At 41.8% G+C, this 72,089-nt stretch overlaps 3 protein-coding genes across 5 annotated transcripts in view; 1 reads left to right on the top strand and 2 right to left on the bottom strand.

Moving 5' to 3' along the window:
* The window catches only part of LOC116526537 (ATP-binding cassette sub-family A member 3-like), an 8,663-nt gene extending 6,248 nt beyond the window's left edge, over positions 1-2,415 (bottom strand). Inside the window, exon 1 of the mRNA XM_032242899.1 lies at positions 1,962-2,415. Coding sequence (XP_032098790.1) covers positions 1,962-2,129 — 168 coding nt within the window. The 5' untranslated portion in view covers positions 2,130-2,415. The remainder of the gene's footprint in view (positions 1-1,961) is intronic.
* Positions 2,416-9,004: 6,589 nt separating this feature from the next.
* Positions 9,005-11,145, bottom strand: LOC116526539 (putative uncharacterized protein CRYM-AS1). The gene is made up of 2 exons (XM_032242901.1): positions 10,998-11,145; positions 9,005-10,091 (listed from the first exon to the last, which is right to left on the bottom strand). Exons 1-2 carry the CDS (start codon positions 11,055-11,057, stop codon positions 9,825-9,827), a joined length of 327 nt encoding a protein of 108 aa, XP_032098792.1. The 5' UTR covers positions 11,058-11,145; the 3' UTR covers positions 9,005-9,824.
* Positions 11,146-44,959: 33,814 nt separating this feature from the next.
* Positions 44,960-70,604, top strand: CRYM (crystallin mu). 3 transcript variants are annotated; one of them, XM_032242896.1, is made up of 9 exons: positions 44,960-45,052; positions 49,895-50,147; positions 50,648-50,801; positions 52,642-52,704; positions 58,601-58,702; positions 61,044-61,227; positions 66,917-67,038; positions 67,793-67,877; positions 70,295-70,604. In XM_032242896.1, exons 2-9 carry the CDS (start codon positions 49,978-49,980, stop codon positions 70,357-70,359), a joined length of 945 nt encoding a protein of 314 aa, XP_032098787.1. In that variant the 5' UTR covers positions 44,960-45,052; positions 49,895-49,977; the 3' UTR covers positions 70,360-70,604. The 3 variants fall into 3 exon arrangements, with proteins under 3 accessions (XP_032098787.1, XP_032098788.1, XP_032098786.1); XM_032242897.1 differs by having other exon boundaries at positions 44,965-45,052; positions 50,060-50,147; XM_032242895.1 differs by lacking the exon at positions 44,960-45,052 and having other exon boundaries at positions 49,708-50,147.
* Positions 70,605-72,089: the final 1,485 nt, after the last annotated feature.

Here is a 72,089-nt window from a genome sequence, read left to right as displayed (position 1 = left end):
TGAACTTTTTTTGCCTAAACAGACAGCTGGCTGCATACTGAAATGAAATGTACCAAAAGGCATGATTAATTTATCTTCCCTTTATGTCAGTCAATTATAGTGTTCTAAGAGGAAAATCTCTTCCTCTTTTAAAAACAGATGATAACATAAAGAAGACCCCTATATGAGAATGAAGGAGGAATGTGATAAGATCTAAGTGTGGAGTGCTGCACAATCTAATTATTAAACCAAAAGGTAAATATTAGTTTTGGAGAACCGAGTAAATGTCAAGGTACATCATGCTGAGGTTAACTACCTTTACAAGACAATAAATGGGCCAGGGGCAGTAGCGCATGCCTGTAATCCCAGCAGTTTTGGGGAGCTGAGAAAGATGGATCACTTAAGGTCATGAGTTCAAGACCAGCCTGGCCAACATGGTGAAACCCCACCACCGCAACTGGCTAATTTGGTATTTTTAGTATTGAAAATACAAAATTAGCCAGTTGTGGTGTTGGGTGCCTGTTATCTCATCTACTCCAGAGGTGAGGCAGGAGAATCTATTGAACCTGGGAGGTGGAGGCTGCAGTGAGTCGATCACACCACTGCACTCCAGCCTGGGCAACAAAGTGAGACTCTGTCTCAAAAAAAAATAATAAAAATAAATAACAAAAATACAAAGGACAGCAAATGGACCAAGAGTCGTCAAAAGTCAGAAGGATCAGACCAGAGAAATCAGGAAGAATAGGACGGACAGGCAGAGGTCATAGGTCTGGATGAATATTCATATACTCAGTTATCAAGACAAAAGTTTTAGGGACTTATTCCATGTTCAAGGAGGTAGACCTGTTCCTCCAGGAGCTCAAATTCTAGTTAAGGAAACATACAGATTTACATTGCAGCATAAACTCAGTGATAGAGGCATGGTTAAGGTATTCATGGGAGGATGTAGGAGGGAAGGGGCATATGTGGTCAGAAGAGGCAACACTGACAAAAATTGTACGTCAGTACGTGCAAACCAAGTATAGGGCAGGGCAAGGGAGACCATGCCATGTAGAAGAGGTGAAGTTTCCAATTGCACCAATGTAAATTTAAACTGCCAAACCCAATGTACACATATGAGCCTAGATCAGCATCATGATTTTTTAAAAACCGATTTATCATCGGTTTACCCTGAGTCACCAAATTGAGGGACATTGACCTATACGGAGGAAGTTATGGGGTGGGATGAAAGGATGCCTATTACCCTAGTTAAAACCTGGCAGTCTTCCTTACTTTTTTGTTCCATTGACAACCATCTGTATCCTAAATGCAGAATTTTAGCTCTGTGCTCATCTATATTTTGTACTTTGGTTATTTTACTCAGCACCAGAGACCCCAAGTTCAAAGCCCTGTCCTTGCTTCTTCCCCTTGGTGGGTTGTTATCAGAATCTTCCTTGGTTCTAATTCTTGCAGATGTTCTAATTTTGATTCAGCCTTGTTAAGTCTTAGAGTTATTTTCTTTATCTATAATTAGAAGAGAAATTATGAGATTCACTCAGAAGAAAAAGGAACATTTCATGTTGTGTTCCCTGCTAATGAAGATGCATATGTTTTATTTACTGCATCAGGCATTTTGTCCCAGGAAATGTGCAGTTTCTTTGCCATCATCTCTAGGGCTACAGACAGTTGCCATGTCAGACACAATGGCATAGGCCATGTCCACAATTGTGTTTCCTATGATTCCAGTTTATTAATAAGGCCTGGTAGATGATGAATACAATTCTTTCCTTATCTGCATGAAGCACTGGCTAAATTAATGCACACACACTGAAGCTAGTTAGATCTGGATCCCAATCCCTGCTCTAGTACGCACAAACACTATGATCTTGGGAAAGCTATGGTCTCTCCACTTACAACATGGAATAATGAATGATACCTCTACTTCATTAAATTTCTGGCAACTGGAATTCAAAATATGAGATTTCTGCATTAAACTTTCTCACCTTCAGTGGCAGGGGATCATTGCTATTTTTGAAATCATGGTCAAACACAATAGCAGCCAGAACATTTTCAGAGTTCTTTTTTTGCTTAATGTAATCTTCAAATTCTTCTTCTGAGGAAAAGCCTAGAACTGCAGAGAGACAAAAGTCTAATATGTCAGTTGTCCACATAAAAGCAAAATATATGACAGCTCTTCCTAAATGTAAGATGGGAGACTATTTTACTTGGATAAAAGGCTATCAAAATATTGTTATTAAATTTCAAAACACTATTGCTGAAACACTGGCATAACGAACTAATCGATACTTGAAGCGCATAAAAATGTTAGGGATTTTTAAAAATTTGATCACAAGTTTAAAATCATAATGAATTGTTATAATAAATACATTTAAGTAAATCAAGGGATAAAGGATGCTTCAAACAGTGTTTTGAAAGTTCCATCTTAAAGGGAAATAAAAAAATAGATCCGGCCGGGCATGGTGGCTCACACCTGTAATCCCAACACTTTGGGATAACCTGAGATCAGGGGTTCAAGACCAGCTTGGCCAACATGGTAAAACTCCATCTCTACTAAAAATGCCAAAAATTAGCCAGGCATAATGGTGGGCACCTGTAATCCCAGCTATTCAGGAAGCTGAGACAGGAGAATTGCTTGCACCTGGGAGGCAGATGTTGCAGTGTGCCAAGATCACGCCATTGCACTGCAGCCTGGGCAGTAAGAGTGAAATTCTGTCTCAATAAGAAAAAAAAATAGATCCATGAAATGTATTCAAAATCCTACAGTAAGGGAATCTCTACTATAGAAAATACTAAGATATTAAGGAATGATACCACATTATTGTTTCAATATTTGAGGCAATTACGTTTCAGTTTTTGAGGTGATCAGTCAGTGAATTTAGCCTGGATTAAACTTAACCTAATTGAAATTTTAAAAGGCTGGGGCATCATTTGTATTCTTCTAAGACAAAGTAGTTAGTCATTTAAAATATCTGTTTGTGGAGCTGTACACACTAAAGATTTTCTTAGGAGTAAACATGTAAATTGTCAGTGGCTTCAAAGGTCTGCAGGAGAAAATGAAATGGCTTGTCACAATTCTTCATACAGCAAACCCCAGCTATCTGATTCTCAAAAACTTCCATTGGGAGCCTCATCATTGCCATGGTCGATGGAATAGCTTGAGAACACTAACATCCTCACCAAAGGTACTATTCCAAGCTTCCCGAGTCCCTGTTTCTCAACAGGGCTCACTCCTTGCCACACTTGTCACCTGAACTCCAATGTATCACTAGTTTGGAATCTTAAAAAGACTAGCATACGGTCAGTTCCCTCAGCCACTCTGCTCCACTCATTTACTGCAAACGAATCTATCAAAAACAAAGCAAAACAAAAACTTAACACTCAGCTCCAAAGATTTAGCCCCCATCCTAGACAGTGTCTTTTCTGTACGTATGGATCCTGGATGGAGACCCTTGAGTTTTGAGCCTCCAAAACATCTGCATTTAGGTGAATGTTGTGGTTGGGCACTTGCTTTATATTTGCATAAAAATGAATCATTCCTATACTTCTCATAAACAAAGAAACAGCTTTGTCCAAAAAGAAGAGGGAAGGATGAGGTCAGATTCTGGAACTGATGCGGATTCTGGTGTTCCTGGGTCAATATTTATTTAGCCCGAGAGGTGACTGGGCATTCACAATGATTTATCTCTAAGACATGTACAGTAAGCCCTCACTTAGCATCATCAATAGGTTCTTTGAAACTGTAACTTTAAGGGAAATGATGTATCACGAAACTAACTTTGCCATAATCTAATTGATACAAACAAGAGTTAAGGGTCAGCATGGTGGCTCATGCCTATAATCCCAGCGCTTTGGGAGGCTGAGGCAGGAGGATCACCTGAGGCCAGGAATTTGAAACCAGCCTGGGAAACACAGTGAGACTCTACCTCTACAAAAACTTTTTAAAAATTCGTCCAGGAGTAGTGGCCCACATCTATAATCACTGTTACTTATGAGGTTTGAGGTGGAGGAATGCTTGAGCCCAGGAGTTCAAGGTTACAGTGAGCTATGATTGCACCACTGCACCCCAGCCTGGGCAGCAGGGCAAGACTCTACCTCTGAAAAAAAATGATAAGTTTTTATGGCATATTTCTGGTTTTTGGGCGGGGGATAGGGGTTTTGCTCTATACCTCTAGACTGGAGTGCCTATACGGTATATTTATGATCAGAAAAGCATCACCAAATATCTAAACAAACATCAAAACACAGGCCAGGTGTGCTGGCTCACACCTGTAATCCCAGCACTTTGGGAGGGTGGGGCAGGTGGATCACGAGGTCAGGAGTTCGAGACCAGCCTGGCCAACATGGTGAAACCCCATCTCTACTAAAAATACAAAAATTAGCTGGGCGTGGTGGCACATGCCTGTAATCACAGCTACTTGGGAGGCTGAGGCAGAAGAATCACTTGAACCTGGGAGGCGGAGGTTGCAGGGAGCCGAGATCATGACACTGCATTCCAGCCTGGGTAACAGAGGGAGACTCCATCTCAAAAAACAAAACAAAACAAAACAACAACAACAAACACTTCTGTTGGCCAGGCTCAAAAAAAAAAAGAAAAAAAAAAAAGGTTAAAAGGTAGGTGAAAATCAAATAAAAGGGAAGAATCACAAAGAACAAAACAAGAATCCTCTTGAGTTCCAATAAAGCTGAAATATTTGCAGCTTTCTTTTATGACTACGCAGGCTTAAAACCACAAGATCCAGGTGGGAAGAGTAGAGAGGAAAGACAAGATTGATTTCCTTGGACCAGGTAGTTGCAGGCAGAAAGTTTAGTTATTTCCATTGCCTTGAATGAATCCATGAGGCAGTAATCCAAATTTCAAATGGACAGGTTTACAGGGGAGATAGGCATGATTTCCTGTTCGAAATGTTTCCTCTACTGCTAAGTTTCATATTTTGTATTATTTGGAAAACAGAAGACACATTGGAATTACTGCTAGATGCTACAGGTCTTCCAAATAGTCACTGGTAGGTTGGGCTCATGGTGATACTTAGCATAGATGGTGGCAGAGAATAAATATAATATTAATATTTCCTATATTATTTCTTATTATTTGCTATAACAAAGTTAGGGGTTTTTTGAGACAGAATCTCTCTCTGTTGCCCAGGCTGGAGTGCAGTGAGTGGCATGATCTTGGCTCACTGAAACCTCTGCCTCCCAGGTTCAAGCTATTCTCCTGCCTCAGCCTCCTGGGTAGCTGGGACTATAGGCACCTACCACCATGCCCAGCTAATTTTTGTATTTTTAGTAGAGACAGAGTTTCACCATGTTGGCCAGGATGGTCTCGAACTCCTGGCCTCATGATCCATCTGCCTTGGCCTCCCAAAGTGCTGGGAATTGCAGGCATGAGCCACCGTGCCCAGCCAATAAATCTAGTCTTTACTGAGCACTTACTATATGCTGAAAACTGCTTTAAATACTTCACATATATTAATTCATTTAATCTTCACAACTGCCCTATAAATAAGACACTTATTATTTTCATTTTACAAGTGAGGAAGTATGCTGTTTATTTTGGTTTGTCCTAGAGCAGGGGTCCCCAACCCCAGGCCATGGACTGGTACCAGTTCGTGGATGCAAGCTCCTTTTGAGAATCTAATGCTTGATGATCTTTCACAGTCTCCCATCACCACCAGATGGGATGGCCTAGTTGCAGAAGAACATGTTCAGGGCTCCTGCTGATTCTCTACATTACTGTGAGTTGTATAATTATTTCGTTATACGTTACAATGTAATGACAATAGAAATAAAGTACAGGCCGGGCGCGGTGGCTCACATCTGTAATCCTAGCACTTTGGGAGGCTGAGGCGGGTGGATCATGAGGTCAAGAGATCAAGACATCCTGGCCAACATAGTGAAACCCCATCTCTACTAAAAATACAAAAAAAATTAGCTTGGTGTGGTGGCAGGTGCCTGCAGTCCCAGCTACTCAGAAGGCTGAGGCAGAAGAATCACTTGATCCCAGGAGATGGACATTGCAGTGAGTCAAGATCACACCACTGCACTCCAGCCTGGCAACAGAGAGAGACTCTGTCCCTAAATAAACAAATAAGTAAATAAAATAAAGGAATAAAGTACATAATAAATGTGATGTGCTTGAATCATCCTGAAACCATCCCCCTGGCCACTGGTCTGTGGAAAAATAAATTTGTCTTCTATGAAACCAGTCCCTGGTGCCAAAAAGGTTAGGGACCATTGTCCTAGAGAAACTGCTGTAGAGAGATATTAATGTGTGTAGCTGGGGGTGCACTGGTTATATGATGTGTAGCCTCAGAGGTCTTTGATCAAAAGCAATTTTACATTCCCATCACTTGACATCTGAAATCATTCTTCTCCTAACTTCGTTTCCTTTCCAGTGGAGATTCCAGGACCTATCACTTCAATAACTCTTCCAATTCTTCATTTGTTTCTCCCACCTTGCATCCTAGAAACCTGACCAAAACAAACAATCCACCCAACCCAACCCTAAAAGAATCTTACTTTCAACTTTTCTCATTTCAACATATACCCAACTTGCTTAGCCCCAATAAGGAGAGCATTAAACACACACAAACATGCAACCGTGTTCTGAAAGCCTAGACTGGGGATAGTTGTTCTTTCCATCAGGGTCATGCATGAGAAAGCAAATGCCTCAGCCTGGGATGATGGGGCAAAGCTGAAACCCAGCTGAAACTCAGGACACGTGAGCAGCTCTTCTCCTCACCCCTCCAGGAATTACACTAGTTCTGCTTCTCTTGGTATAGGAGGCTCCATTTTCTTTCTTCCTTTCATTGTTCCTGGTCTTCTCAGATACCTAAAATGTTTTCCCTGGATATTCATCTTTGACTGTCAGCTGCCTTGATTAACCATGTGCACCTGGGAAGAGGGGTGAAAGTCTGGGTATGAGCTTCTAGTCTTCCAAGTGAGTACAGGCAGGTAGATGACAGTGACTGGAGGGCTAAAATGCTGAGCAGTGATTTCAGCAGCTGTACGAGGCTTGGGAGACAGAGGATGGAGCTCAAGCCCCACAAGGTAAGGAGGCTTCTTGAACACTTGACTTTTTTTTTTTTTTTTTTTTCCTGAGATGGAGTCTCACTCTGCTGCCCAGGCTGGAGTGCAGTGGCACAATCTTGGCTCACTGCAACCTCTGCCTCCCAGGTTCAAGCAATTCTTCTGCCTCAGCCTTCCAAGTAGCTGGGATTACAGGCGCCTGCCACAATGCCCAGCTAATTTTTGTATTTTTAGGAGAGATGGGGTTTCACCATGTTGACCAGGATGATCTCCATCTCTTGACCTTGTGATCCGCCTCCATTGGCCTCCCGAAGTGCTGGGATTACAGGCGTGAGCCACCGCGCCCAACTGAACCCTTGACTTTCAGTTGAAATCATGGAATGGCCATGGGCTAGGAGTAAGAATCAGTCACACACTAGGACCAGGGTTACATCCCAGAAGTAAAGAGGAAACAGAAATAGGGCAGTCCTTAGTGAAGCTAAGACCAGCCTTCAGTGGGGGCAAGGGAAATTACTAGCACTCTAACAATGATTCAAAAGAAAATTTAACCCTCTTTGGATAAAGAAATATTCCCAAGAGCCTTCAAAATTTTTCATCTGCAAAATCTTGCATTTATAACAATATACAAAGCATGTTATAAAACAGAACTAATGGCATAAAAGAAAAAAAAAGATAAACAAGTCATCTGGATACCAGAACTTCCTGGTAGAGATTTTCAAATAACTATGGTTGATATGGTTAATAAACTTAAAAATGGTACATTTTGCAAGAGACCTGGAACCTATAAAAATAGAGATAAATGGAAATTCCAGAACTGAAAAATATTATTTTTAAAATGATTCAATGGAAAGATCACATGAACTGTAATTCAAAATAAATAAGCAAAAAGAAAAATAGCTAAATCCCAGTGGGAAATTTTAATATCTTAAAATGTATACATTTTAATATATACAGGCCAGGCAGGGTGGCTCACGCCTGTAATCCCAGCACTTTGGGAGGCTGAGGCGGGAAGACCACACCCAGCTAATTTTTATACTCAGCCTGGCCAACATGGTGAAACCCCATCTCTACTAAAAACACAAAAAATTATCCAGGCGTGGTGGTGGGCGCCTATAGCCCCAGCTACTCAGGAGGCTGAGGCAGGGGAATCACTTGAACCTGGGAGGTGAAAGTTGCAGTGAGCCGAGATCATGCCACTGCACTCCAGCCTGGCAACAGAGTAAGATTCCATCTCAGAAAAAAAAAAAAATTAGTATTTACAATATATAGCTTATTTAATCCTAATAATCCCTGATTGAAAATTTAATACTTCTTTCAATGACTAATACAATAAGCAGACAAAAAAAAAAAAAGAGAGAGAGAGAAAGAATATAGATGATGTGAAAAGCATGATACTTAGCCAACTGTGCCTAGGTGGCACTTATAGAACACTATAGGCAAAGCCTAGAGCACACATAGATTTTACAAATGCACAGAAATGGTTTATGAAAATACACCATGTACTAGCCATAAACAATGCTCAAAATGTCAACGAACTGGAATTGAGTATACTCTCTGATGAAAGGAAATTAAAACCGAAATCAACAACAGAAAGATAACAAGAAGCTCCCCGTATTTAGAAGTTCAGCAACACACTTCTAAAAATTCTAAAATCCATGCATCAAAGAAGAAATCAGAGTGGAAATCAGGAAATGTTTTGAGTAACCCAAACAGACTGTTGGAGTAATCCATAACAGACTCTAAATTTGGTGGGATATTTTTGTTGTATCATTTAAAAATTACTGGGAACTTTGTATTCTTCTGTTTCAGTCTTTATTTTAAAATGCTTTGATAAAAAATCAACAAAAAAGAATACTTTGAATGGCATCTACTCTCAAGGGCTCTCATATCTCTTGAAAGATAAAAAAAGGTGGAAAAATTACATAACTGAGTGTGTGTGTGTATGCATGCACACGTGCAGAGAGAGGTATACTAGGGAGATGCCCACAAACTTTTTTTCTTTTGAGACAGAGTTTCACTCTGTCACCCAGGTGGAGTGCAGCGTCACAATCTCGCCTCACCCCAACCTTCCCCTCCTGGGTTCAAGTGATTCTTGTGCCTCTGCCTCCCAAATAGCTGGGACTACAGGTGAGCACCACCACAACCAACTAATTTTTATGTTTTTAGTAGAGACAGGGTTTCACCATGTTGGCCAGGCTGGTCTTGAACTCCTGACCTCAGGTGATCTGCCCACCTCAGCCTTCAAAAGTGCTGGGATTACAGCCATGAGCTACCACTCCCAGCCCAAACTTCTGACAATATTTACCTCTTGAAGAAGGAGGTAAGAAAGTGATCTGGGAATATGAAGGTGAGTGAGAGATTCAGAGCTCTTAAAATGATTCCATGCAGCTTGAGTGTTTTCTAAAGCCTTCCTATATTACTTGTACCACATTTTAATATAAAACATTGTTTTAAATACCTGACCACTGACCTGTGGCACATAATCACACACCCCTGGAGGTATACTTAGCCAGGTTCAACAAACACGATCAGATAGAAAAAACACGTAGTATCACAAAACTGGATAACAACTTAGAATAATAATAAGAGTTGGTCATCTAATTTTGAAATGTTACTATTTGTTCTGGGCTCTACAAACAAAATATTTTATATAAATTTAACTTTCAAGTTTAACAAAGTCCACAGTATTTATACTTACTATGGGAATATCCTACAATGTTTTACTTGGGAGGTTAAGAACCAGTTAATAAGGTTGAAAGTATGTTTTAACTAAATGAATTTAGTAATACTGTATGATTTTTTTCAGAAAACCTTAATTTCTAACCTTTCATTTGGGGGTTTATATCCATTTTCACCCTTTCAATAATACCCTGGACCACAGTGCTTCTGGAAGGCACATAAGCCAATTCCAAAGAAGGAGAAATTAAATAATCTGCGATCTGGAAAGGCACTTCACTGACAGGCTGAGGAGAGAAACTGAAAGGTCCATTCTTCCTTATAACAGTAACAAAGCGTGTTGCCAAAAGTGCAGCACTAAATAGAAATGTGAAGACCATTTCCACAACTAAAGCAATACATCGCCGCCTCTAGAAGAAGAAGAAAAAAGATTATGTTAATTGCCCTAAGAGGTTAACCTTGCAAGTTCATTTCTGAATTTTAAAAAAATTTTTAATTCTCGTTGGTCCATAGTAGGTATATATATTTATGGGTTACATGAGACATTTGGATGCAGGCACACAATGCATAATAATCCCATCAAGGTAAACTGGGTGTCATTCCCTCAAGTATTTATCCCTTGTGTTACAAATAATCCAATTATACTATTTTAAATATTTTTAAATGTAGAATTACACTTTTTTTTTACTCTAGTCATTCTGTTGTGCTAGCAAATACTATGTCTTATCCATTCTTTCTGTTTTTTTGTACCCATTAACCATCTCCACATCCCCCTTACCTACCCCAAGCTACCCCTTCCCCGCCTCTGTTAACCATCCTTCTACTCCCCATCTCTATGAGTTCAATTGTTTTAATTTTTAGTTTCTACAAATGATTAAGAACATGCAAAGTTTGTCTTTCTGTGTCTGGCTTATCTCACTCAACATAACGACCTCCAGTTCCATCTATGTGGTTGCAAATGACAGGAACCCATTCTTTTCCATGACTGAATAGTAGTGTATTGTGTATATCTAGAATTCTTTTATATTAAGATAAAATATACTTCATAAAATAATATACGTAGATTGCCAAAAACATAGCTTTACTCCATAACAGATGCAGCTTCCTGGACTGTCTTTTTTCTCCTTTCTACATAACGTCCTGCTATTATTTCTCTCCGCAAGAACTCTATATTTGGAAGAGATAACCCTAGCCTTGTACTGAGAAAAGTAAAACAGTATAAATTGAAATTTAATGCTCAAGGTGTCAGAATATTCCCCTGTGCCCTCTGAGCTGTTGTAATAACCTTATAGATACCTATAGATAGTTCAACTTACCTTTAAAATAAAATTCTTCCAGAGAAGAACCATAAATTTTTTGGATTCTGAGAAATCCATTCTTCTAAAAAGAGAGGAAGTTCAACTCTATGGAGGGAGTAAAGATTTTTTAAAAATAAAAGATTATCTAATGATGTGTAAATTTTAGACAAGCAAATTACTTAAATTTCAATTACTTAATTTTATAATCAAGCTTTAAAGATAAGGAATATTTAATAAAGATTTAAAATAAGAAATGTAAGGATTTAAAATATTTGAGAAGTTGTTTATCCCTATATTTTTTTTTTCCCCGAGATGGTGTCTCACTCTGTCACCCAGGCTGGAGTGCAGTGGTGTAATCTCTGCTCACCGATACCTCTGCCTTCCAGGTTCAAGTGATTCTCCTGCCTCAGCCTCCTGAATAGCTGGAATTACAGGTGCCCGCCACCATGCCCAGCTAATTTTTGTATTTTTAGTAGACACAGAGTTTCACCATGTTGGCCAAGCTAGTCTAGAACTCCTGACCTCAAGTAATCCACCCACCTCGGCCTCCCAACCTACATTTATAATTTAGTTAACATCTATAGATCTTCTAATATGAATAAAATACCAACCACAAAACAAAGATCAATAAGTTTTGATGCAAGTTTCCAGGTAAATTTTGCTAGCGGCTTTCCCAATTCCCATGGAAATAATTTAAAAACAACAAAACAAATAAATCACCACCAACAGCAAAGCAACAAAACAGTATATAAAATCGGCCGGGCGCGGTGGCTCAAGCCTGTAATCCCAGCACTGTGGGAGGCCGAGGCGGGTGGATCACGAGGTCAAGAGATCGAGACCATCCTGGTCAACATGGTGAAACCCCGTCTCTACTAAAAATACAAAAAATTAGCTGGGCATGGTGGCGTGTGCCTGTAATCCCAGCTACTCAGGAGGCTGAGGCAGGAGAATTGCCTGAACCCAGGAGGCGGAGGTTGCGGTGAGCCGAGATCGCGCCATTGCACTCCAGCCTGGGTAACAAGAGCGAAACTCCATCTCAAAAAAAAAAAAAAAAAAAAAAACAGTATATAAAATCACAGCACAACTATAAGCCCAAAATGCTATTCAATAATCAGATTGGAAGTAAATACCACTAATAGTATTGCTAAGGGGAACAGATTTGCAATGATCTGAATGTTTGTGTTCCCGTAAATTCATATGTTAAATCCTAACACCCAAGGTCGAGGTATTTAGAAGTTGGGATTTAGGGGCTGGGCACAGTGGCTCATGCCTGTAATCCCAGCACTTTGGGAGGCCAAGGCAGGTGGATCATCTGAGGTCAGGAGTTCGAGACCAGCCTGGTCAACATGGTGAAACCCTGTCTCTACTAAAAATACAAAAACTTAGCCAGGCCTAGAGGGGGGCACCTGTAATCCCAGCTACTCTGGAGGCTGAGGCAGGAGAATCGCTTGAACTGGGGAGGTGGAGGTTGAAGTGAGCCAAGATTGTGCCACTGCACTCCAGCATGGGCAACAAGAGTGAAACTCCATCTCAAAAAATTAAAAATAAATAAGTAAATAAAAATAAGAAGTGGGGATTTAGAGAGGTGATTAGAATGGGTTGAGTTCCCTTATAAAAGAGGCCCCACAGAGATCCTTCATTCCTTCCACCATGTGAGGACACAAAGAAAAAACAGGCCAACCAGGAAAGGGGTCCTCACTAGACATGGAATGTGCTCCCACCTTGATCTTGGACTTCATAGCCATCAGAACTGTGAGCAATAAACTTCTGCTGTTTTTAAGCCACAGTCTGTGGTATTTTGCTATAGTATCCCAAATGGACTAGGAGAAGGTTCATTCTTACACTTAGAGTATTTTCTGAACACCTACTACATGTCATGTGAGGGGTAGGTGTGCAATGGGAAGCAAAACAAATGAAATCCATCCCTCATGGTAGGGGTGACATGAAAGATTCCTTTTAATAACCCAGGATCTGAAGTCAGACTGCCTGGGTTCAAATCCCACCACTATCGTGTGGCATTTCACAACTATGTGACCTTGAATATTTGACTTAAATTGTTGGGGCTACAAGAAAGAGAGCTAGAATTCAGGGCAAGGAGTGGAAGGGATTAGGACTTGACTTTATAAGGAGGAACCTAAAGGAGACTGGCCTGGCCAGGGACTGCAAATAATCTCAATCCTTTTAGCTTCTACAAATCCCAGCTTCAAATAATCTCAATCCTTAATACTGGATGAGGGCGCTTCCAAGATTGCAAGTACTGACAGCTGCCTAGCATAAAAAAAACGAGTCTTCTCTGCAGAAAAATAACAAAATGCTAGAGTTAACTTCTCCTACAAGCAACTTTTAAAAATATGACATAAGGTGAACATAAGATATTTTTAAAACCTCTGCTATCACTACAGAATATCTTTCTGACACTGGGGTAGGCAGAGATTTCTTAAAATGGGTGCTAAGGACACAAACCATAAAAAAGGGGCTTTATCAAAATCTAAAATTTCTGCCCATCAGAAGCTAACTTAATATCAAGAAAATAAGTTGGGGACTGAAACTTCATGTCCGCCCTAGCACCAGGCTAGATCTCACAGCTCCAGGTTCTGGGCCTGCCTGGACACAAGCAGCCAGGATGGCCCCAAAGATACAGGCTCCAGGCTTACCCATTGCCAGGCTGGTATCAGCAAACTGAGTCTCCAAGCCCATCCCAGTGCCAGGCCAGATTCTGCAGTCCCAGGTTCCAGCCCAGCCTGGTGGACTTGGTTTCTGGGCCTGCTCCTACATTAGGCTGACCCAAGCACTAGGCAGGCCCCAATGGCCCTGGGCTTCAGCTCTATCCAGCACCAGTATGGCATATCTAGGCTCAAACACCTGGCAGGCACCTGCAAACACAGGGCTCAGGTCTTCCCTGTGCCAAGCCTTGTGAACCCAGGTCCTAGGATGACTCCAGGCAGGATCCAGTTCTTCACAGACCTAGTTTCTGGCCTAGCAACCATACGCCCAGTGTCCAGGCTGACACCAGTGGACACAGGCTACAGGCAAGCACCAACTAGGCATGAGTTTTACAACCCCTGAGGATAATAAAATCCATGGATGCTTAAGTGGCTTGGATAAAATGGTATAGTATTTGCATATAATCTACACACATACTCCTTATGCCTCAGATTTTCTGTAGATACTCATAATACCTAATACAATATAAAATCTATATAAATTTTTTTTACACAACATTCTCTAGGAGGGTTCATATGTTAGGCCACAAGATCAATCTTAATAAACTTAAGAAGCCTGAAATCCATTTCAAGTACTTTCTCCAGCCACTAACAATCAAAAATAGAAGGAATTTCAAAAAATGCAGAAATAACAGTCTCTCAGACCACAGTGCAATCAAGTTAAAACTCAGCGTTAAGAAACCCACTCAAAACCACACAACTGCATGGAAACTGAACAACCTGCTCCTGAATGACTACAGATAAATAATGAAATGAAGGCAGAAATAAAGATATTCTTCGAAACCAATGAGAATGAAGACACAACATACCAGAATCTCTGGGACATATTTAAATCAGTGTCTAGAGGGAAATTTATAGCACTAAATGACAAGAGAAATGAGGAAATATCTAAAATTGACACCCTAACGCCATGATTAAAAGAACTAGAGGAGCAAGATCAAACAAATTAAAAAGCTAGCAGAAGACAAGAAATAACTAAGATCAGAGCAGAACTGAAGGACATAGAGACACAAAAACCCTTCAAAAAAAATCAATGAATCCAGAAGCTAGTTCTACGAAAAGATCAACAAAATAGATAGACTACTTGCCAGAGTAATAAAGAAGAAAAGAGAGAAGAATCAAATAGATGCAATAAAAAATGATAAAGGAGATATCACCACTAATCCCACAGAAATACAAACTACCAGAAAACACTACAAACACCTCTATGAAAATAAACCAGTAAATCTAGAAGCAATGGATAAATTCCTGGACACTTAAACCCTCCAAGACTAAACCAGGAAGAAGTTGTATTGCTGAATAGATTAATAACAAGGTCTGAAATTGAGGCAAAAATTAATAGCCTACCAACTAAAAAAAGTCCAGAACCAGATGGGTTCAGAGCTGGTACCATTCCTTCTGAAACTATCCCAAACAATACAAAAAGAGGGACTCCTCCCTAACTCATTTTATGAGACCAACATCATCCTGATATCAAAACCTGGCAGAGACACAACTAAAAAAGAAAACTTCAGGCCAAAATATATGATGAACATTGATGTGAAAATCCTCAATAAAATACTGGCAAACTGAATCCAACAGCACATCAAAAAGTTTATTCATCATGATCAAGTTGGCTTCATCCCAGGGATGCAAGGCCGGTTCAACATACACAAATATATAAATGTCACCCATCACATAAACAAAACCAAAGACAAAAACCACATGATTATCTCTATAGAAGCAGAGAAGGCCTTTGACAAAATTCAACAGCCCTTTATGCTAAAATCTCTCAATAAATTAGGTATCAATGGAACATATCTCAAAATAATAAAAGCTATGTATGACAAACCCACAGCCAATATCATACTGAAGGGACAAAAACTGAAAGGATTCCCTTTGAAAACTGGCACAAGACAAGGATGCCCTCTCTCACCACTCCAAGTCAATATAGTATTGGAAGTTCTGACCAGGGCAATCAGGCAACAAAAAGAAATAAATGGTATTCAGTTAGGAAAAGAGGAAGACAACTTGTCTCTATTTACAGAGGACATGATTATATTAGAAGATCCCACCATCTCAGCCCAAAATCTCCTCAAGCTGATAGGCAACTTCAGCAAAGTCTCAAGATACAAAATCAATGTGCAAGAATTACAAGCATTCCTATAAACCAGTAATAGGCAAACAGAGAATCAAATCATGAATGAACTCCCATTCACAATTGCTACAAAGAGAATAATATACCCAGGAATACAACTAACAAAGGATATAAGGACCTCTTCAAGGAGAACTATAAACCACTGATCAAGGAAATAAGAGAAGACACAAACAGATGAAAAAACATTCCATGCTCACGGTTAGGAAGAATCAGTATCGTGAAAATGGCCATACTTCCCAAAGTAATTTATAGATTCAACACCATTCCCATCAAGCTACCACTGACCTTCTTCACAGAAGTGGAAAAAAACCATCTTAAATTTCATACAGAACCAGAAAAGAGCCCACAGAGCCAACACAATACTAAGTAAAACAACAACAACAACAGCAACAATGCTGGAAGCATCACGCTACCTGACTTCAAACTATACTACAAGATTACAGTAATCAAAAAAGCATGATACTGGTACCAAAACAGAGTTACAGACCAATGGAGCAGAACAGAGACCTCAGAAATAATGTTATGCATCTACAACCATCGGATCTTTGACAAACCTGACAAAACAAGTCATGGGGAAAGGATTCCCTATTTAATAAATGGTGTTTGGAAAACTGGCTAGCCATATGCAGAAAGCTGAAACTGGATCCCTTCCTTACACCTTATACAAAAATTAACTCCAGATGGATTAAAAATTTAAACATAAGACCTAAAACCACAAAAACTCTAGAAGAAAACCTAGGCAATACCATTCAGGACATAGGCATGGGTAAGGACTTCATTACTAAAACACCAAAAGCAATGGTGACAAAAGTCAAAATAGACAAATGGGATCTAATTAAACTAAAGAGCTCTGCACAGCAAAAGAAACTATCAGTAGAGTGAACCAGCAACCAACAGAATGGGAAAAAAATTTTGCAATCTACCCATCTGACAAAGGGCTAATATCCAGAATCTACAAAGAACTTAAATTTACAAGAAAAAAAAAAAAAAAAAAAACTCAACAAAAAGTTCACATAGGATATGAACAGACAATTCTCACAAGAAGACATTTATGCAGCCAACAAGCATGAATAAAAGCTCATCATCACTGGTAATTAGAGAAATGCAAATCAAAAGCACATTGAGATACCATCTAATACCAGTTAGAATGGTGATCATTTAAAAATTGGAGAAAACAGATGCTGGAGAGAATGTGGAGAAATAGGAAAGCTTTTACACTGTTGGTGAGAGTGTAAATCAGTTCAACCATTGCGGAAGACAGTGTGGCAATTCCTCAAGGATCTAGAAATAGAAATAGCATTTGACCCAGCAATCCCATTACTGGGTATGTACCCAAAGGATTATAAATCATTCTATTATAAAGACACATGCACACCTATGTTTATCGCAGCACTGTTTACAATAGCAAAGACTGAGAACCAACCCAAATGCCCATCAATGATAGACTGATAAAGAAATGTGTCACATACACATCATTGAATACTATGCAGCCATAAAAAAGGATGAGTTCATGTCCTTTTCAGGGACATGAATGAAGCTCGAAACCATCATTTTCAGCAAACTGACACAAGAACGGAAAACCAACATTGCATGTTCTCACTCATAAGTGGGTGTTGAACAATGAGAACACATGGACACAGGGAGGGGAACATCACACACTGGGGCCTGTGGTGGGGGTAGGGGGCTAGGGGAGAGAGAGCAGGGGGGTGTGAGGTTAGGGGAGGAATAGCATTAGGAGAAATACCTAATGTAGATGACAGGGTGATAGATGCAGCAAACCACCATGGCATGTGTATATCCATGTAACAAACCTGCCTGGTGTACCCCAGAACTTAAAGTATAAAAAAAATTACAGGCTAATATCCCTGATGAAGGTAGATGCAAAAACCCTCAATGAAATACTAGCAAACTGAATTCAAAAGCATATTAAAAGGATCACTCATTCACCATGATATAGTGAGACTTATCCCTAAGATCCAAGGATGGTTCAACACATGCAAATAAGTGTTAATACACCACATTAAGAGAATAAAGGACAAAGACCATATATGATCTCAACAGATGCAGAAGCAGCATCTGAAAAATTCAATATCCTTTCATGATAAAAACTCTTACCATATTATTGAAGGAATGTAACTTAACACAGCAAAAACCATATATGACAAGCCTATCATTAATATCATACACAAGAGTTAAAAATAAAGTTTTTTCCAAAAATATCTTAGGAAAGATACAAAGATGTCCACTACTACCACTTTTATTCAATATGGAAGACCCAGCCAGAGCAATCAGACAAAAAAAAAAAAAAAAGAAAAAAAAGAAAGAGACAGAGAAGCCATCCAAATTGGAAAGGAAGAAGCCAAATGATTCCTGTTTGCAGATAATATATATAGAAAACCCTAAAATATCAGTGAAAACACTGCTAGAACTAATAAAAATACAATAAAGTTACAGGATATAAAGTCAACATACAAAAATGGTAGTTTCAGCTGGGCACAGTGGCTCACACCTGTAATCCCAGCACTTTGGGAGGTCCAGGTGAGTGGATCACTTGAGGTGAAGAGTTCAAGACCAGCCTGACTAACATGGTGAAACCCTGTCTCTACTAAAAATACAAAACTAGCCAGCATGGTAGCACACGCCTGTAATCCCAGCTACTTGGGAGGCTGAGAAAGGAGAATCTTTTGAATCCAGGAGGCAGAGGTTGTAGTGAGCTGAGATTGCGCTATTGCACTCCAGCCTGGGCAACAAGAGTGAAACTCTCTTTCTAAAAGAATAAAAAATAAAAAGTATAGTTTCTATACATTAGCATTGAACCATCTGAAATGTAATAAAGACAACTGTATTTACAATAGCTATGAAAAATACTTAAGAACAAATATAGCCAAGGAAGTGAAAGACCTGTATATTGAAAACTATAAAACACTGATGAAAGAAATTGAAGGCACAAATAAAAAGAAAGATATTCCATGTTCGTGAATTGAATCAATTAATATTGTTAAAATGTCCATACTACCAAAAGTGATCTACAGATTCAATGCAATCCCTATCAAAATCCCAATGACGCTTTTCAAAGAAATAGATTAAAAATCCTAAAACGTTTATTGTACCACAAAAACCCCAAATCGCTAAAACAATTTTGGGGAAAATGAACAAAGCTGGAGGCATCATACTTCCTGACTTCAAAATATATTACAAATCTATAGCAACCAAAACAGCATGGTACTGCTATGAAAACAGACACATAGAACAAGAGAAGGTAATAGCCCCAAAATATGCCCATACATTTACCATTAATTGATTTTAACAAAGATACCAAGAACACACAATGAGAGAAAGGACAGTGTCTTCAATAAATGGAGTTTAGGAATCTGGATTACACATGCAAAAGAATGAAATTAGACTCTTGTTTCATACCATGTACAAAATCAACTCAAAATGGATTAAAGTCTTAAATGTGATACCTGAAACTGTAAAACTACTAGAAGGCAACATATGGGAGAAGCTATGTAACTACCTCTACCAAATATTAAAACATACTATAAAGTCTCTATAGTTAAAAATGTTTTGTACTGGTACATGAATTGAAAGACAGGCAAATGGAACAAAATAGAAAGTACAGAAATAAACCACAGTACATATAGAAATTTAGTTTATTATATAGGTAACATCCCAACTAACTGGGGAAAAAATCTACTTTATAGTAAATGGTGTTGTAACTAATGGATAGTCATTTGGAAAATATAAACTGTAGGAGTGGGAAAAGTCTCCATGAGTCAAAAATCTAGTATCAGGAGAAGTCTGATAACATAGTACGTACAAATATGTTTTGTGAAGTAAATGTCAACACAAAGTCAAAAGATAAAAAACAAACTGGGAGAAAATAACTTGTATTACAGATAAAGGGCTAACCTCTCACATAAATATGAAGAGTTCTATAAATTGAAGGGGGAGGGCTAACCATTAGAAAAATGAAAAAAAAAAAAAGTTCAAAGAAAAATAGTCCTTAAACATAACAAAAGATCCTCACATTCACTCATAACAAGAGTAACGTCAATTAAAACTGACAAGTCATTACTTACAGACTAGCAAAATTTCAAAAGCTTTGTAACAAATTGTAGGTGAGGCATTAAGAAAATAAATACAATCCCATCAAAGTTCCAGTAAGTAACTGTGTAGAAATTCTAGTGCTAGAATAGTCAAAAGCAACTTTAGAAAAGAACAAACCTGGAGATTTTATACTACCAGATTTCAAGATATACTATATACAGTTACAGTAATTAAAACTGTGGTATTATTGAAGACACAGATACATATATCAATGAAGCTGAACAGAATCCAGAAATAGACCAATGATAAGATAGTTAATTTTTTTCCCCCACAAAAGTACCAAGGGAACAAAGGTTAGTTAACCTTTTCATAAAAACAGTGCTAGAATATCCTTATGGGGGAAAAAATAGCACCAAACTTACCTCATACCAGGCATAAGAAATTAACTCCAGATGGGTCACAGACCTGAATGAAAAAAGCTAAAAGTATACAAATTAGAAAGAAAACAGGAGGAATAAATGAAATGAATAAACATAGGAGAAAATTTCTGCAACCTTTAGGTAGGTAGGGATTTCTTACTTTGCATACCAAAAGTATGAGCCATAAAAGAAAGAAAAATGGATAAATTAAACTCCATTAAAATAAAAAAAAGTACCCTTCTAAAGACATTGCTAAGGAAACAGAAATGCAAGAGGAGAAAGAAAATATTCACAATACATATCTGAAAAAGAATTTATATCCAGAATACATAAAGTAGTCATACAAAGCTACAGAGGCAGAAGGACCAGCAGTTGTTGAGGTCTGATGGGAGGATTTGCACAAAGGGGTACAAGGAAGACAAAGTAAAATGCCAAAAAAGTATTCTGCATGATTTCATTCATATGAAGATATAGGCAAAAATCACATCAATGGTTATAGGGGAGGGTTTTGTGATTGATAAGGAAAGGGCAAGAGGGAATTTTCTGGTGTTACAGAAATTTCTGTGTCTTGATTAGGTATGTACATTCTTTGAAACTGATCAACCTGTCACTCAAAATCTGAGCACTTCATTTTATATAAATTGTATCTCAATAGAAAAACATTTTAGAAATCATTACAGTTGCTATATACTGGATACAGACAATAATCTTAAACTACACAGTGGTGGGAATGGTATCTTGTTCCCCTTTGTGTCTCAAATACCATGGAGCTTAAAGCATTGTGCGTTGTTTCATATAAAGGGCATGGTCCTGCAAATCTCAATTAACACACGACTAATCTTAATCAAAACTGCAGAGCAGGTGTTTGGTTGATGTGGTGATGGGGTAAAACCAATTTATGATTCACACAGCCTTCTAACTTTTCAACTATGCCATTCTTAAAGGATTTTTCACAAAAGGGGGCTTCAAATCAGGTGCTTACTCCTTAGTGCAATTGATCAATACACTCAATATATATCTGCAAACTTAACAGTAAAGAAATTTATGCAGCAGATCAAAGTCTTAAAGTTTAAAAAAAAAGCAAACAAACCTAGAAACAAATTTCATAAGGCAAAACAAAGATTCAGGCAGAAAGATGTTTACAATAACACTGGGAACAGTAAGATCAAATAAAAACAGACAGAACGATTATATAAATCATGACGATACCTTCAATAAAATTCTGTTCCTTTGTTACAAAGAAGGGATAGATATAGATGTACTGTCATGGGAGGATAATATATTGCTAAGGTAGAAAAGTAAACTGTAAAACATTATACATGATATAAACACATTTTTGGAAAAAATATATTAGTATATGTATAGAAAAGAAAAATGGTAGAAGATCTATTGATAGTATGTCCTCAGGAGGTGGGAAATGGGGGCCTTACACATTCTACAAATTGCATGTCCATAGGGTTTGAATTTTATGTAATGTACCTGCATTGTTTTTCTAATTAACTCTTCAGATAGGGGAACAGGTAAACCTGTGAAGAAGGCATCATCTGAAACACTCTCCCAATAACTTTTTTTCTTGCTCTTTTAGTGGGTAATGTTTTGGAATATTAAATAAGTTTTCAATTCAGTACCATCCCTCATTCAATCTTTTATTTTTTGGTCTCAGGGAAGACAGAGCAATACTTAAACCTAAAAAGACAATAGCCAGTTCTTTCAGTTTATCCTTTTCAGGGTAAAAGAATGGATTGGAAATAATGCACCATAAGGAAATGTCAAAGCCAAGCTCCTTAGCATCATCCCATCCCTTTCACTATTCCCAAGATAGACTTGGGGGATCTTATGGCAGAAGAGTTCTGACTCCAAAAGAGCCTGGCCAGGAACAGGTGCACACCAACATCCTGGTCCTAAATACTAAACACGCCCGCCCATTATCCCTAACTTGGATGCAACCCTTGTAAGGGAAAAGGAGGGTTGGAAGGAACATGAACCAAAAATGCCTGAAAATTATTAGGGCAACTTGCCCAACTGTAGTCATGAAAGAATAGTTATTGAAAATTAAGAAATTACACTGTTCATAGAATTAAATTTATACTATCTAATTTCAACTTCTTTTCTAAAAAGCACTGAACTGCTTTAACTGAAATACTGTAATTTTTTTTTTTTTTTTTTTTTTTTGAGATGGAGTTTCACTCTTGTTACCCAGGCTGGAGTGCAATGGTGCTATCTAGGCTCACCGCAACCTCCGCCTACTGGGTTCAAGCAATTCTCCTACCTCAGCCTCCTGAGTAGCTAGGACTACAGGTTGTGCCACCACGCCCAGCTAATTTTTGTATTTTTAGTAGAGATGGGGTTTGACCATGTTGACCAAGATGGTCTCAATCTCTTAACCTCGTGATCCACCTGCCTTGGCCTCCCAAAGTGCTGGGATTATAGGCATGAGCCACCGTGCCCGGCCATAATTTTCTTAATTGTACTTAAACATATGTTTCTTTTCTTGTAAATTTTCTGCCTACTTTGTGTAAAATTAGCTGTCCAGGACAGCCTTAAAGTTCACAGCTTGACTTAAAAAGGCTTTTTCCTGACCGTAGGCCCCAAACTTTCTTTTCTTAGAGCATGATATGGTTTGGCTCTGTGACCACACCCAAATCTCATCTTGTAGCTCCCATAATTCCCACATGTTGTGGGAGGGATCCTGTGGATGATGACTGAATGGGAGTGGGTCTTTCCCATGCTGTTCTCATGACAGTGAATAAGTCTCCTAAGATCTGATGGTTTTAAATTGGGGAGTTTCCCTGAACAAGCTTTCTTGTCTTGTCCACCACCATGATTGTAAGGCCTCCCCAACCATGTGGAACTGTAAGTCCAATAAACCTCTTTCTTTTATAAATTGCCCATCTTGGGTGTGCCTTTATTAGAAGTGTGAAAATCTACTAATACAGTAAACTGGTACCAGCAAAGGGGGCCGCTGCTGAAAAGATAACCAAAAACGTGGAAGTGATTTTGGAACTGGGTAACAGGCAGAGGTTGAAATATTTTGGAGGGCTCAGAAGACAACAGGAAAATGTGGGAAGGTTTGGCACTGCCTAGGGACTTGGTGAATGGCTTTGACAAAAATGCTGATGGTGATATGAACAATAAGGTCCAGGTTGCAGTGATCTCAGATGGAGATGAGGGACTTCTTGGGAACGGGAGCAAAGGTGATTCTTGTTATGTTTTAGCAAAGAGACTGGTGGCATTTTGCCTCTGCCCTAGAGATTTCTGGAACTTTGAAATTGAGAGAGATGATTTAGGGTTATCTGGTGGAATAATTTTCTAAGCAGCAAAGCATTCAAGAGGTGACTTGGGTGCTGTTAAAGGTATTCAGTTTCAAAAGGGAAACAGAGAATACAAGTTTGAAAAATGTGCAGCCTGAAAATGCAATAGAAAAGAAAATCCCATTTTCTGAGAAGAAATTGAAGCCAGCTGCAGAAATTTGCATTAGTAATGAGGAGCTGAGTGTTAATCACCAAGACAACGGGGAAAATGTCTTTAGGGCACGTCAGAGACCTTTGTGGCAGCCACTCCCATCACAGGCCCAGAGGCCTAGGAGGAAAAGGTGGTTTTGTGGGCTGGGGCCAGGGTCCCCATGCTGTATGCAGCCTAGTAACTTGGTGGCCTGCATCTCAGCCACTCCAGCCGTGAATGAAAGGAGCCAACACAGAGCTCGAGCCGTGGCTTCAGAGGGTGTAAGCCTCAAGCCTTGGCAGCTTTCACATAGTGTTGAGCCTGTGAGTGCACAGAAGTCAAGAACTGAGGTTTGGGAACCTCTGCCTAGATTTTAGAAGATGTATGGAAACACCTGGATGCCTAGACAGAATTTTGCTGTAGGGGTGAGGTCCTCATGGAGAACCTCTGCTAGAGCAGTGCAGAAGAGAAATGTGAGGTCAGAGCCCTCACACAGTCCCTACTGGGGCACCCGCCTAGTGAAGCTGTGAGAAGAGGGCCAATGTCTTCCAGACCCCAGAGTAGTAGGTCCACTGACAACCTGCACTGTGGGCCTGGAAAAGCCAAAGACACTCAACACCAGCCCATGAAGGTAATCGGAAGAGGAGGCTGTACCCTGCAAAGCCACAGGGGCAGAGCTGCCCAAGAGAACCCACCTCTTACATCCGTGTGACCTGGATGTGAGACATGAAGTCAAAGGAGATCATTTTGGAACTTTAGGATTTGACTGCCTCGCTGAATTTTGGACCTGTATGGGGCCTGGAGCCCCTTTGTTCTGACCAATTTCTCCCATTTGGAATGGCTGTAGTTACCAAATGCCTGTACTCCATTGTATCTAGGAAGTAACTAACTTGCTTTTAGCAAGTTCATAGGCAGAAGGGACTTGCCTTGTCTCAGATGAGACTTTGGACTGTGAACTTCTGAATTAATGCTGAAGTGAGTTGAGATTTTGGGGGACTGTTGGGAAGGCAGGATTGGTTTTGAAACATGAAGATACAAGATTTGGGAGGGACCAGGGGCAGAATGATATGGTTTGATTCTGTGTCCCCACCCAAATCTCACTTTGTAGCTCCCATAATTCCCACGTGTTGTGGGAGGGACCCTGTGGGAGATGACTGAATCATGGGGGGGGGGGTCTTTCCCATGCTGTTCTCATGACAGTGAATAAGTGTCATGAGATCTGACGATTTTCAAAAGGGGTGGTTCCCTGCACAAGGTCTCTGGTCTGCTACCATGTGAGATTTGCCTTTTACCTACTGCCATGATTGTGAGGCCTCCCCAGCTATGTGGAACTGTGAGTCCAATAAACCCCTTTCTTTTGTAAATTGCCCAGTCTTGGGTAAGTCTTTTATCGGCCGTATGAAAACGGACTAATACTGAGGATTTTCTTTAGAAAACTTTTCACTGTAAACTCCTTTTCTGTCTTGAGATATACGTCACTCATTTAGGGCCGGGCGCGGTGGCTCAAGCCTGTAATCCCAGCACTTTGGGAGGCCGAGGCGGGTGGATCACGAGGTCAAGAGATCGAGACCATCCTGGTCAACATGGTGAAACACCGTCTCTACTAAAAATACAAAAAATTAGCTGGGCATGGTGGCGCGTGCCTGTAGTCCCAGCTGCTCAGGAGGCTGAGGCAGGAGAATTGCCTGAACCCAGGAGGCGGAGGTTGCGGTGAGCCGAGATCGCGCCATTGCACTCCAGCCTGGGTAACAAGAGCGAAACTCCGTCTCAAAAAAAAAAAATTAAAAAAAAAAGCCTCTTAGTCGTTTTACAAACCAGAACCATCTTTGTTAAGGACCTGGGAGCCATTCCTTTGAAATGCAATCATGAAGGAAGAAGTGCTCTTATTTTCCAGTTTCCGTAGGAGGGTAGGAATCTAACTTCCCTGGGAGCCTATTAGCAAACACAGACGGCCTAATCACTGAGGAAACATTTGTAAACTCAGCAAACAACTCAGTATACTACCTTCAGCCCTCTAGTACCTTTCTACTCTCATCCTAGCGCTTAAAAACCCTGCTCCACAGCTGGGTACAGTGGCTTATGCCTGTAATCTCAGCACTTTGGGAGACCGAGGCGGGCGGATCACGAGGTCAGGAAATCGAGATCATCCTGGCTAATACAGTGAAACCCTGTCTCTACTAAAAATACAAAAAATTAGCCAGGCGTGGTGGCGGGTGCCTATAGTCGCAGCTACTCCGGAGGCTGAGGCAAGAGAATCGCTCGAACCCGGAAGGCGGAGGTTGCAGTGGGCCCAGATCGCTCACTGCACTCCAGCCTGGGCGACAGAGCGAGACTCCCTCTCAAAAACAAAAAAGAAACAAACAAACCCTGCCCCACTTTGTTTCAGCAGAGTTAGTTTAGACTGAGTTCTGGTCTCTCTTCCCTGGGGCAATAGCTTTGCATAAAGTATTCCTTGCATATGTAACTTTCTCTGGTGCAATTTATGCTTTGAAAAAGGAAAACTAAGACAAATTAAACTACCTATAGCACTGAATTTCCACAACCCCTCTGCCATTTATGGAACCCTTGAAATGCTCTCGCAAAGTATCAGGACCGCCCTCTGAGTTGGATACAATAGTTTTCTTTCCTCTTATAGTTATTTTCAGATATAAGCTTTAGGAAATGGAGGCTTAGAGAAACCAAGCAATTTACCCTAGGTCACACCAGATAAATTCTGGACCAGTCAGGACTAGAGACAAGGCATTTGCCTCCAAAGCAAGTGCGTTCAAGCGCTTTGCATAGCCAATATAAAACTCCTAACAGTGCGTCTTCTTGGGGGGGGGGGTGTGTGTGTGTGTGCGTGCAGGGGTATGAAGAAGTCTCTGGGGATTTATATGCGCCGGTTTTGTTTGTGGGGGCGCCCATTTGGGGTCTCCGCGCCTACCGCGGGCAGCGGGTGAGCCTCCCAGGCATCGGGGAGCAGCGGCCAAAGCAGGGCGATGCGGGCAGCAGGACCGGCCGGGGGGCACTCACCGCTCAGGTCTCGCCGCCTCCGCCACGGAGGAGCTCACATCCACCCGGGCGGGACTCCTCCTCCCAACGCCCTTCCCAACCGTCAACCGCCCACCAGCAGGTCTGTAGCCTGGCCCTCGCGCGGACCCGGCCGGGAACTGGCTGCACGAGGGCCAAGTGCGCGCAGTGCGTGGAGCGGTAGGGGTCAGCGGTGCGGGCTGCAGGAGGTACGGTTGAAGCCGTCCGCGGTGCGCGAGGGGAGCACGCAGGCGCTCCTCAGTCCCTCCCCGCACGTGCGCCCACGAGCCGTAGTTCGCAGTCAGTTCCACCTGTTACCCCGCAGCTCCAGTGCGCCCACCTGCTGCCCCACCCGCCCAACGTCACCTCTTCCTTGCTTCCCCCGCCCCGGCCCGGGAGGGGGTGGGGACCTCACTCACTGTCCCACCCACCTCGCCCCCTGCGCCCACCCAACTCGTCCCTTGCGCCCACCCACCTCGTTCAATGCGCCCTGCCCTACGCCCCAAGTCCCTGAAAAGGCCCCACCTGGGTACTCTTTAGGGTGCTCTTCAGGTTCCTCCCCTGTCGACCCTCCTGGACGAACCCCACAATCCTCCGCCTCTCGCGGACTCCTCTCTCCCTCGTGTGCCGTGGTCACCTTGAGGGGGACAGAAGTTTAAGAAAATTCATGAGCCGCTGCTCTTCAGGGTCTACTGGGGTTAACAGAGAACTTCCCAAAGGCACGGGGTCCTGCAAACCCCTCATGCGGACCATTCAAAGGATTCCATCCTGGGGCAGACCCCGCGCCATGCGCGCCGTCCTCGCGTCCCTTTCTCCAGCCTGCGCCTCCCCTGCGACTTCAGTCCCGGACGGTTCAGCGCGTGGGACCCGCTTCATCTGCGCCCGCTGCTTTCACCCGCCAGCCACCCCGGCGTTTCCACCTCCGTGTATTTCTCATGCTCGGCAGTTCTATAATGCTTGCTCCTCTTGGCCGACCCCAACCCAATTGTCGTGTCCAGTGTAGCTCCCTATTTAGAATCGCAGGTTCTGATTCGGTCACCTGGCAAATTCACTCTCCACGGCTGCGCCGGGTACGAGAATATTGCTCCAGCTCCGAAGTTACGCTTTGTCAGGAGAGGGCGCTAGAGGAACACTGCAGGACCAGGAGTTTCTCTTCCTAGTTGGGGAAAAACCCAGGACTGCATAGAACATCCCTCCCCAAACTGGGAAGGAGCCACGAGACCAAATAACGACTCAGACCAGCCCAGCTTGACGAGCAGATGAGTTTCTTGAGACTCACGTATACGGCACTTCTTTTTTTCTTCTTTGTTTCTTCTTTCTCTCCTCCTTTCTTTTCTTTCCACGGAGTCTTGCTGTCACCCAAGCTGGAAGGTCAGGAAGACTTGTTCCAGTGTGATCTGACTGACGGAGTAGTCTTCTGAATCAAATTGCTCTTTAGCTTCTTCCAAAATACCTAACACCTTTAACAAGAGCAACAAAAACGCAGTTACCGTTGCAATTTCCTCTTCAGACCCCAACTCAGATGAGCTTCTCCTCCACGCCCCCAGTTCCTGCCAAGTATATGCTGGAGAACAAAAGGCACAGAAGGGAGAGATGAGAAAGTGGAAGAACAGAATTGAGAAAGTGAGAGGAGGCCATTTTCTGTTCCCATTCTCTTGATGATCATGGAGTAATAGTCGGACTTAGGGAAGAAATCAAGACACACTCTAGCGGTGTTTGGAAAGTGACCTAACTCTGCTGCTCTTCCCACAATGCCAGACTCACAATTCACATGCCCGAATCCCAAATACTCCCAATCGTTAGGGCTGTCTTAACACGCAATGTTAGAAGGGCAAGATTCTACCGTCATCACCTTTCCGCAGTCCTCGCTGGGGATGTAGCAGTTAAGGATCCCTTGGTTCTTGTGGGGGTTTTTTGTTTTTTATTTTATTTTATTTTAATTGCATTTTAGGTTTTGGGGTACATGTGAAGAACATGTAAGATTGTTGCATAGGTACACACATGGCAGTGTGATTTGCTGCCTTTCTCCCCATCACCTATATCTGGCATTTCTCCCAACGCTCTCTCTCCCCAACTCCCCACCCCCCGCTGTCCCTCCCCTAGTGCCCCCCGACAGACCCCAGTGTGTGATGCTCCCCTCCCTGTGTCCATGTGTTCTCATTGTTCAATACCCGCCTATGAGTGAGAACATGCGGTGTTTGATTTTCTGTTCTGTGCTGAGAATGATGGTTTCCAGATTCATCTATGTCCCTACAAAGGACACGAACTCATCGTTTTTGTAAGACACTACCTAAGAAAGAATAATAAGACAGGTGAATAATCTTACACATTTCATTTGAAATCACCAAAATATTGCTATGTTTACTTAATTATATACTTGGAGGGGTGGATAGAGGAGGTTAATATGAAAGGAGATATGACCTGCTAATCAATCTCTTTGGTATCCATGATATAGCTATTGCTTTCAGCAGATTTATTCTTCATGAACTAGTCTTACTATGTGGGGTTCATAGCAATGATTGAGGGCACAAATATTAGCCAGTTCACTTGCCCAAGTAAAACACTTGAGTCTTCAAAAAGTCTAATGTGGCCAGGTGTGGTGGTTCATGCCTGTATTCCCAGCACTTTGGGAGGCCAAGGTGAGCAGATCACCTGAGGTCAGGAGTTCAAGACCAGCCTGGCCAATATGGTGAAAACCTGTCTGTACTAAAAATACAAAAATTAGTCAGGCGTGGTTGTGCATGCCTGTAATGCCAGCTACTCAGGAGGCTGAGACAGGAGAATCGCTTGAACCCAGGAGGTGGAGGTTGCAGTGAGCTGAAATCATGCCACAGAACTCCAGCCTGAGTAACAGAGTGAGACTCTGTCTCAAAAATTAAAATTAAAAAAATAAAAAATACGGCCGGCCACGGCGGCTGACACCTGTAATCCCAGCACTTTGGGAGGCCGAGGCAGGCAGATCACGAAGTCAGGAGTTTGAGATCATCCTGGCCAACATAGTGAAACCCCGTCTCTACTAAAAAAATACAAAAAAAATTAGTTGGGCATGGTGGTGGGTGCCTGTAATCCCAGCTAATCAGGAGGCTGAGGCAGGAGAATTGCTTGAACCGGGGAGATGGAGGTTGTAGTGAGCTGAGATTGCATCACTGCACTCCAGCCCAGGCAGTGCGAGACTCCGTCTCAATAAATAAGTAAATAAAATAAATAAATAAATAAATGCCTAATGTTACTACGAGACTTTCTTCCCAAACGCAGTGCTGAGACTATGAGCCAGGAGGTTTTCCTCCCGGCAGTGTGTGGGCATGCACAGTGTGTTTCGTGGGGAGGACAACAGGAATAATCACAATAAGAACGAGATCAACAACAATAAGGATTAATCATAATGAGAATAATCAAAGTAAGAATAGCCTCACACTAATGCTATTCTTGTAATTATGTAACCCCATGCCATGTGAAACAGGAAATTTGTATAAATCATCAAAGTCAGGCCATGTGTTCTAGTTTTTTTCTTTTCTTTTTTCTTTTTCTTTTTAGATGGAGTCTCCCTTTGTTGCCCAGGATAGAGTGCAATGGCACGATCTCCGCTCACTGCAACCTCCACCTCCTGGGTTCAAGTGATTATTCTGCCTCAGTCTCCCAAGTAGCTGGGACTACAGGCATGCGCCACCATGCCTGGCTAACTTTTGTATTTTTAGTAGAGACAGGGTTTCACCACGTTGGCCAGGATGGTCTCGATCTCTTGACCTCGTGATCCACCTGCCTCAGCCTCCCAAAGTGTGTGAGCCACCATGCCCAGCCATATTCTAGTTTATTATACAGGTGAGTAAGGATCTGCTGGTGGAGTAAGAGGAAAGAGGATGGTGTCTATTCCTAATTTAGAATAAACATTTGTATTTACACTTTTATTGCATATTTGTAGATTATAGCAAGTGAAATTAACTGGGATTAAAAATGTTTGAAAAAACACATTTGTAACAGTGTGGGATTTTTCTTAATGTTAGTCTTAAGAAAGGCATGTATTGCCTTCATGATCACATAAATAAATATTATAAAATATTTCAAACATTGAGCTTAATGAATTATTTAAAGCAAATAAACACGAAACCACCCTATACAGGTCAAGTAATAATGACCCATACATTCCCATGTGCTGCTTCCCAGCGTCTGTCTTCTATAAAAAGTAGCCATTGCCTTTATTGCTATTTGAGCAGTTCCCTTTTTATCTACACATGTACCACTAAAATTGTGATTTGGATTTTTCCACTTTTGAATTTTATATGGATGGAATCATCCAGTATTCATTCTCTTCTTTCTTCTTCACTTAATATTGTTTGTAAACCTCACTCATGTTGCATGTAATTATAATTCATCATTTTCCTGAGAACACATGGAAACAGGGTAGGGGACATCACACACCGGGGCCAGGTGGGGGGTGGTGGGGAAGGGGAGGGAGAGCATTAGGACAAATACCTAATGCCTGTGGGGTTTAAAACCTAAATGATGGGTTGACAGGTATAGCAAACCACCATGGCACATGTATACCTGTATAACAAACCTGCACATTCTGCACATATATCCCGGAATTTAAAGTAAAATTTAAAAAATAAAAAAAAAATGATTTGTGAATAAATTCTGCTCTGCACCCTCCAGAGTCAGGGAGAAGGGTCCCACACTGGGACTGCCGGCTACCCCTGCTTCAAGACCACAACCTCGACCACACCAGTGCCGGGAAGGGAGGAGGGGCAAGGGCGTGTAAAATCATCACAAAACTACCCACTGTTTTGAAGTGACTTTTTTCTTGGTTCAGTATTTATTTGGTTGCTATAAACTTTTTATTGTTTTCCATGGTTCTGACAAAATTGGTTCTGACAGTTTCTGCTTATTTTTTGAAGTTTTTGTGAGGTGGAAATTAGAACTTATGCCCATTCTACCATTTTGCTGACAAATCGTTCTTCAGTTTCCTGTATATTGGTATTTAGTTTCTATTTCCTTCTGCTTTGTGGTTAGTTATCTTTGGCAGGTGAGGGAAAGGAATTTTCATCAATTGAAGTATTTTGATATTCTGCTTCCCTCTTACGGCATATTAAATTGATTATCTGGGCTAACAAGTGATTTAATGGAGGAATGGTAATATTTTGCCTAGTTTGCTAAGCTTGTTAGTACATATTCATCCTCTTCTATTAATACAGCGAAGTATAGTTTCTTTAATAAACAGAACTTTTTGCACCGAGCGCGGTGGCTCACGCCTATAATCCTAACACTTTGGGAGGCCGAGGCGGGTGGATCACGAGGTCAAGAGATCGAGACCATCCTGGTCAACAAGGTGAAACCTTGTCTCTACTAAAAATACAAAAATTAGCTGGGCATGATGGTGCGTGCCTGTAGTCCCAGCTACTCGGGAGGATGAGGCAGGAGAATTGCTTGAACCCAGGAAGCGGAGGTTGCGGTGAGCCGAGATCATGCCATTGCTCTCCAGTCTGGACAACAACAGCAAAACTCCGTCTCAAAAATAAAATAAAATAAAATAAACAACTTTTTGTAAGGGGATGAAGTAACTCAATTCTGTGATTCTTGCTACTATCTGTAGGAAGTTAAATTATGCTGGATGTGTCCTTATTTCCCTTCACTACCCTAATTCGAAGGGGCACTTCTATTTTCTCAGTTGCTTCTCTCTACCTCTAAAGTAATACCTCTCAAGATTAACATTTATAGCTTTCTACATTTTCAAGCCTCTTTATTTATATCCCCCTATTGACTAGGTCTTGTTCTCAGAGATTTTTTTTTTTCCAGTATTTCCCAATTCATGATGGATCTACTGCCATTGGCACTGTGTTCCATATTCTCCTTTTTGCAGAATCCTCACCTGCTCTCTGTGAGAGATTCCCTTGTTCATTGTCTTCTGTAGCACTCAGATTTGCGTTTCTTTTGGTGCATCTAAAGTGGGCGTTTCAATCTATGCTGTCTTTTAGAATGCACGGTTTTCACAACCTTCTTCCCACTGGGACAGGTTTAAGAGGTTATAGGGATTTTGTTTGTTTGTCTGTCGTTAGGTATTAAATAAGCACAAGCTTTTATAGGTTAGGGTCGTGACCACTAATTGAAATGACTATCCTTTCTCCCTTGAATTACTTTGGCACCTAATCCAAAATCAATTGACCATACATGTATGAGTCTAATTTTGGACTCTGTACCTTATTCTATCTATCTATGTATCTATCTATCAATCATATATCTACCTACCTATTTACTTACCCATCCATCCACCCATCCATCCATCCTCTATGTCTCTACTTATGCTAATGCCACACTGTCTTAATCACTGTAGTTTTATAATAAGTTTTAAAATATGTTGGTGCAGGGAGCCGCAGTGGCTCAGACCAGTAGTTCTGACGCTTGAGGAGGTGAGGCTACAAATTTGAGGCCAACCTCAGCAACACATAAAACCTCCCATTCATTAAAAAATAAAAAACAAAAAAATAAGTTGTTGCAAAGTCTTGCAATTAAAAAAATATATTTTTGGATAATCAAGTCCTTTTGAACCTAAAATCAATTGTCCGTATATGTGTGAACCTATTTTTAAACTCTGTATCATATTCTATCTATCCATCCATCCATCATCTATGTCTCTATTTATACTAATACCACATTGTCTTAATTACTGTAGTTTTATAGTAAGTTTTAAAATGAGTTGGTACAAAGTCTTGCAATTAAGAAAATATGGATTTTTGGACAATCAAGTTCTTTTGAATTTCCATATAAATTTTAGAATCAGCTAAATTTCTACCAAAAGAAAAGCCTCTAGGATTTTGATTGAGATTGTTTTGAGTGTATAAATCAATTTGGGGACAATTGACAATTTGAAAATATTGAGTCTTCCGATCCATGAATAAGGTATATTTCTCCATTAACTCAAGTCTTCTTTAATTTTTCTCAGCAATGTTTTCAGTTTTCAGTGTACAGGTTCTGCACATCTTTTGTTGAAATTTTCCCTAAATGCTTTATGTATTTCATGCTACCACAATGGGTATTGCCTTAAAAGTGATGATATCGGTAATAGATATTTAGATATTTTCTTACTCAAACTGAAAATGTTTCATTCTAGTCCTCATTTGCTGAAAAAATCTCTTTTTTGGTGATCACCCCTTTTTATTGCTGTGGGTATTCCATTATATGAGTACTTCACAGTTTGATTACCCATTCACATGTTGATGGACATTGGGTTATTTCCAATTTTTGGCTTTTACAATTAAAGCTACTTACAAATATTTGCATACAAGTCTTTCTATGCTCATATACTTTCATTTCTCTTAAGTAAAACTTGTAGAAGAAGACATCCAGTCAAGTTTTTGTGGCTCTGTATTGGGCAAAGTTTTTTAGATATGGCACTGAAAGCACAATTCACTAAAAAATGATAAATTAAACTTCATCACAATTAAAAATGTTTGGTTCTTAAAAGATGCTGTGAAGAAATAAAAAAACAAGCCATAGGCTGGGACAAAATATTTGCAAATAGCATGCCAGACAAAGGACTGATACTCAAAATGTACAAATAATTCTCAAAACCCAATAGTAACAAAAAAGACCAATTTGACAGTAAATAAAGAAAAAGTTTACCGGGCACTTCAGCAAAGGTGATTCATGTGTGGCAAATAAGCACATGAAAAGATGCTGAGAAGTTTCATCATAAAAGCGTGTTATATTTTTCAAGTGCTTTCCCCTCAATTAAGATTAATGTATAATACAATATAGATACTAATCACAGAGATTCTTTCCCACAGAGAAAATGCATTATGCATATAAGCTTTAAATTTTAGTGCTATCTTGTACAAATTTTGTGATATGGAGCAAGTTTTTACATTGTGTAAGCTTTAGTTTTTTTCAAAATGAGGGTAACAACATATAACTTGAGTTACTGTCAAGATTCATAATAATATAGGTAGAATTATTCACATGTAATAAGTAATTGACTACCAGTAGCTCTGATGAGACTTGTAGAGCCTCAGATACTTTCTTTACTGCAATTTATGGAGTTAGGAATATTTTTCAAGGAGGAACACAACATATTCATCTCTCAGATATAATAGTATTTGCTGATGCTCATCCCAAGGTTATAAATGGGTAACAGCAGGAATGAATCAAGTAGAAAGTTTTTAAAAGTATTGTTCCAATCTGTGATTAAAAAGATAATGTTAGGCCTGCTGCGGTGGCTCATGCCTGTAATCCCAGCACTTTGGGCTGCCGAGACAGGTAGATCATGAGGTCAGGAGTTCAAGACCAGCCTGGGCAAGATGGTGAAACCCCATCTCTACTAAAAATAGAAAAATTAGCTGGGTGTGGTGGCAAGTGTCTATAATCACAGCTACTTGGGAGGCTGAGGCAGGAGAATTGCTTGAACCTGGTGGAGATTGCAGTGAGCCAAACACAGCACTCCAGCCTGGGCTGGAAAAAAAAAATAGATAATGTTAGCATGTTTTATATGAAATGAACTGTCCCAGGATAACAAAAGTATCCCAAGTTGATAAAATTAAACAGAGAAACTTAAAAGCTGTAACATTCTCACAAACCCTCTGTTTTTAACATAAGTATACTATCTCTCATTTCTTGAAACGTAGTTTATGTTGATAATTACAGCTTTGGAAAATCCTTTTGGGAAAGTTGATATCCATATAATCTGTCTTCCTGTCATCTGATGTGAACAGGAAACCAATGCTGATTATTTCTTATACACTTTATTCTATATAACCAATGAAAAAGCAAGATTGTGATAGGAAATGTAGCCTAGGACTCAACAGTGGAAAAAGGATAAAGAAAGGGCATACATCTTCAGAGAAACAAACTTGATACTAACTGAGATTCCTCTAAATACTAAATTAAAAATGTATAATAGTTTATGAATATATGTATGGAAATAAGAAACATGTTTAAAAAATAAGGTTCTGTACTGTCATTGTGAGACTTCGAGACTGAGTTCAGAATACTGGAAAAAAAGATGAAATTACAAGTCTGAGCAAAAAGCATATTTGTAAGATGCTTTGACAGAAGAGAGGGTGCCACCTGAGTGAGGAGGTAGCACCTAATAAGCTTCCACCTGATATGTAAGTTTCCACATAATAGGTAAATTCTTGTGACATTCTTATGACAAAATGATAAAAGTATGTCCTTTCTTATCCATAATTAAATTAAATATAAATAAATTACTCCTCCAATTAAAGGATAGAGATTGGCAGAATGGATTTTAAAAAGCATGATCCAACCATATACTACCTATAACAGATTCAATTTAAATTTAAAGGCATAAATTAAAATTTTAAAAGACAGAAAAATATATTTATGCAAATGGTAACCAAAAGAGAGCTGGAATGATTCTACTAATGTCAGACAAAATAGACTTTAAGATAAAAACTGTTATAAGAGACAAAGGACATTATATACTGTTAAATGGGTTAATTCATGGAGAAGATATAAAAATAACAAACATATATGGTCCTATCAACACAGCCCTAAAATATATGAAGCAAAAACTGACAGAATTAAGGGACAAATGAACATTTCAACAATAGTAGCTGGAGATGTTAATATTCCACTTTAAATAATTATAGAACAACTACACAGATCAAGTAAATATAAGATATGAACAACAAAATAAACCACTTGACCTCAGGGCATAAATACTCTACCCAACAATAACAAAATACAATTTTTTTCTCAAGTGCACATAAGAAAGTTATCCAGGATAGAACATTAATTAGGCCACAAAACAAGTCTTAATAAATTCTAAAAAATTAAAATAATATGAAGCATCCATGACTAGAATGGAACAAAATTAGAAATCAGTAACAGAAGGAAATCTGAAAATACACAAGTATGTTTAAATTAGACAACACAAGCTTAAGCAACAAACAAGTCAAAGAAAAAATTGCAAGATAAATTAGAAAATACTTTGATATGAATGAAGACAAAAATATGGCATACCAAAACTTATGAGATACAATAAAAGCAGTTTAGCTTTTTCACATTTATTCTTACATTTAAAACTATTTCAAACAAATAATCTAGTCTTCCACCTTAAAAACTAGAAAAAGAAGAGCAAACCAAACCCAAAGCCAGTGGAAGGCACGAAATAATAAAGACTAAAACAGAGATAGAGAATATAAAAATAATAGACCAGGGAAACTATACAATCCCTTTATAGGATCAACACAGGTCAAAGATCTTTATATTGACTGACCAAAATAATAAGAAGAAGCCTCAAATTATTAAAATCGGGAAACTAAGAGAATACATTACTACCAATCTTACAAAAATAAAAAAAGATTACAAGAGATTACTATGAACAAATGTAGGACAATTGATAACCTAGATGAAAAGGACAGAATTTATAACCTAGATGAAAAGGACACATCTCTAGAAACATACAAATTACAAAACTAACTCAAGAACAAGTAAAATATCTGATAACTCAAGAACAATTTAAATATCTCAATAAACCTAAAATAAGATATTGAATCAGTAATTAAAAACCTCTCAGCAAAGAAATGGCTGGGATAAGATGGTTTCAAGGGCGAATTCCACCAAACATCTAAAGAATACTTTGCATAGTATTTCATGGTGTATATGTGCCACATTTTCTTTATCTAGTCTATCATTGATGGGCATTTGGGTTGGATCCAGGTCTTTGCTACTGTCAACAGTGCCGCAATGAACATACGTGTGCATGTCTTTATAATATAATGATTTATAATACTTTGGGTATATACCCAGTAATGGGATTGCTGGGTCAAATGCTATTTCTATTTCTAGATCCTTGAGGAATTGCCACACTGTCTTCCACAATGGTTGAACTAATTTATACTCCCACCAACAGTGTAAAAGCATTCCTAATTTTCCGCATCCTCTCCAGCATCTGTTGTCTCCTGATTTTTAATGATTGCCATTCTAACTGGCATGAGATGGTATCGCAATGTGGTTTTGATTTGCATTTCTCTACTATGCAGCCATAAAAAAGGATGAGTTCAAGTCCTTTGCAGGGACATGGATGAATCTGGAAACCATCATTCTCAGCAAACTGACACAAGAACAGAAAAACAAACACTGCATGTTCACACTTATAGGCGGGTGTTGAAAAATGAGAACACAAGGACACAGGAAGGAGAACATCACCCACTGGGGTCTGTTGGGGGGTGGGAGGCTAGGGGAGGGATATCGGGGTGGTGAGATCAGGGAGAAATAACACTGGGAGAAATACCTAATGTAGGTGACAGGTGGATGGAGTCAGTAAACCACCATGGCATGTGTATACCTATGTAACAATCCTGCAAGATCTGCACATATACCCTAGAAATTAAAGTATTAAAAAAATAATAATTTACATTGGTCTTCCTGTTTGGTTTTTAAATAAGCAACCAATTGTCCTATTCTCATTTAATATGTTAAAATCATATAAGGAGCACAGTCAAATAAGAAATGGTGCTAAACTTTCTTTGAGTTATATATGAATAAGTGTGTTATTAAAGTATGTCCCAAAACTGTAAGAAATTCCTACAATTCTGATATGTCTTCGTATATGTTATCAGTAGTCATTATAATGATGTTAAATTGTATGACACAGAAATAAATTTCCTTGTCAATTGTGTCTTTAGGCCAGGTGTAGTGGCACATGGCTGTAATCCCAACATTTTGGTTGGCTGAAATGGGTGGATCACCTGAGGTCAGGAGTCCAAGGCCAGGCTGGCCAACATGGCAAAACCCTGTCTCTACTAAAAATACACAAAGAAGTTTAGCTGGGCATGGTGGCAGGCACCTGTAATCCTAGCTACTTGGGAGGCTGAGGCAGGAGAATTGCTTGAACCCAGGAGTCGGAGGTTGCAGTGAGCTGAGATCGAACCATTGCACTCCAGTCTGGGCAAAGGAGCAAGATTCTGTCTCAAAAAAAAGAAAGTCTTTAGCCATGGCTGTTCTAAGACTTTTGTCATTCACAATTATTGTTTTACTCTGATTCCTCTCAAAAGTGGTTTATAATCAGCTACTGTCCAAAATTTGCTTCTTCTTTAAGCAATTTCATGGAAAGAACTATGACAAATACTCATGAATCCAGGATTCTGTTAACTTTGGAGATCACACCACTAGAGTGGGTAAAAACTTCCAGGGCTTTAATAAAAAAGCTGACGCATTCATGAGGGTTGCTAATCCAACATCAAGGGGAATAATAACTACATGAGACTAAACTGATAAAGGACAAAGATATTTTTAATAACTTTTTTGTTTGAAACATTGCTGACTCTTTTTATGTTTTGTTTTCCAGAGTTAAGAAAATTTTTTTCTTTTGAGCGATTCATAGCTTACAAAAATTCGGTGAATATACCTTTGTGGGCAAATTTGAAGTATTTGTCTTTCTCACTACTGGATTTCTCCAAAATTTGAAAACTGTGAGTATTCTTAATTTATGACAAAATAGTTATTTGCATAAGTTCAGTAAGAATCTGTTTTATTTTGTAACAGGATGTACTTAGATACACTGGCTATTCTATCAGGGCTTTGACTGGAATGGCATATTTTCAGAGATGACCAGACTGCTTTGAGGAATTGAGATTAACTTTATAATGCTGATAAAAAGCCCTCTGGAAAGTCTGGCATGGTTCCTTGTCTACATAGTTCCCTTACATGGTTTCTGTCCTTGCAGTAAAGAATGTCATTTTCTGACAGGGCCATGAGCCTCAGTATATTTTGGGAACTCAAGAAGAGAAAAATTAACCCAGTTTATACAGGTATTATAGATACAGTCTGATGGCAAATACTTGGCTTGGCTTCCTAGCCCCAAGACTTTTAAAAGTCTAATCCAAAATTTCTTATAAAAGTTTCAGCAAAGACAACTTTTAAAAGCCTATATGGCCGTTCACTATGCTCATTGCATTTTATGCAAGTAATCAGGCCAAGTGTCATAAGCCCCAAATTTATTGTGCAACTATGCATCTGACAAGGGTCTAATATCCACAATCTACAAGGAACTGAAACAATTCAACAAGCAAAAAAGCAAATAACCCAAATAAAACATGGGCAAAAGGAACAAACATTTCTCAAAAGAAGACATACAAATAACCAAAAAATATATGAAAAAATGCTCAATATCACCAATCATCAGAGAAATGCAAATAAAAACCACAAAGGAATACCATCTCATGTCAGTCAGAATGGCAATTATTAAAAAGTCAAAAAAACAGATGCTGGCAAGGCTGTGGAGAAAACACTTACACACTGTTGGTGAGAATGTAAATTCATTCAGCAACTGTGGAAAGCAGTTTGGAGATTTCTCAAAGAACTTAAAACAGAACTACCATTTGACCCAGCAATCTCATTACTAGGTATATACACAAAGCAAAATAAATCATTCTACTAAAAGACACATACATTTGTATGTTCATTGCAGCATCATTTACAATAGCAAAGACATAGAATCAACCTATGTGCTGATCAATGGTGGACTGGATCAAGAAAATGTGGTACATATACACCATGGAATACTATACAGCCATAAAAACGAATGGAATTACATCCTTTGCAGCAATGTGGATACAGCTGGAGGCCATTATCCTAAGCCAATTATTGAAGGAACAGAAAATCAAATACTACACATTCTCACTTATAAATGGGAGCTAAACATTGGGTACTCATGACACCAGAGGGAGGAAGAAAGGAGCAGGGAAGGAGTTGAAACATTATTGGGTACTATACTCATAACTTGGGTGATGGAATCAATCGTACCCCAAGCTTCAGTGTCATGAAACATACTCATGTAACAAATCTGCACATGTGCCTTCTTAATCTAAAAGTTGAAATTATAATTTTAAAAAATTTGCAAATAAATTGGTCTTGCTGAGATTTATTTTCTGTAAAAATGGAGAAGTAGAGAAAGAAAAAAAATTATGCGTGAGAAGAAAACAACATATGTATCTGTTATTAGATTCTATCCTTGAACAATGTTTTTGATTTTTTTTCCTATAATTTGGAATAAGGCTTAAACTATTTCCGGCTTACAAGTCTCTAAAAGATTCGGTTTTAATTTTCTTCATGATGCTTTTAATTGACTCTCCAATCAGTTTTTTCTTTTCATTCTGGCATACAAATTTTCTTTTTAACTATAATCCTTATGTTTGTTATGTTTCTATTATGTATGCTTTACCTCTGAGAAAACTGAATTCATAGGATGCCAAAGACTAGAGATGATTCAACAAGTGACATCAGATAGAGATAAATGACTTTGAGGACTACTCAGAAATGAGCTTTTCCAGTGACGACGAACACACTTAACACTTTCAAGATGAAACGTTTTTAATCAAAAGGGGAGAAATAAGAACTTTTATCTGAAGAATGTGAATCTTTTTAAATTATCAGGCCCCTAGAGAGACATTAAAATGAGACAGCTGCTGGGTGTGGTGGCTCACGCCTGTAATCTGAGTATTTTGGGAGGCCGAGGTGGTTGGATCACCTGAGGTCGGGAGTTTGAGACCAGTCTGACCAACATGGAGAAACTCTGTCTCTACGAAAAATACAAAAAAATTAGTCGGGTGTGGTGGTGCGTGCCTGTAGTCTCAGCTACTTAGGAAGCTGAGGCAGGAGCATCACTTGAACCTGGGAGGCAGAGGTTGTGGTGAGCCAAGATAGTGCCATTGCACTCCAGCCTGGGCAACATGACTGAAACTCCAACTCAAAAAAAAAAAAAAAGACAACTATCAAATCCTACTTCCCCCTTGAGCTACGTACTTACCTCTTGAAACTGCTAGATATTGCCACAAGTAGTTATAAATTAACTTAATAATACACATCAGACACTATAACCCACACCCTATATCTTAACGATAGATAGCCAATCAATAATCAACGTTATTTCTGAAAACCAATAGGAATTCTTGACAAAAAACTTTGCACCAGCCCACTCACTGTCCTCCCTTTTGCCTTTAAAATCCTCTTCTAACTGCTACTAATTGTAAGGGACAAGGTTAGAATCTAATAACAAGTGCACTATAGTTTTCTTCTGAAGCATAATTTCTTCCTCCAGTTCTCCATTTTTACCAAAAAATTAATCTCTACTTATACTAATTTTGCCACAGTTTCTTCCTTTTAGGTAAACAGGATTATACCACATGACCAAGTGGGATTTTTCCCAGGAATACAAGGCTGACTCAACATACAAAAATAAATCAATACACTATAACGTATTAACTGAATAAAGGGGAAAACACATGACAACCTCGATTGAAGCAGAAAAAGCTTTTGATAAAATACAACAACCTTTCAAGATGAAAACACTCAACAAAGTAGGAATTGAATGGCATTGCCTCAACATGGTTATGGGCAGCTATGAAGATCTCACAGATAACATTATATACTCAATGGGGAAAGGCTGAAAAATCTCCAAAAATCAGAAACAAGACAAAGGTGTCTAGTTTAATCACTTCAATTTTATATTGGAAGAGCAATTAGGCAATCAATCGATCAATGTCATCCAAATTGTAAAGGAAGATGCAAAACTACCTCCATTTGCAGAGGACAAATCTTACAAATAGAAAATCCTAAAGAACTCACAAGAGCTAATAAATTCATCAAAGTTGCAGAAAGCAAGATCAACATACAAAAATTAATTGTATTTCAGCCAGGCGTGGTGGCTCACACCTGTAATCTCAGCACTTTTGGAGGCTGAGGCAGATGGATCACTTGAGGTCAGGAGTTTGAGACCAGCCTGGCCAACATGGTGAAACCCCGTCTCTACTAAAAATGCCAAAATTAGTCGGGTGTGATGGGGTGTCCCTGCAGTCCTAGCTACTTGGGAGGCTGAGGTACGAGAACTCCTTGAGCCCAGGAGGTGGAGGTTGCAGTGAGCCAAGATTGTGCCATTGCACTTCAGCCTGGGCAACAGAGTGAGACCCTGTCTCAAAAAAAACCCGAAAAACAAAAAAACAAAAAGTTGTATTTCTAATCACTAGAGATGAACAATTGTAAAAGGAACTTAAGAAAACCATTCCATTACAATCACATCAAAATGAAAAAAATACTAGGAATAAACTAAAGAGATACAAGACTTCTACACTAAAAACTATAAAATATTGTTTAAAAGAAAATAAAGAAGACCTAATTAAATGTAAAGGCATCCCAGGCTCACAGACTGAAAGACCTAATATTGTTAAAATAGCAATATTCCCCAAAGTCAAGCAAACCCCAAATTCCTTTTTTTGCAGAAATGCTTAAGTTGATCCTAAAATTCATATGGAATTACAAGGAACACTGAATAACCAAGCAATCTTGAAAAGAAGAACAAAGTGGGAGGTCTCACACTTCCCAATTCCAACATGTTCTACAAAGTGACAGTAATCAAAACAGTATGGTATTGACATAAGCACAGACGTATGAATCAAAAGAATAAAGACTCCAGAAATCAACCCATACATCTACAATCAGTTGACCTTTGACAAGGGTGCCATGCTCATTCAATGGGGAAAAAATGGTGTCTTAAACAATTAAATAGCCACATGCAAAACAATGTGGCTACATATATCAATACAAAAATTAACTCGAAATTAATCAATGACCCAAATGTAAGAGCTAAAACAATAAACACTTAGAAAAAAATCATAGCAGTAAATCTTCATGATCTGGATTTAACAGTGCATTCTTAGATATAATACCAAAATAATATATCTATAAAACGAGTTTCGTCAAAATAAAAAACTTTTGAGCATCAAGGACACTATTAAGAAAATGAAAAGATAACCCATAGAATGAAATAAAGTATTAACAAATTTATCTCTCTAAGGGCTTCATATCCTGAATATATAAAGCACCATTATAACTCAACAGCAAAAAGACAACCCAATTAAATAATGGGCAAAATGATCCAAACGGACATTTCCCCAAAGCAATTATACAAATGGCTAACAAGCGCATGGAAAGATGCACATCGGTCGGGTGGGGTGGCTCAAGGCTGTAATCTCAGCACTTTGGAAGGCAGAGGTGGGCGGATCACCTGAGGTCAGGAGTTCGAGACCAGCCTGACCAACATGATAAAACCCCATCTCTACTAAAAATACAAAAATTAGCCGGGCATGGTGGTGGGCACCTGTAATCTCAGCTACTCAGGAGGCTGAAGCATGAGAATCATTTGAACCTAGGAAGTGGAGGTTGCAGTGAGCTGAACCAGCCTGGGTGTCAGAGCAAGACTTTATCAAAAAAAGAAAGGAAGAAGGAAAGAAGGAAGGAAGGAAGAAAAGAAGGAAGGAAAGAAGAGAGAGAGAAAAAAAAAAAAAAAAGGAAGGAAGATAAATGTCCAGAAAAGAAATGTCCAGAACCTATAAAGCCACAAACACAAAAAAGTAGATTGGTAGTTGGGAGCTGGGAGAGGCAGAGCGAAGGGGGGAATGGGTGTAACTGAATGAGTACAGGGTTTATTTGGGGTGTGATGAAAATGGGATTAGATGGTGGTGGTGGTCGCACAACATTGTGAACATACTAACAGCCACTGAACTGTGCACTTCGAAAGAGTAAAAATGGTGAAATTTATGTTATTTGAATTTTACCTCAATTTTCTAAAAAACGAAAAAAAAAAAAAAAAAAGGCCCGATGAAATGGATAAAATGTTATTTCTGCATTACTGATGAGATGCAGAGGTCATGTCAGTTGCCTCAATCAAACTGGCACCGAAATTGACTACACCTCCCAAACCCTCTACCTAGCACTAAACTACAAGCCAAAAAAAAAAAAGTTGAAATCCAACCCTAAGTCCCTATGAGTTTTCGTTTGTTGGAGGGACGCGCTTTGGAGCTCTGCGCACCGACCGCGGGCAGCGGGCAGGCCCCCCAGCCCGGTGTCGGGAGCAGCGGCCAGCTCAGGGTACACTGGCAGGAGGAGGGCAGGCCGGGTCTCCCAGGCACTCACTGCTCAGGCCTCGCCGCCGCCTCTGCCGCTGCGGGGCGCATGTCCACCGGGTTGGGGCTCCTCCTCCCAACACCCTCCCCACGCCCTCCCCAAAAACCCGCCGAGCAGCCGCCAGTGGGCAGGTCTGTGGCCTGATCCTGCGCGGACCCGGAGACGCGCGGGGGAAACCAGGATGGGAGCGTGGGGAGTTGGGGACGCGCGGAAGGGGCCGGGGGCGCGCAGAGGAGCCGGGAGCGCCACCTCAGTGCCCCCACCGCCCCACCCCGCGCATGCTCCCGAGAGCCCCAGCCCACCCTTCTCAGGCTTCCCAAGTATTTCATCCCTTGATTTTCCTGGCCCGCCGCTCAGTGCCCCAAGTCTAGGGCAACAGAGGTTAGGGGATAAGGGGAATTAGACACCGGCCTTGGCGGCAGCATTCAATGAAAAGCCAACTCAATAGTCAAAATAAAGACTTTCATACAATCTTTTTAATTTTTTTTTTTTGAGACGGAGTTTCACTCTTGTTTCCCAGGCTGAGTGCAATGGCGCGATCTCGGCTTACCGCAACCTCCGCCTCCTGGATTCAAGCGATTCTCCTGCCTCAGCGTCCCGAGTAGCTGGGACTACGGGCACGCGCCACCACGCTCGGCTAATTTTATATTTTTAGTAGAGACGGGGTTTCTCCATATTGGTCAGGCTGGTCTCGAATTCCCGACCTCAGGTAATCTGCCTGCCTCGGCGCCCCAAAGTGCTGGGATTTGAGGTGTAAGCCAAAAAAACCCTTAAATTTTTAAAATAAAATGTAAACACAAAAGTTCATGAGGAACTTTTTAAAATAAAATGTAAACATAAAACTTCATAAGGAGCTATACTGGCATCTACAGCAAAAGGAAAAATCAGTAATCCTAAGCCGTCATTGTTTAAAATTTTTATACACTGTGTATAAAAATTTTATACACATCTTTTTAAAAAAATTATAAAAATATTTTGGCATTCACTTTTAAATATGCATTTAGATGTTTGAGTTTAATATTTATCATGACTACTGAGTGCGTCCCATAAATTTTATGCCATAGGTGAATACCTCAGTTATTGTACTGTCTTACCATGGTACAGCTCTGCCTTGCTGTCATCTTCGCTGTGGTGGTGGCAGAAGTCTAGGGAGATGCAAGTAACCCCCTCCTTCGCAGGGTCTGTTAGGGGTTAGCAGGGAATTTCCAGAGGCTCAAGCACAGGGGCTTACAAGCCCCTCAGGCTTGTCCCAGGACAATGTCTCAGGGGAGTGCAGAGAAAAGAGATTTACACCAACTTTGTCCATACTGACCCCTGCATTACTAAAAAGTGTATTAATCTTCTTTCTGCTGTCATGATTATAATAGTAATTTCATTATTTTAACAATAAGAAACCTCAATAATACCTAATATTTAATATGCTACTTATTAATAATGCTTATTATTGGAGGCTTGGGATAGTTAGCTCGCTGTGCCTCTGGTCTCAACAGAACTGATGGAACCAAGACCAGCTTTCTCAGTGCTACTTTACTGAGGACCTAGATGATGTGAACCAAAGCTTTATAAGGAAGACAGTTTGAGATGATTTGCAGACTTGTCCTGTTTTGACAGGATTTGCTGGAGTAAACTCCCATTATTGAGGTTTCTTATTTTGTTATTGTTAAGATAATGAAATTTCTATTATAAAAATGACTTAACAGAAAGAAGGTTAATAAACTTTCTAGTAATGCAGGAGTCAGAAATAAGATTTCTATTTAATCAGGGCTAAATTCTTCATTTACCATGGAAGCAAATAAATATCTGGCTTTCTTATTTCATATCTCTTTTAGTTGATGAGTATTTGGTTTTGCTTTTTTTCTCCTTGTTAACTTACACACACACACACACACACACACACACAATTTATAAATTTAGAAAGGTGGAGACTTACTTGTAAGGGGTTACAGCCTGCAAGGAATAATACAGCATGCTGGGAAGCATGCTATATTATTCCATTTTCATCATGCCTATAAAGACATACCTGAGACTGGGCAATTTACAAAAGAAAGAGGTTTATTATATTTACAGTTTACATGCCTGGGGAGGCCTCACAATCATAGTGGAAGGCAAGGAGGAACAAGTCACATGTTATGTGGATGGCAACAGGCAAAGAGAGAGCTTGTGCAGGGAAAATCCCATTTTTAAAACCACCAGATCTCGTGAGACCCACTCCCTATCATGAGAACAGCACAGGAAAGACCCACCCCCTTAATTCAATCATTTCCCGCCGGGTCCTTCCCGCAACACATGGGAATTATGGGAGCTATAAGATGAGATTTGGGTGAGGACATGGAGCCAAACCATATAACATGCCTTGGCCAAGATCAGAGACAGGCACTTTGAAGGAGGAGGGTTGGGGTAGGAACTTTATGCTGAACAGGTTGGCTAAATATACATATCCAACAGGTGACAGACGAAGCTATGAATATTTATGAAAGTGGTCCTGACGCATACGTATTTAAGAAACATGCATGTTACATACAACTCATCTTCAACTCATCTTCAAATGTTTTACAATTCAGCTTGATACATCAAAAGGTCTTTTCAGGACACAAAGGCGTGCAAATGTGCACCCTCTGTAAGTCAGCCAGAACCATTCTAGTCTTGGTAGTCTTATCAGGAGACTTCAGTAACAATTGTGTTACTGCAATTAGTCTCTTGTCCAATCAAGTTGTAGTTATGGAACAAGGGGTCAGTAAGTCAGTATCTGTGTACTGGATGAGTTGTAATTGTTTTAATATTGCCTATCTTCGACCGGGCATGGGGCTCATGCCTTGTAATCCCAGCACTTTGGGAGGCTGAGGCAGGTGGATCACTCAGGTCAGGAGTTTGAGACCAGTCTAGCTAATGTGGCAAAACCCCATCTCTGTTAAAAATACAACAACAAAAAAAATTAGCTGGGTGTGGTGGCACACACCTGTAATCCCAGCTACTCAGGAGGCTGAGGCAGGAGAATCTCTTGAACCCGGGAAGCGAGGTTGCAGTGAGCCGAGATTGCACCACTGCACTCCAGCCTGGGCAACAGAGAGGGACTCCATTTCAAAGCAAAACAAATTATGTGTGTGTGTGTGTGTGTGTGTGTGTGCGCGCGCGTGTGTGTGTGTGTATAGCCTACTGCCTTTTTTTTTTTTTTAAGACGGAGTCTTGCTCTGTTGCCCAGACTGTAGTGCAGTGGCTTGATCTCAGCTCACTGCGATCTCTACCTCTTGGATTCAAGCGATTCTCTTGCCTCAGCTCCAGAATAGCTGGAATTACAGGTGCGCGCCACCGCACCCGGCTAATTTTTGAATTTTTAGTAGAGACGGGGTTTCACCACATTGGCCAGGCTTGTCTCAAACTCCTGACGTTAAGCAATCTACCCTCCTCGGCCTCCCAAAGTGCTGGGATTACAGGTGTGAGCCACTGCGCCCAGCCATGTTGCCTGTCTTCTTTAAGCAGGGCTAGGGGAAAGAAAAACAAAAATATTGTTTATCTTCAAGAAAGTGCTTGTTTAACTGCTAGAGAAAATGAAAAACTGTGGCAGTTGGAACACAGTTCTTTTCTTTAAGTGTAAGGGTGGGTGACTTAAGTCTGGCCTGGCATGGCCTTTGATCCTGTTTATAATTTGTTATTGTATTGTCACAAAGAGTCTGCTCTGTCAGTCTTGCGATCTCTGTTTTAACATTAAGTCTGCTCCGTTGTGTCTAAACTCCATAAAGGAGAGGACATAATGAGGCATGCCTGACTTTCCAACCCATCATGACTGGAAACTAAGTCTTTAAGGTTTTTCTGGGGTCCCCTTGGCCCAGAGGGGTTCATGCAGCAGTGGAGGCGGGGTGTAGGATTTTATTTTTAGTTAACATTCACTAAAACAAAGGGCCAAACAGAGTCTCAATCTGTTGCCTAGGTTGGACTGCAGTTGGTGCAATCTTGGATCAATGCAGCCTCTGCCTCCAGGGTTCCAGTGATTCTCCTGCCTCAGCTGCCCAGGTAGCTGGGATTACAGGCATCCACCACCATACCTAGCTGATTTTTGTATTTTTACTAGAGACAGGATTTCACCATGTTGACCAGGCTGGCCTCAAACTCCTGACCTCAGGTAATTCACCCTCTCGGGCCTCCCAAAGTGCTGGGATTACAGGCATGAGCCACCATGCCAGGGCTATATCTCTGTGTTTTCTAAACCAAATAAATGTTATGTAATAATAATGCTAAAAACACACATAATGGCCCAGAAACATTTCTATAAGCCTGGCGGCTCTGGGCATAAATTTCTAGGGGTGGGGAACTGAAGAAACAAAATTGTGTTACTGAAATCAATTTTTCCCAACCACCAGCATCAGCATCTTCTCTCTCTCTCTCTCTCTCTCTCTCTCAATAAGTGTTCACTTATTATGTGGCTACTCTGTGCCAAGCACTGTTTCTAAATACATAATGTACGATTTCTCATTTCATTGGTACTGATTTTGACACTACTCATCCACTGTTTTTTATTGTGATGTGACCATTTCCTACAAAACGCCTTAGGTAGCTTCTAGTCAAAATACCACAAAGCACCTCTTAAGCAGTCCTGCCTCTTGACCTGTCTTCCAGGCTTTGCTCTCACTCATCTGTCTCTAGGGGCAGAAGACCCATCTTCCTAAATGCTTATTCTCTTGGAGCATGTAATTTCTTTCCTAGGAATCATCTTTTTTTTTTTTTTTTTTTTGAGATGGAGTCTCGCTCTGTCGCCAGCCATCTGGGGTACAGGTGGGAGGAAGACTAGGATAAGAGGCTCCAGATCCGGACAGAATTAAAAGAAAAAATAAATAAAATAAGCCTCCGTCTCCTTTTATCTCTTAGCAATAGGCAACAATTTAAGAAATAAAGGAGCCCCGTTACCGTTTGCCCTGTCCATTCTTTCCCGGGCACGGTGACCTAGACAGCAGCAAAAAGCGAGTTAATGGGGAGGGGTTAGGTAGGAATCAAAAGTCAAGGAATGTGGTTATAGTTGATTACGGGAACTGAGAAAGTGGACCGAACAATATTGACTCCCAGCCCGCCACCTCGATGCACATCTTGGGGAATCTGTTGCTAGAAGGGACCTATCTCTCCCACCCTTAGGCGTCGGGGTGGGCGAAGGGGGAGGAGACGGCTGGCGGGCGGGGCGGGGTGGGGTTGCTCCGCCCCCGGAGGCTGGGCGGTGACCAGCAGGCGGCTCCGCAGCGCAGCGGGCGCGCTCACAGAGGGCGCAGCCGAGGGTCGGTGGATCGCTGTGCGGAGTCTGAGGTTGGGAGGCAGGTGGCGAGATGAGCCGGGTACCAGCGTTCCTGAGCGCGGCCGAGGTGGAGCAACACCTCCGCAGCTCCAGCCTCCTCATCCCGCCTCTAGAGACGGCCCTGGCCAACTTCTCCAGCGGCCCCGAAGGAGGGGTCATGCAGCCCGTGCGCACCGTGGTGCCGGTGACCAAGCACAGGGGGTGAGTAAGGGGGATCGGGGCCCGGGGCAGGAGCAACTGGAAAGCGGGAAGAGGAGGAGCAGAAAAAGGAGCGGTGGGAGGAGGGAAGAGACGGCTTGCCGAATCGTTGCTAACAACTGCCACTGTTAATAGGCGCTACCTGGTGTGCCAAGCGGGCGCTTTACAGGCGTTACCTTGTTTATTTCGGCACACTCTCCACGTAGGGAGGTATTGATGCCACCATTTTATTGATGGAAAACTGAGGCTCGGAGAGGTTAAGTAACTTATCTAAGCTTACACAGCTACTAAGTGGCAGAGCTGGGGGGATGGTCTTCTGATCCAGAGCTGGACTTCGGAACACACTATGCATGGTGTCTAAGGGAAGGGCAGAGGGATGCGGGGGCTGGGAGAGGGCCAGTGGGGCGGTGACGAAGGAAAGAGAAAGGAAGGTATATGGGGACTTTAAGAGAGACCCCAGCATTTATGAGAAGGGGCTGAAGCTGCTCCCTCTCTCCTTGTAGGTACCTGGGGGTCATGCCCGCCTACAGTGCTGCAGAGGATGCCCTGACCACCAAGTTGGTCACCTTCTACGAGGACCGCGACATCACCTCCATCATCCCCTCCCACCAGGCTACTGTGCTACTCTTTGAGCCCAGCAATGGCACCCTGCTGGCGGTGAGCAACTTCCTATCCCTGGGTGGAGTGGGGCCCTTGGGCCCAGCATTAAGCTCAGAAGTGAGTTCTCCAAGAGCAGGGGAGTCTTGATTGTGACTACCCTGCCCCTCTGCAAGTGACTGGATACCAGCGACACCGAAGGTTATCTGTGTCCATGTATCTATTTCTAGGACTGCCTGAGGATGCATAACACAGCATCAGCGCCCACTGCTGCCTCAAGCATGTGACAGTGTGGAAATAATAATCTTGTCATTCTTGTGTATGTCCTTGTCCTATACTCAGTTACCCCAAATACACAGCTTGAACTAACCTGTTAGCCAAGGGAACATTTACTTAATCCTTGTCGACATGGAAAAGACGGGGTGTTCTATAATCCCTAGGCACCTTTTTGGAGGGGTATACAGCGTGACCTGTTTTAATATCTAATCACAGTATCAAAAGGTAGCAGTAGCTGGTGTTAATGGCATACTTTTTAATGTGTCAGGCACTGTTCTAAACATTTCACATTTATTAATGCTCTTAATACTTAAAACCATTCTATGAGATGGGTAATATTGTTACTCCCACTTTACAGATGAGGAAACCGAGTCAGAGCAACTATGTTCAACTTACCCAGGTTTATGTAACTAACAGTTAGCATGGCAGGACTTCAGAGCTGTTCAGACTAAGTCCCCAGTCCATAGGTCCAGACTCTCCTAAGACTACTGCCATTTTAACTGCCACATACTGGGCACTTAAGTGCCAAGAAGGAGGCACTGATCACATTCAATTCTGATACATTCCTCTGTGGGAGTTTTTATTACCTCCCCTTCTCCCCCATTTCTATTTAGGTCCTTGAGGCTCAGGTTGGTAGAGTCACTTTGCTTGAGGTCACACATCCAGTTGGCGAAAGACTCAAGAATCACTCTTAGGTCTCTCTGATGGTTAACTCTTGTGGTCTGCACACTCCAAGCTGGGTGTTACAATGTCCTTACTTTTCCTCTGAATTTCTGGATCTTCAAATAATCTGGCTGTTCAACACTCCTTTGAGAATATCTATCTCTCCCTAACTTACACTCATCCAATGAAGATGGCATTCACACTATCTGCCAGCAGTGGTCTCCAGTGGGGTAGGACCTAAGGCTTTGAAACTAGGTGACAGCTGAATCTGTTCAGTAACATGATGATTCTGTTCCTCATCTGTAAAATGAGGTTGATGATGCCTATTTTTTTTTATGGTAAGCTGAGATGAATAACTTATAAACAGAGAAGAATGCAGATGGTGGTTGTTACTAGCGAGGCATAATCTTCAACTTTGCTATGTATCAGAATCACCTGGGCTGTCTGCATCTCACTCCTAGAAAAGATAGACTGGATTAATCTAAGGGTGGTATCTGAACATCTATATCTTCATGAAGCTTTCCACATGTGCAGCAGGAACAGAGAGTCACTAAGGTAGAGTTTCATGGCCCTTGTCAAATGACAACCTTCTCTCTCAAGTTCCTTCTTAATCTGGTGTTTTGAGAATCCCAGGGCAAGAAAAGAAAATGGACAGTTCTTGAGCACTCACCATGTGCTAGATGTTTCCAGATATGCCAGTGCATTTAATCCTCATAATAACCCTCTGAATGGCTGGCATTATCTTTGTTTTTACAGGTGAGGAAGGCAGTGCTTAGAGATTACAGTGTTTATTCAAAGTTGCATATCTCTTAAGTGGAGGAATTGGATCCAGGTCTGACACCAAGCCCAGGCTGTTGTAGGATGCTGTAAAACTTCCTAGGCTGATATTTCAGAACTGTTTCTTCTAGTTTAAGTAGTGGACAGGGGTTTCCCTTGCTCACCATCTCTCCTTTCCTCCAAGGTCATGGATGGAAGTGTCATAACTGCAAAGAGAACAGCAGCAGTATCTGCCATTGCCACCAAGGTAAGATGAATGGCTGGCTGTACCACTAAGGTGAACTGTTGGGTGGGGTCTGGTGCTTCAATCTTGAGAGACTAAAGGAGAAGTGAGGAACTTAATTTTGGTCTCTGTTGGACATAGCTGGAATTCCAGATGCCAGATATGAGATATCAGGTGAGCACGGTAATTCACGAAATTATTAGCTACCATTTAATGTGCATGACCAGATTCCAGGTACCTTACATGCATAATCCTCAATCTTCCCATCAGCCTTAAAGAATAGAAATTATTGTCTTCACTTGCCAGGTCTAGGAATGTATCTCAGAGAGGTTGTATGAGTGGCCCAGGATTGCACAGCTAATAAGTGCTAGAGTAAGAATTTAATACCTGACCTCCCCAGCTTCCAGGACTGGCTTCTTGTCCCTGGACCACATTGCCCCTGGTAAGACAGTATGATTGCCCCATAGACCAAAGCTAGTACTACACAAGAGGGAGAGGGAGCTGAACAGATCCAAGCCAGATCCATGGATTCATTCAACAAGTATTGACTGAGCTCCTATCACGTCAGGCACTGTCCTAAATGTTAGGCAAATGGCAATGAACAAAACAGAGGGGCACGCACAGGGGAGGTGGATAACAAAAAGTGAAACACTGGCCAGGTGTGGTGGCTCATGCCTGTAATTCCAACACTTTGGGAGGCTGAGGTGGGCGGATCACTTGAGGTCAGGAGTTGGGAGACCAGACTGGTCAACATGGTGAAACCCCATCTCTTGTAAAAACAGAAAAATTAGCTGGGAATGGTGGTGCACACCTGTAATCCTAGCTACTTGGGAGGCTGAGGTAGAAGAATCATTTGAACCTGGGAGGCGGAGGTTGCAGTGAGCTGAGATCAAGCTACTGTACTTCCCTGGACAACAGAGTGCGACTCTGTCTCAAAACAAAACAAAACAAAAACAAAAAAACCCAAAACCTTTGAGTTTAATAATGTGTTAAATTGTAATAACTAATGTCATTAAATAATTAGTACCTATTAATAAATGATTGACAGTGTGCCTAGAATTTGCTAAAAAATAAAACCAACCACCCAAAAGCCACATAACATGTTGGAAAGATGAAGATAAAGCAGAAGTGAGAGTATTGAAGAAGGTGTAACATTTTACATTATCCAAGAAAGACCTCCCTGAGAAGGTAACATTTGAGTCAAAACTGAAAGCAGTGAGTTAGTGAACCATGCAAAAATGTGGAGGGGCGCTCCGGGCAGAGGAAACAGTTAGCAGTGGGGCAATGATGTTTCCAAGCAATGTCAAGTCATCCTATAAGAAAAACAGTATTTTTAGAAGTTAGAATTAAAAGGAAGAGGCTTAGAAAACAGGGTGTCAGTAGGAATGATTGGAGTCTTTGGGAAGTACAAGGTCTTGGGACACTGGTTTTCCTAAGTAATTGCAAAAGGAAGGTGGTCACCCAGGGAAAGTTGCAGTAGCAAAGACCAGGTGTTCAGGCTATATGTTAAGGTTTTCTAGATACCTGCTGGGAAGGAAAGAATGGGAGGATTAATTTGGTAATTGTATGTGAAGGCAGTAGACCAACAGCACCCACCTCAGTGAACCAGTTTTTGGTTATATCCAGACCCGACTCAACAGAAGTAATCAAGGACTCCTCACTATGTTTGCTGGTAATTTGGGAACAAAATGAATCTCATATTACTGCCTGTCATTTGTAAAGAGCTTTAGTTGTTTTCAAAATCATTTCCAACCTTTTGTCTGGACTATAAGTTTCTGTGAGGAAGGCAGAAAAAGTATGAATGGCCTCATTTTACGCAGAAAAGAATAGAAAGTTGGGTTTCCTGAAGTCATACAACCAGGTGCCTATGGGTTCTTTTGAGGCTGTGTGGTCTTGCCCCAGTTAAGAAATTTCCCATACAAGCATGCTATGCAGCAGCATTAGCTAGGGAAGTTTTCAAAAACCCAAATTCCCAGACCTACTGAATCAAAATCACAGAAAGTAAGGATTAATTAGGTCTAGAAACCACACTTTTGTAGACCCAGCCTTCAATAACACTGCTTTGTTTCGTTAATAAAAATCTATGCTCCGAGAAGAATCAAGAAGTCTTGACACTTCAAAGTTTAGACACTTCAAAGTTTAGGCTGAAACTTCACAGCTTTATTTCTAGGGGCTCAGACGAACTGCTTCAATAAGGAACAAAGGGTCTATTTTACTTGTTGCCTTGAGAGTAGAATATTTTCTTGTCCACCACTTCTCTTTTATTGAGGGCTTTTGTGGGGAGAATAAGTATAGGGAGCTCTAAGGTCTGATGAACACAATAAATCTTTTGTGCTTGGGTTTCACATAAACCTCATTGAAGGCTTTTGATATGTTTTCTCAAGGTGACAGTATATATCAGGGTTTAGCACTGGCATGCATTTATTCAACAAATATTTCAGTGTCCACCAAGTTCAAGGTTCTTTGCTCAGCATGGGACGAGCAAAACCAGATACAGTACCTGCCATCATGTAGTACAGGGTCCAGTGGGGGGAAGACAAAGTACAGTCCAAAGATCACACCAATAGGCCGGGTGCAGTGGTTCACACCTATAATCCCAGCACTTTGGGAGGTTGAGGCAGGCAGATCACCTGAGGTCAGGAGTTCAAGACCAGCCTGGCCAACATGGCAAAACCCCGTCTCTACTAAAAATTTTTTTTAAAAGGCCAGGTGTGGTGGCTCATACCTGTAATCCCAGCACTTTGGGAGGCTAAGGCAGGCAGATCACCTGAAGTTGGGAGTTTGAGACCAGCTTGACCAACATGGAGAAACCCCATCTCTACTAAAAATACAAAATTAGCCAGGCGGGGTGGCACATGCCTGTAATCCCAGCTACTCGGGAGGCTGAGGCAGGAGAATCAATTGCACCCGGGAGGCAGAGGTTGCAGTGAGCTGAGATCATGCACTCCAGCCTGAGCAACAAGAGCAAAACTCCATCTCAAACAAACAACAACAATAAAAAATTAGCTGGGCGTGGTGGTGGGTGCCTGTAATCCCAGCCACTCGGGAGGCTGAGGCAGAGAATTGCTTGAACCTGGGAGGCAGAGGTTGCAATGAACCAAGATGATGCCACTGCACTCTAGCCTGAACAGCAGAGTGAGACTCAGTCTCAAAAAAAAAAAAAAAAAAAAAAAAGATTACACCAATAGATATGAAAGTAAAATGCTGACAAGTGCTGTGAGAGTGTAAAGCAGTAGGTCTTGACCTAGTCTGTGGGTTTGCCTCTGTAAGGGATATTTGAGCCAAGATTGAAGGATAATAAGAATTACTTGTGAGGGGCAGAGGAGACAAAGCAGCCTAGCATCCTATGGAGAGGAATTAATTAATGTGAAAGCCTTGTGGTTGAAGGAAGTACAGGGGTTTGGGAAGCTACAAGGAAGCTAGTATGGCTGGAAGACAGGAAGTACAGGGGAACATGGCATGATGGCATGAGAGAGAGCTACAGCACTGAGATCACCAGACCATGCAAGGCCTTGGCAAATGCAAATGAAACAGACTTTCAGACTCTTTAAATGAAAAACCTAGCAGCCTAGCAGATTCATATACATGTACTTAATCACCTGCATGCTTATGAGAAAAGACTGAAGTGCCACTAATCCTACTTAATAAATCCTATAAATACATCATTTTAAAAAATCGGCTGGGTGCGGTGACTCATGCCTGTAATCCCAGCACTTTGGGAGGCTGAGGCAGGCAGATCACTTGAGGTCAGGAGTTTGAGACCAGCCTGGCCAACATGGCAAAACCCCATCTCTACCAAAAAAAAGAAAGAAAAAATTATCCAGGCATGGTGGTGGGTGCCTGTAACCCCAGCTACTTGGGAGGCCAAGGCATAAGAATCGCTTGAATCCAGGAGGCAGAGGTTTCAGTGAGCTGAGATCACACCACTGCATTCCAGCCTGGATAGCAAAGCGAGAGTCTGTCTCAAAAATAAAAATAAATAAAATTTTAAAAATATATGAATTATCACACTATTACCAGGGCAACAAATTATCAAGACAACAAATCAGAATTACAGATTTAGTTTAGGGAGTTGAAGGTTACTTTTATAGGATACTGTAACAATTTCTGAAGCTCAGGTATACTTTCAAGAAGAGATTCATATTAACTGAGAACAGAAGAAAATGGTAACAAGGAAAAAATCATCTACTTATCCTTATCAGACAGAAACAATAGTCTTATGGATATTATCATTTTGAAACCTTTTCAAAAAAGAGACATTGAACTATATTTTATGGCACAGAATGGTATCTCTCCTTTGGTAGCTTCAAGAGATATAATTAATTCCTAATATTTCAGAGATGCTGTTTTGCTAGTAATTAATAGTTAAGAAGACTTTTCACTTTTTAAATATTATACTCCAGAATTTCAGTGAGTAGTGCTGTATGAAAGAACAGACCTGGGTAACTAAAAGTGTACTAAATTAAATAGAGAAAAGGCACAATAGGGTTTTATTTAATACATATGGTGTTGAGAGCCAAGTGATGTCTTTCCTGTATGCCAGTGATTCTCCACTTAGCATGATTTTGCCACCTGCTCCAGAGACAGTTCGTAGTGTGCAGACATTTTTAGTTGCCACAACCTGAAGGGATGGAAAATGCTGCTAACATCTAATAGACAGAAACTAGAGATACTGTTGCACATCCTGTAATACACAGGATGGCACCCCTCCCCAACAAAGAATTGTCCGGCCCAAATGTTAGTAAGTACTGAGGTTGAGAAATTCAGTGCTGCTTCTTGTAGGCCGTAGTAGACATGTACCAGTTCTAGGCAGATAAGACTACCTCTGTCCTCACGGGGCTTAAAAAACAGTAGAAGAAAATCTACAAACAAATAAGTGCTGTGGCCTGGTGCATTCTATCAAGGAGGTCGGACAGGCTTCATTGGAGAGGTGGCAATGGACATGAGTCGATCACAGAATCCTGCTCTCAAACACAGACACCCTCAGGAGATTCCATAGATGCTAATTCTATATTCATCTTTAGCGGAAGACAGGCTATGAAAGGATCAACAGAGTGAACTCAGAGAATATTGCTAGAACCCTGGGAAGGAAAGGCTCACAGTTTCCAGGGAGCTCTTAGAAATAGCTCAGAGCTCTGAGAAGTGGGTATGGCTGAGCATGTACCTGAGATATGATGGCGCAGAAGAAAGGACATGAGCTTTGGAGTATGGAAGATGTGACTTTAGAGCCCCACTGTGCCCTTTAATAACTGTGAGACCTGGTCAGGAGTGGTGGCTCACACGTGTAATTCCAGCACTTTGGGAGGCTGAGGTTGACAGATCACCTGAGGTCAGGAGTTTGAGACCAGCCTGGCCAACATGGTGAAAGCCTGCCTCTACCAAAGCCACAAAAATTAGTTGGGCATGGTGGTGCACACCTGTAATCCTAGCTACTCGGAGGCGGAGGCAGTGAGAACTACTGGAACCCGGGAGGCAGAGGTTGCAGCGAGCTGAGATCGTGCCACTGCGCTCCAGCCTAGGCGACAGAGGCTCTGTCTCAAAAAATAAATAAAATTTTAAAAAATGAAAAATAATTTTAAAAAGTTGTAAGACCCGAACCAAATTCACTTCTCTGGACCTCAGTCTCTTCATCTGTAAGAAGAAGATAATAGGAATCCCCAACTCATAGGGCCAATGTCTAGACTAAATGAGATCATGGGGTCAACACATTGGCGTATATTAGCTTCTTAGTGAACCCTTCTTCCTTCTCTTCCCACTCAACACCGGGGAAACCAAGACCCAAAATGAAATTCTCTGCATTGCCTGCAATCTCTTGAGGGAGGCAGAAGAGAGGGCAGAAGTCGTCTAATACTAAAACCATATTTTGTACCCACCTGCTAGTGTCTCCCTTGACCTTTGCCACTTCCTTTCCCTCAAATAGTTTCTGAAACCACCCAGCAGTGAAGTGCTGTGCATCCTTGGGGCTGGGGTCCAAGCCTACAGCCATTATGAGATCTTCATAGAGCAGTTCTCCTTTAAGGAGGTAAGTCCAGAGGCGGGGCTGGGAGAGGAGGGGAGGGAGTGGTCCTTGACCTGTCTGTACTCCTTCACGGCACCACAGGTTATTCTGAAATAATTAAGCTGTGAGTCCCATCTGGACCATTCTTGTACCTTCATGACTTCCCATGAGCCCTGATGGAGGGGATGGAGGAGAAGAGTCGGAAGAAGATCTGATTATCTGTTTCCAATCCTCAGTTCACAGGACATTTGCCTGAGGATACAGCAAGCTTACTCAGTTAAAGGATTCTATTACAACTCTTGTATACATTCAGTTGTCCTTTTAGGCCCTGTCTATTATGTTATTCTTAGGAGAATGCAGAGTTTTTAAGTATTCAAGGTTATGGATCAAGAAACTGGATCGGATGAGACCCGGAGACCAGGAGGCCACAGCCTCTCTCTTTTGCAGTCTCCATACTGGTCCACCTTCCCCCAGCTGTGGCTCATGCTTCCTCCTGGGAATGTTCGATGCGATTTTTATTTTATGTGTGTATATAAAAGGGATGGAACATATTCATAGTATGATTTAATGACGAAAATAAAACCACTGCCTTGGGAAATATAAACTATTAAGATAGTGCAAAAATAATGGCTATTTTGGCTATGACTTTTTTTTTTTTTTTTTTTTTTTTTTTGAGATGGAGTCTTGCTCTGTTGCCCAGGCTGGAATGAGTGGCACAATCTGGGCTCACTGCAACCTCTGCCTCCTGGGTTCAAGGGATTCTCGGGCCCCAGCTTCCCCAGTAGCTGGGATTATAGTTGCCTGCCACCACGCCTGGCTAATTTTTGTATTTTTGGTTTCACCATGTTGACCAGGCTGGTCTCGGACTCCTGACCTCAGGTGATCCACCTGGCTTGTTCTCCCAAAGTTCTGGGATTACAGGACATGAGCCACTGTGCCCGGCTGCCATTACTTTTAATATAAGGAAGAAAACAAAAGAAAAATGCTCTTTTATCTGTTTTCAAAGGCAGTTAATGTTTTCCGATCTTCCCTCTTCAGTTTTTTCAGCATAGTGTCAGTCACGTTAGACATGCACCATTTTATAGCCTGTCTTACTGAACATTCTAATACCACTTTTCAGGTGATCTAATTTTTGCATAAAATTTGCATAGTTTTCTACTGAGAAGGGTATAAAGGTTAACCATGTGCTTCTGGCTGGGCAAAATGTCTTGTTTTTCACCTTGCTTGGTGAACTTACTTAGACATAACGTTCGTTTATGTATTCTATTTCCTTATGAGAGATTCTATAGGTCTTACTTTTAGTTGACACGTGACAAACCCTTGACCCAGACATTGAAACCTGTCAAGCAAGTCGGCAAGATCCCAGCTCCCAGCCTTTGCTGACACCAGCACCTTCCAGGACTCCAGCTGTAGCTGCCACTCTTGTCCTTTTTATTGGCTGTGCCATTTACCTTCTAACTCTTCTGATCTTGAATTTCCTACATATTCTTCACTGATCAAGTTATTCCATGCAAAATATTGCCATAAATAACCCTTTGTATGAATCTCCTACCCATTACAACTCCTTTGCAGGGTCCCGGACATAAAGTGTGGGCTCCACACAGACTTTGCCAGGTTATCATTTCCATTTTCTAGACATGGAAACTAAGACTGAATGACATGAAGTAATTTCAGTATGGAGCAGAGTAGAGACTGGTTCCAAGCCTTCTACCTGGCTCCAGAACTTGCTCTGCTAATGATTATGCAATTTTTTTTTTTTTTTGAGACGGAGTCTTGCTCTGTCACCAGGCTGGAGTGCAGTGGCATGATCTCAGCTCACAGCAACCTCTGCCTCCCAGGTTCAAGCGATCCTACTGCCTCAGCCTCCTGAGTAGCTGGGACTCTAGGCGCGCACCACCAAGCCCAGCTAATTTTTGTATTTTTAATAGAGATGGGGTTTCATCCTGTTGACCAGGCTGGTCTCGAACTCCTGGCCTCAAGTAATCCACCTGCCTTGGCCTCTCCAAGTGCTGGGATTATAGGCGTGAGCCACTGCACCCAGCCTCATTATGCTATTAATATATAATAGCTATTAAGTTGTTGAGGCTATGCATCCTGACCTAGAAGTGAAATACTTTCACCCTCTTTTAAAGGGGAAAGTGCAAAAGAAAGTTCATTTTCAAATACCTGGCTAGGTATTTGTCCAAATTAATGCTGTACCCTTGATCAAATGTCCATTCTCCATAGGGAATGGTTTTGGAGTGATTTAGATAACCACCAGCCCCTATCCCAGAGTAGTTCAACTTTCCCTTGGCATCCCTGGGCTCAATATAACATAAGTAGCCAAAAAATGGCACCAATGTTCCTCTTGTTACCCCCAATGAAGGTGAGAATATGGAACCGCACCAAAGAAAATGCAGAGAAGTTTGCAGACACCGTGCAAGGAGAGGTACGGGTCTGTTCCTCGGTCCAGGAAGCTGTGACAGGTGCAGATGTGATCATCACAGTCACCTTGGCAACAGAGCCCATTTTGTTTGGTGAATGGGTGAAGCCAGGAGCTCACATCAATGGTAAGTAGAGTGGCTCCATAGGCATGATGGGTGGTAGCCAGGCTCCTCTCTAGACTGGACCAGTCGGCTACATCTGCAGAGCCAGTTTACTCATGCAGATGCCCAAGCTTTTTAAAGGTCTTAGAAACGTGTGAGACTGAAAAAACAATATTTGGCCAAGTGCAGTGGCTCATGCCTGTAATCCTAACACTTTGGAAGACTGATACAGGTGGATTGCTTGAGGTCAGCAGTTTGAGACCAGCTTGGTCAACATGGCAAAACCCCATCTCTACTAAAAATACAAAAGTTAGCCAGGCATAGTGGCTTGCACCTGTAGTCCCAGCTACTCATGAGGGTGAGGCATGAGAATGGCTTGAAACCAGGCGGCAGCGGTTGCAGTGAGTCAAGATTGAGCCACTGCACTTTAGTCTGGGCAACAGAGTGAGACTGTCTCAAAGAAAAAAAAAAAAAAAAAACACAACATTTGCTCCCAAAAATGTAAAAGGGAAATTGCAAACCTGAAACTAACGAATATTTAATGTTCTATAAAATGTAATTTTTTTTTCTTTTTTTGAGACAGGGTCTCACTCTCTGTCACCCAGGCTGGAGTGCAGTGGCGAGATCTCAGCTCACTGTAACCTCTGCCTTCTGGGTTCTAGCAATTCTCCCACCTCATCCTCCCAAGTTGCTGGGACTACAGGAATGTGCCATCATGTCCAGCTATTTCTTTTTTTTTTTTTTTTTTTTTTTTTTTTTTTTTTTTTTTTTTGGTAGAGACGAGGTTTCACCACCATGTTGGCCAGGATGATCTCGAACTCCTGACCTCAAGCAATCTACCCACTTCAGCCTCCCAAAGTGCTGTGATTGATTACAGGTGTGAGCCACTGTGCCTGGCCATAACATGTAAAATTACGTAAAATGGTAATTCACAGCTCAATTCTTAGATGTGATGAAGTTAAAATCACAAAGGACAAATGAGTCATTCGTTCTTAATACTAAGAATTATAAAATTTTAAATTTCTTTTGTACTATAATTTATTATGTGACATGTATATTCTTTTAAATATGTGTGATAGGATGAGGGGCAGGAGAAGGGACTCTAGACATGAGGGTGCCTGGGGCCTCTGCAGACCTTCAAATGGCCCTGGGTGTTATAGCAAGAGCTGGTCTATATCTAATACTATCACAAGTGTTTATTCTATATATACATTATTCTCTATATAATATCATTTAATACTTATAACCAACTTATGAGATAGGAACTACTATCATAAACTCCATTTTACAGGGGGATAAACCAAGGCATGGAGAAATGACATAACTTTCCCAAAGTCAGAGGTTCTTTTTTCTTTTTTGAGATGGAGTCTTACTCTGTTACCCAGGCTGGAGTGCAGTGGCACAATCTCGGCTTACTGCAACCTCCACCTGCCGGGTCAAGTGATTCTGCCTCAGCCTCCTGAGTAGTTGAGATTACAGACACTTGCCACCATGCCCAGCTGATTTTTTTTTGTATTTTTAGTAGCAGTGGGTTTCACCATGTTGGCCAGGTTGGTCTCAAACCACTGACCTCAAATGACCCACCTGCCTTGGCCTCCCAAAATGCTGGGATTACAGGGCTGAGCCACTGTGCTCAGCCCAAAATCAGGGGTTCTTGATGGCAGAGCTGGGATTTGAACTGAGGCACTCTATCCTCAGAGCCCAAGCTTTTAAATGATACTCAGTATTGCCTTCCAACAGGAAGACTGGATCCTGGTGAGCAGAGCGGGCACATTCTAGAGGGTTTAAAGATGGTCTCAGTGCCCCATGTTTTAGTGACAAGCACATGATGTGAGCTGAGAAGCTAAGAGCTTTGCACACATGGGCAGATGAGCAGGCAAACGCCAAGTAAAATAATCGTGCATTCAACCATCCATGCTTACTGAATCTCTACCATGTGCCAGGCACTATTCTAGATGCTACGGATGCCACAAGTACCAGACAGTCAAGGTCACTGCTTTCCTGGTGGTTAATTTCAGTGAGGAGAGATAGATAACAAACACACACATAGAGGAACTACAGTAGATCTAGCTGAAGATGAGACTGGAAAGAACAAGGCTCTGAGTGACAGAGGCTGGTGGTGGAAGTGGAAGGGAGAAGCAGAGGGAGGTGTTTTCAGTAGGGTTATCTGAGAAGCTCTCTTAGGAGGTGTGGTTTTTGTTTGTTTGTTGTTTGTTTGTTGAGATGCAGTCTAGCTAGCTCTGTCGCCCAGGCTGGAGTGCAATGGTGTGATCTCGGCTCACTGCAACCTCTTCCTCCTCCCAGGTTGAAGCCATTCTCCTGAGTAGCTGTGATTACAGGCGCCCACCACCATGCCCAGCTAATTTTTGTATTTAGTAGAGACAGGGTTTCACTGTGTTGGCCAGGATGGTCTCGACCTCCTGACCTTGTGATCCACCTGCTTTGGCCTCCCAAAGTTCTGGGATTACAAGCGTGAGCCACTGTGCCTGGCTGGGATGTGGTTTTTGAGCTGTGACCTGAATGAGGAGGAAGAGCCAGCCATGCCAAGAGCTGAAGGAAAGGCATCCCAGGTAGAGGGAACAGCAGATGCAAGGGCCTTGAGTGTGGAAGTGAACATGGCATGTTTGAGGAGTGGGTCAAAGTAATTTGAAAGTCTCAGCCTGTATGGGACTAGTGGTCAGATTGGGTCCACGGAATGGGTAAGGGGTGAGTCAGGGCTGAGTCTGAGGACAATAAGACCATTTCTGGAAAGATGTGGGAAATCGAAAGGAACCAGTTCCTGGTGAAATGGGTTTCCAAGGCTGCATCTTCAGGAAGATGGACTTGATTTTTCTTTTTCCATCTTAAAACAACACATTATTATCATCTCACAGTTCCTGTGGTTCAGGAGACTAGGTATGGGTAGCTGGATCCTCTGCGCAAAGTCTCACAAAAAAGAAATTGGGCGATATCCAGGCTGCAATCTCATCTCATGCCCGGAGGTCCTCTTCCAGTCTCCATGGTGTGGCAGGATTCCTTTCCTTACATTGGAGGATGGAGGGGGGAGCCCCTTTCCTTGGGGCCATCCTCAGCTCCCAGAGACGACCCAAATCCCCCATCATATGACCTTTCCATCCTCACATCCAGACATGGAGAATCTCCCTTATGCTGAATCCTCTCTCCCTTGGAATCACTCTCCAGGAAGGGCTGACTTGATTTTGAGTCAAGGCATCTCTTCTGTTTTCCTGGCCCAGGGACAAAATTGGTTTATGTGTTCACAGAGGCATCACATACATTTAAGAAAAATGTGTCACAAGCGCAGACAACAGGGAAACACCAACAACAGATTTTACTTAGTTTATAGCTCGGCAGAGGGACAGGCCCAGTTCCAACCTCCCCCACGCTTCCCTCCTCCTGCCACCACACCCTGTCAGCCTGCCTTGGACCCTCACTCATTTAGCCCCATCATAGCCAAGCCAGAGTCTGATCCGAGTCAGGCCTCTCTCTTTACTGCCTGGCCCACCTCCATCCGCCTGAGTGACCTCACACAACCCTATGTGGATGTGCCCTGCTCGTAAGCAGTGGTTGTGCAGGGGAAATAGAAATAGTCCAGAGAGAAGGGGAGGCCTGAGAAGTAGGGGTTTTGTTCCCACCAGCTTATGATTTATTTACGAGCTTCCTTAGCTAGTGCTTTTGTTCTGTAGAACTCTCCGCACAAACAACCTTCAAGATGGACATTTTTATACCACGCTTTTTGGAAATTAGCATGAGGGAGAACAGCATGGGAGGGAATAAGTGGAGAAGACTGGGCAGCAGTGCGAGAAGGCATATAAATGCTGTCTTATATTTGTATAAGGCTTTATAGCGCTTTTCAAAGACTAGCCGGCCAGGGGCTGGATCCAGCCAGCAGATGTGCTTTGTTTGGACCATAGCATGATCTAAAACTCAAGGAGTGACATATGCAAATAGATTTCCTGTTTCTCTTTTAAGAAAACAACTGGGGCATATCTGGTAACAGTGGATCTATATTCACACGTGGTAATGATTAGCTAGAGCTGAACAATGTCCCTTTCGAAAGGGCCCGCTGACTTCTGCACCCCTCAGTCTCCACCACATCTAATTCAGTCCCTCTGACCAGCTTTGCTCATTTGCATTACCTCCCTGGCCCTGCAGGCTTTTGGTGGCAGCCTCTGTATTCTCCTGTGTCCCAGTGCCAGGGTGCGCAACACCTTGGATTCATCATTCTGGTCCTGGACTCCGCAGGCGATGTGATAGCTCAGGGCCAGGATGGAGCCAGTTTTCTTTGTGCTGAGACTTCTCCTTGACACTGGGCTTTCTTTTTGTCATGAGTTAACAGAGAACGGGGGTGAGGGTGGGAAAAGCGGTATCATGGCACGTGCCTGTGGTCCCAGCACTTTGGGAGACTGAGGCAAGAGGGTCACTTGAGCTCAGGAGTTTGAGGCTGTGGTTTTTTTTCTTTTTTCTTTTTTTTTTTTTTGAGATAGAGTCTCGCTCTGTTGCCCAGTCTGGAGTGCAGTGGCACAATCCTGGCTCACTGCAACCTCCGCCTCCCAGGTTCAAGAGATTCTCTTGCCTCCCGGTAACTGGGATTACAGGTGTGTGCCACCCCGCCTGGCAAATTTTTGGATTTTAGTAGTGATGGGGTTTCACCATGTTGGCCAGGCTGGTCTCAAACTCCTGACTTCAAGTGATCCTCCCGCCTCGGCCTCCCAGTGTTGGGATGACAGGCGTGAGCCACTGCACCCAGCCTGTGGTGAGTTCTGAATGCACCACTAAACTCCATCCTGGGCAACAGAGTGAGACCCTCTCTCCAAAAAGTAAAAAATAGATATTAAAAGAACTGGTTGGGGGTGAGGAACGGGAATGACGGAAGAGCAAAAGGAGAATGGGATGTGAATAAGCTCCAAGTGATGTCTCTGTGTCGGGATTTGTGTGAGGAAGTTGTTAATCCTGTTAAGCGGAGGAGGCATGAAAGCCCAGGTGCTCTCAGACCCAGATTCACCCATCGGATCCCTAACCTTGGCAAACACCTTCGCTTCTTTGAGCCTCCATTTGTGCATCTGTTAAGTGAGAACCAGACTTTGAAATGTACTTGTGAGAACCATAAATAGTATGTGTAAAACATCCCACAGATAGTAGACATCCTGTAAATGAATGCTATGTCGTCTCAAAATCTTTTAGCAGTGAGGTGGGATATGGAATAGAAAGGCAGAAAATGGTAGGTAGTATTTTATTTTTATTTTTATTTTTCAGATGGAGTCTCACTCTGTTGGCCAGAGGCTGGAGTACAGCCATGTGATCTTGGCTCACTGCAACCTCTGCCTCCCGGGTTCAAGCGATTCTCGTACCTCAGCCTCTGGAGTAGCTGAGACTACAGGCGAGAGCCACCACGCCTGGGTGATTTTTGGTATTTTTGGTAGAGATGGGGTGTTACCATGTTGGCCAGGCTAGTCTCAAACTCCTGGCTTCAAGTGACCTGCCTGCCTCAGCCTCCCAAAGTGCTGGTATTACAGGCATGAGCCACCACACCTGGCCTATTTCTTAATAAGTATTTCATCTTACTGATTGGAAGAGGCATGGCCTGGGGAATGAGGGAGTGTTTTGAATCTGAGTGTGCTCACGGGTCCTTCAATCACCTCTCTCTCATGCTTTGGCCTTCTTCGTAGCCTTTGGGACTATTTCTGGGCTTAGGGTCTGTTTTTCTGTCTCTTAGCTGTTGGAGCCAGCAGACCCGACTGGAGAGAACTGGATGATGAGCTCATGAAGGAAGCTGTGCTGTATGTGGATTCCCAGGAAGCGGCCCTGAAGGAGTCCGGAGATGTCCTGTTGTCAGGGGTGAGGCTCTTTCTGACCCCGGTCAGGGCTGCCACCTGGCTGGCCTCACCTGGGTCCCAGAGTTTCATTAACTTCCCTTCCAATTTGGCCTGCTCGAGACCTCAGCCACCCCTCCTCCTTGTAGGGGAAAGAGCTCCTAAACATTTTGCTTTAATTTCATTCCAGAAAAATATGGGCATTATGGTGGTGACATGTGTTTTCCTGTCTCTTTTGCCTGAACAGAGCTCAATGAATTTTGATTTTTTTCTCCTTTGCCTGGATGGAGAAGCTTAATGAATTTTTCTTTTTTTTTGCTGGGCTGTCCTATAAAGCAGTGGGATTGGAAGCTTCTTGCAGCCTGGAAACCTTCCCAATGTGGCCAACACGATAAGACTGTGTTGCCCACCTTCTGGCTTCATTTTAGTGTCATAATCAGAGCATAAAACCAAGAAGGGAGCTGCTGGCATGCATGTTCAGATAAGAGCATGTCTATTTCCTCACTGACACAATGATCTTGGCAGGACAGCTCTCTGAGCACCAACGTGAATCTCTGTGTTTATGGTATCACAAAGCAAATGCCACTCCAAAAGGGTTTCGGGGCCAGCCTCCTCCCTAGTATCATCCAGTGTACAAAGGATCTTTTTTTTTTTTTTTTAAATCAAATATGTCTCTTACCTAGCTCAAGGGTCTTCAAAACCAACCTGGGCTGGCTTCAAAAGCCAACCCTGAACAGACTTTAGCTTCATACCTGGGTCAGCTTATGTTTGTTTCCTAGGCTGAGATCTTTGCTGAGCTGGGAGAAGTGATTAAGGGAGTGAAGCCAGCCCACTGTGAGAAGACCACGGTGTTCAAGTCTTTGGGTAAGATCCATTGGTCCCTGGGCACAAATCCAACCAGAGCACAAGGCAGGCTCACCCATTGGTGGAAAGAGCAGTGAGTCACCAGACTCTGTAGCTGAATCACTGTGCTCCATCATTCAAGTCAATTATTTACATGGCTTAGTCTAGTGATGAAGCTCATGAACTCTGGAACTGGGCAGTCCTGGGTCAGAGTCCCTTCCCCGCCACTCAGAGGCATGTGTCCTTAGGCAAGTGATCTGACCTCTCTAGGCCACAGTTTCCTCACCATCTGTTACCAGTGAGGATTAGGTGTGATGTGCATATAAAATGAATCAGCTAGGTGCAGATCTTGATGAAACTCAGAAGTGGTGGGGGCAGGGGACAAAGATGTTAAAAGACAGGAACCTTAAGGGAAATGGCAGAGACCCAACCTGAAAGACAGTCAGACAGAAAGCACCGAGCCCTGTTCATTCCTTCCTTCCCTACTCTCCCACTTGCTGCTTTCAAAAGGGCTTCCATGGGGAACCCCCTGCCAACTGAGTTGTATAGGGTACCTTATAGAAGCCTAACAAAGGGTGGGCTCCCAGTGGCCAGTCTGCCCCTTGCCCTTGTTTTTCTTCCCCTCTATGAAATTGAAGGAAACAGAAGTACATGGGAACAGACGAGGCGTGGTGGCTCATGCCTGTAATCCCAGCACTTTGGGAGGCCAAAGCAGGCAGATCACCTGAGGTCAGCAGTTTGAGACCAGCCTGGTCAGCATGGTAAAACTCTGCCTCTACTAAAAATACAAAAATTAGCTGAGTGTGCTGGTGCAATTCTGCAATCCTAGCTACTTGGGAGGTTGAGGCAAGTGAATCGCTTGAACCTAGAAGGTGGAGGTTGTAGTGAGCCGACATCATGCCACTGCACTACAGTCTGGGCAACAGAGCAAGACTCTGTCTCAAAAAACAAAAAATAGGCACATTGGAACAGAACTGATACACGTAAAACAAAACATTGAAATACTCTGAAATGTTGGTAAGCAATTGCTACCCTGAGCCTCTCAAGAGAGCCCTCTGTCCCCCTCTCAGGATATTCCATACTTCATGATCAAGCAGCAAAACAATTAATACCTGGCAGAGCATCAAGAGTGCCCTGGCTACCCAGAGCCCATGCCATTAGTTAAGTATCCATGCCTTGCAGGTTGGTAAATATCTTTAAAATCTCTCATGCACTGCAAGCAATATCTTCATTATCCCAGTGCATGATGTCTCTCATGCACTGGCAATAAAACTTTATCTGGAACCTCATTCAAAGACATCACACGGATCCAGTTGTGTCCGAAAGCTTCAGAGGTCATGGCAGATCAGAGGTCAGGGAGCCCCCACTTGAGTTGAAATGCTGCAGAAACCTGTTGTGTCCTTTTCAGCAATTTTTGCTTTCTCACCTTTGGGGATTAGTTTATTGGCACATCATTTCACCTAACAGATGCATAGCAAGCACCTAATTACATATCTGTGCTGGGTGCAGAGGTTAAGGTATCTACCAAAACTACAAGACAAAGGGGAGATGTCAAAGGATGTAGCATTGGAACCGGACCCGTGGTCAGCAAACTGCAGTCTGTGGGCCAGACCTGCCCTGCTTCCTACTTCTGTGTAGCCTCTGAGCTAGAAATGGTTTTTAGATTTTCAAATGATTGGGGGGAGGAAATAATATTTTATGATGCATGAAAATGATACAGAATTTAAGCTTCAGTTCCATAAATAATTTCACTGGAGCACAACCAGGCTCATTTGTTTACCTGTTGGCTGTGTTTTCTACTCTAAGGGCAGAGTTGAGTAATTGTAATAGAGACCCTTTGACCCACAAAGCCTGAAAGAGTTACTGTCTGACCCTTTTTGGGAAGTTTGCTTGGGCTGGGCACGGTGGCTCATGCCTATAAGCCCAGCTCTTTGGGAGGCCAAGGTGGGCAGATCACCTGAGGTCAGGAGTTCAAAATTAGCCTGGCCAACATGGTGAAAGCCTGCCTCTATTAAAAATACAAAAAAAAAAAAAAAATTAGCCAGGTATGGTGGCAGGCGCCTGAAATTTCAGCTACTTGGGAGACTGAGGCAGGAGAATCATTGAACCTGGGAGGCGTTGCAGTGAGCCAAGATCATGCCACTACACTCCAGCCTGGGCAACAGAACGAGACTCTTATCTCAAAAAAAAAAAAAAAAAAAAATTTGCTCAGCCCTGAGCAAAGGACACACAATTTGTTGGTGGGTGTTTCTTAGTATCATATTCTCTGTCCCTTTGCAGACCATCCAAGCCTGAGCTCACCTCTGGCTCTCAGTCCCTGTTATTCCAGTAGGCACTGGCAACATGAACACGTATCAGGAAACTGCCAGTCACAGGGCCTGATTGTTTCAAGAAAAGCTGTTCTGACCAAAGGTGAACCAAGTTTCTGTCTGTTCTAGGAATGGCAGTGGAAGACACAGTCGCAGCCAAACTAATCTATGATTCCTGGTCATCTGGTAAATAAAACAAAGGAGCTTGGTGCTCGAGGGACGTTGCTGCTGGTTCTCATAATTTCTAGATTAAATGAGGGAGTCCAACCCCAGTGAACTCTTGTTTTGTGCTTATTGTATTTTACCTTAGGTGCTGAGATCCTCATTTAGGTTTGTAGTTGGAAAGCAAAACTAGGTAACCATTTCTTCTGTTAAACGAAGTTATAACAGTGTTCGTTTCCCTTTACGTTTCCCTGAAATAAAGCACTTTCCAATTCTACAGTGTTTGCTTCGGTAGCTTCTATTCCTATCACAAGGAAACAGAGGGATCAGATGCTTCCATTCATTCCCTGGGAGAGCTCCACTGGCTATAATGAAATTTATTTTTGATTTTTTTATAGATACAACTCACATACTCTAAGATACACTATTTTAAAGTATACAATTCAATGATTTTTGTTTTGTTTTATTGACATGGAGTTTCACTCTCGTTGCCCCGGCTTGAGGGCAATGACGCCACCTTGGCTCACTGCAACCTACACTCCCAGGTTGAAGTGATTCTCCTGCCTCACCCTACTGAGTAGCTGAGATTACAGGCATGCACCACCACGCCTGACTGATTTTTAGTGGAGACAGAGTTTCACCATGTTGGCCAGGCTAGTCTCGAACTCCTGACCTCAGGTGATCCATCTACCTCGGCCTCCGAAAGTGCTGGGATTACAGGCATGAGCCACCATGCCTGGCCTACAATTCAGTGTTTTTTAGTATACTTGGAATTGTGCAACCATCACTACTCTAGTTCCAGAATATTCTTAGTCCCCAAAAGAAACCTGGTACCTGTGAGCAGTCACTACCCATATGCCCCTCTTCCCAGCCCTCTGGGAACCACAAATCTGTTTTCTGTCTCTATGGATTTGCCTCTTTTGGATTTTTTTTTTTTTTTTTGAGACAGGGTCTCAGTCTCTGTCTCCAGGCTGGAGTGCAGTGGCACCATCAAGCTTGCTGAAGCCTTGTCTTTCTGAGCTCAAGTGGCTCTTCTATATAGCTGACATGACAGGTGCATACCGCCATGCTTGGCTAACTTTTTGATTTTTTTTATAGATGAGGTGTCACCACGTGGCCCAAGCTGGTCTCAAACTTGTGGGCTCAAGCAGTCCTCCTGCTTTGGCCTCCCAAAGTGCTGGGATTACAGGCATGAGCCACTCACCTAGCCTGGTCATTATAAGTGAAATTCTACAATATGCAGTCTTTTGCGTCTGACTTCTTAACATTTAAAGGAAAAATGGAGTTTCTGTATAGATCAGGGCTCCTTTGGCCACAAATGGTAGGGACTACAACTCAAACTACCTTAAGCTGAATGAATGGAGAATGGAATATATTGGCTCTTGTAATTAGGAACATACAGGTAACTGGTTTTGGCTACAGCTGTATTCAGGGGCTCCAACTCTCACCAGGGCCTGGCCTTTTTCTCCCGTCCCTCTCAGTTCTGTCTTCCTTAGTGGGTCCCACCCTTTCCCTTATCATTACTCCAAGGCTGGTTTTCAGATAAGTCAGCAGCAAAGCATGCTTGGCTCTGTTTTCCCGCCCATACTCCTCCTGGAAAGGACTCTTCATGCTCCAGGTGGCTTAGCCAAAAGTTTATCATATTTGCCAGACTGTCTGTACAGGGGCCTTTGTGCTGAAATAAAACACCCACATGACCCGATTCTGCATATGTCAAATGACTATGGAGTCTTTCTGGGGAAGCCTAATGGTCATCACCCTA

Source organism: Sapajus apella, unplaced genomic scaffold (genome assembly GCF_009761245.1).
Source record: "Sapajus apella isolate SASKATOON/1434 unplaced genomic scaffold, GSC_monkey_1.0 scaffold51, whole genome shotgun sequence".
Taxonomy (NCBI): domain Eukaryota; kingdom Metazoa; phylum Chordata; class Mammalia; order Primates; family Cebidae; genus Sapajus; species Sapajus apella.
This window is presented reverse-complemented; position numbering and strand designations above follow the sequence as displayed.

Excerpts from the sequence above, each read along its gene's own strand:
- LOC116526539 (XM_032242901.1), bottom strand. The coding sequence starts at position 11,057 with ATGGATTTCTCAGAATCCAAAAAATTTATGGTTCTTCTCTGGAAGAAT. Across the intron at positions 10,092-10,997 it reads GGAAGAATTTTATTTTAAAG|AGGCGGCGATGTATTGCTTT; the intron begins GTAAGTTGAACT and ends TTCTTCTTCTAG.
- CRYM (XM_032242896.1), top strand. The coding sequence starts at position 49,978 with ATGAGCCGGGTACCAGCGTTCCTGAGCGCGGCCGAGGTGGAGCAACAC. Across the intron at positions 61,228-66,916 it reads GCCAGGAGCTCACATCAATG|CTGTTGGAGCCAGCAGACCC; the intron begins GTAAGTAGAGTG and ends TCTGTCTCTTAG. Across the intron at positions 67,878-70,294 it reads CACGGTGTTCAAGTCTTTGG|GAATGGCAGTGGAAGACACA; the intron begins GTAAGATCCATT and ends TGTCTGTTCTAG.